We start from the raw sequence: 70,535 nt of genomic DNA on the forward strand, positions 1-70,535 counted from the left end.
TTCGAGTCGTGTGTAACCCACGCAGACTATCCCATACAGGTGGTAGACGGTGATGGCCACTGGGCTCAAAAATTGCACCTTGCTCCCTGTGATTTCTGGTAATTATACTGTTTCCCTGAGTTTTTAGTTACATAGCTAGTCCCTACCCAGAAGTTTTCTCTTTTGCTTTTCCTAGCCCTCATTTTTATTTGGGGCTAGTTAAAGAATCATATCTTAATTTTGTTTTTATGGACACGCATCTCTTGAAAATGCTACTCTAAATAGGAAAAAGAAACTAGTCAATAAATAAATAAAAACCATTAGTGTAAGTGAATTCATATGAGCAATATGTTTTATAATTAATATAGGAAATCATCTATGTAGTAATCCATTAACACTATTTTAGATTCAAAGTATGGTTTCATGAGTGCAAAAGTGACATGTAAGTTACATGAAAGACTTTTCGTTTGAATTGCTATTTTTTGATATTTTTATAGAAAAATATATTGTAGCGATTTAAGGTATGTAAAGTAAAAATATGATTGAAAAGTATATTTCATGAAAAATATATAATTTTTTTGAGACAAAATGCTAATCCAAATAAGGCGATTCGATTCGTACATAGGAATAGTAAGAAAATGTACACTATATTCTATTCTAGTAAAATTTTTGTAAGAGGAAAAAGTTACTTTTTTTTTGGCAATTAACCATTGTAGCCTCGTATTTGTTCTTTTTTATCATTAACAATTATGGCTCTATTTAGATTAGTTGTTTTTTAAGTTGTTTTTAAAATATTTTATTGTAACAATGTATATGAAATCTTTTATTGTAAATGTTGGGTTCATTTGAATCCACTGTTTTTTGAGATTTTTTTTAAAAAATTTACTGTAGTATTTTTTCAAATATTGTTGATGTCATTTGGATTGAAGTTTTTGAATAACTCATTGTTTTTAAAAAACTTATGCGTTTGGATTGACCTATTTCTAAAAAACAACTACACTTTGATGAATGATTTGCACTCACTGGCAAGCTGCTGTCTGCTCTCCAATCATGGAACTACATCATAGGTGGGTTTGAAGTTGTAGATAATTACAATATTGGGTTCTCCCTACCTATGATAAAAAAATTTTCTTGCTTGGGTATATCATCCTCAAAGAAGAGTAAAAGTTTAGTGACTTTTTGTTCCAAGACCAATCATTCTTAAAAACAGTGTCACCATTGACATAGTTCATACAACGAACTCTAATTAACAAATGTTTTAGGAAGGTTATAGGAGTCATGAAAAGTTCTAACTAGTACAATTCCTGATAATTGCTACCTTACGTAATAAATTGGTATAATTCAAACTGATAAGGGCCAGTAACTTTTTTCAAATGAGCATGTTAGTGTTTTGCTAGCTGACATGCTGGACCCAAGACAGAGGCCAATTGCTATTTTTGCTATTTTTGTCCATTGAGATATATGTGAATCGTTATTGCCGCCAATCTTCGTTCCAGTTATTTATGCCTTGTTGCGACATATCGTTGGGTAGGCCCTATGGACTTGATTTCCTCCTTCTTGTGCATCTGCAAAGGCTCCGAGAGTAGTTTCTTCATTGAAGTACTCATCGTTAGGCACATAATTCCTCATGAAGTTGTGCATACTACAACATGCAAACACAATGTTGTTTTAAGTTGCTATGAGGTAGTTCTTCATTGGGCCTTTAAGTATTAGGAAACGCCTCTTAAGAACCCCAAAAGTTCGGTCAATAATATTTTTAAGCGAAACATGTTGCCGGTTGAACAAAACATTAACTACCCGCTCATGCTGCGTGCCCCGAACAGCCCTAAACGGTGCCACGAACTCATGCATGTTGGTGTAAGCAGTATCCACCACATAATATTTCCCTGGCCGCCAATGCATGGAATGCTAGTCAATGTATTTCTTAAATTTACAGAAACAAACTCAAACATAATGGTGATCTATTTGTCATTTGTTAATGCCACAACTAGTAATCCAAGTTTATAACCTTCTGGAGATAGATGAGTTACATACCAAGATGTGACATTAGAAACCCCGAATTTGGATCAAGTAAGGTGTTTTAGAGAATTTTAACGTTGTGGGCACTGCCCTCCCAACCGACTCGAACATAGACAAATCACATATCATGATCACAAGTCGCAAGCATATTTTGAGATAACCCACCATGCCTATTTCTGTACCGCTCTCTTATCTCTGCACTATACTAAGCGAATATGTTGGTTCCATCTAAGACTCTAACACAATCCTAACAAGAAAATAACAAATTGTTATATTCATGGCAGCATAGATGAATTAGCATGTATACAATTTCATAATTATTTACCCTGAACCACGATCAAAACAGTCCATTGTTCAGAATTCTGAGGTGCACGTCATCAAAGTTTCTTGGCCTAACGAGATCACGACCAAATCGCACAAATGCTCGGAAAACATGATGTCTATGCTAGTCAATTATCTCTGTTGAATGCTGGAAGCGCTCGAATAGAACCCGATGCCGCTCATCATAACTCAAGCATATTAGTGTTAAAGCAATGGACTCATAAACTCCAATCCTCTAAGAAGAATATGCGTGCCAGTAACCACGCTCAACCAATAACTTGCACAATTATAGGAACATGGGCACATCCATGCATATGTTCTCGATAATTCTATCTCAATAGCTGTTTATCAGCTCAAGCATATAATTCCTGCCAGAAAATGCACTATTTTGAATTCTTATTCTTCTAGGAACACGATTAATGAACATGTCAAAAAAAATCAACCCCAGTAGAACAACCACTAGAAGTATGCTGTCGAGATCAATATCGTCCGTCCTGTCATCCAAATGTCCATCCTGAATGTGAATGTAGTTATCCATGAAGCAGCTACTAGCTTCTTTCTTAATAGCAAATCCCTACCCTGCACATTTATGTCCCACAAATAGAAAATTATGTCAAAACTATTCAGAATCTAACTTTTACTATTTGTACTTAACAACTCTGCTTCACAAGTTGAAAACAACTTCGCAACCACTATTATGGACCATGGGCAAATCCATGATATTCAAAACACCAATAACCGGTATCCTGCTATTTAAACTTTACTATTTATTAAGGGCATGTCACATAAAATCGGATAGGAGTTATTGCACAAATTCAACAATAAACATATTAACAAATGCCCAACTTAAATGTATGGAACATAAATTAAATGGTATGTCCATCGAGACAACTGTAACTAAAACTAGTCAGGTGTCAAGTACTAAATCAAGGGTTTCCGATCTAATGAGAGAGAAATAAATTAAATGCCCAGCTGCGACAACATCCTTTCATAGAGTCAACTAGGAAACAAATTAACTTATGGAAAATAAAAAACTGTTTCGTGGTACAGTGGCACAATCGCTAATAAATTTGACAAACTTATACGCAAGTTAATGCCATGTCAACACTCAAATGGCATAGGATGGACATAAACACAAATAAGATGCACTATCATAAGTGTAAAAAAGATAAAATAGACGCCGTGAACATCTATTATGGGGGTAGGAACCCTTGGTGTCTCACAAATGCAAGACGGGCAATATCTGTCTTGCAGGTAAACGAAATGGCCTACTCTGAAGGGTCCTTTAATACATCTACAACCTTCAGATGCACATTTATGTCTAGGTTCAAGGCGCAGAGCTCTGCCAAGGTAGCTTTTAGCTCAAAATTAGCATTCAAAGGACAATGTGCAGTCTTCGATGGTAAAAAGACCGAATCACTCATATTGCTCTTTTTGCAACTCAAATGGGTCTCAATGCTGTCTAGAATACAGATGTACTGTTGGAATTGGCTTGATGAACCTGAGAAGACTGACTCGATTGACATGTCGCCTGATTTGCGCTTTTCTTTGCCCTTCTTCACTTTTCCTTTCCCTTTCTTAGTCATTTGTACTGTAATATTTTCGTACGATAAACTAATGTCTATAAAATCCTTTCCCCTAGCACCTCTCGTAGCATTCTCCATTTCCAACTCCTCTTCCGAGTTGGGGGGTGATTGTTCATGTTAAGTGCTGTAGTCCCCAGTAACCCCTTGATTCATAAACACTTCTTCAAGTAAATGGAAGACGATGCATGATCTATCATAAAATCTTCTGTAGCCCTTATTCATCTACACCCAATACAGCTAGTCTTCATAATGTATAAATGTTAAGGCTGTTAGCGAGATACTTATTGGAAAAAGGCAGGCGCAAAAGTTAGGGGGAATAAATGGACTGATTTAAAAAGAAAAAATCAGAGAAGGTTATGCTACCTGAAGTAGATCTCTCCAGCAGCCAACGTCTATCATGAAAGTGTAGTTGGTAGAGTCCCTACCCATACTAGTGCCACGTCTCTTAAATGAAATATACAGTCTGGTCAAGCTTTACAGGGCATGGTACTTTGACCTTATAGTGTTGTGGAGAAATGAAGTACCAAATGATTCATTAACATGCTAGTAATTTTGGAGACGACAAGACTCCCGATGTTATGAGCGGATATTTCTCCCTTCTTATGCATATTGATAAGATATTGGGCAAATTGAATTTCATGTTTGGAAGTAAAAATGTTACGTTCTGAATACTTTGCTCGAGTCATCATTTTTTTTGTTTGGGATGGCAAAACCAGAAAAAAAAAACACTTAGCTCTTAGGGTAAAGTCAAATTGCTCTATAACTGATTGGAGGCATTCAATCAACCTGAGTAAGTATAGGATTTTTGTGACGCCCCGAAAGAAGAAGGGTTTTCATTGCATATATGTGAACGTGTGATGTGAGATATGTGTATGTGTCTATGAGTTGGAAGAGCGGATGAGCGCGGCTTTTGAACTAGGAAAAGAAATGAAAAATTTTGTGAAAAGAGGAAGGGCCAAATCCGGCCAGTTCTTGGCCGGATTGTTGTTGGGTTTTGAAAAAAAACTTTATTTCGTCTCTGGCCTGAATCTGGCAGGAAATCCGGCCAGATTCCGGCTGGATTGTGACGTGTCACAGTCGATCACCAGTTTTGACCGGCTGTTTCCTTCATTCTTATCCTACTTTTTAGCCCAAAATATCTTCATTTTGCTCCTTGCTTGACCGAGCTTCATGGAGAGAAAAGGGAGAAGTTCTAAAATTTCCTAATTTCAATCTTTGCCAAAATCTTGAGATTTAACCTTTTATTTTGCAAAGTATTCCGACTTACTTCTTATCTAAGGTGTTTGCAAGCTTTGTGATGGAGTGGTTTTTGAAAAGAAAGCTCTAAGATGCTATCTTTCTTGAGCTCCTAAGGTGAGTGTAAGAAATTCCGTTTTGTTCTAATAATGGTGTATTAGAGACTTATAGTAGCTAAATATGTGGGTTTGTGGAAGATTTAGGGTTGAAAGTAGACTTTTGCTAAATTTTAGATTTATTAGTGTTTTTTCTGATTTTATGTGATAATCATGGGTTGGTCTTGGATTGATGGATTAAGATGGTGTTAAATGGAGCTTTTGTGCGTTAATTATGGTTATTTGCGAAAAATTTCTGGTTTGTGCGGAAATTTCCGGTTTTAGGGTTTAATCTGGGTTTTTCTTATGGTTGACTCTTAAGCTTCTAATTGGCTTTGATTGAAGGGTATTGTGGCCCTAATTGGATGTGTTTTATTGTTTATGAATCGTATGTGTGATTGTGGTTAATTGCTATGAGATTTGGTGATTGTTTGTAGGATGGAAAATAAAGAAATTAAGGGGAAGTGTTGTCCAATCTTTGAGAATATTTGATTGTTTCGAATTTGAGTTGATCTCGATTAATTTTATGGAAATTCTTGTGATTCGGAAATTGGGAGGATAAGTTCCATATTAGTGATATTTCTAGACTTTATCTAAGTTATTTCCTCTTCGATTTTTGGCATGTATATGAGTAATAAGCTATTCTAGTGTTATATGGTGGAATTCCTAGCCTTAGTCGTAATTAGTGATGGTTATATGCAAATATTAGTTTAGAAATGTAATTTCAGTTTTACGGTAATTATTTCTGCCCTCACGTGATAAGTAGTGGTTGTTCATAACATGATAGCTTGATATTGTGATAAAGGAAGCTTTGGTACGCTAGTTTGGATTACCTAAAGGAATTTCAGCTAGAGTACATGAATTCCGGATTAGGGTTTCCAATTGAGGTAGTAATCTGCCCTGTTTTTGCACCGTATGTTTGACCTTGAGAGAGACTGAATCGGCCCTTGCTCAAAACATGAAAATTGTAGATACTTGAGTTAACTGTCTACCTGCAAAATTTCAGATTTATTGGAGCACGGTAGCCTGTGAAATGACCGAAATACCCTTGACTGCTCATAACCCTTGTTTCATGACAGTTTTCGTTTTCTCTCTAAGATTCGGTTTTTGACCCCGAATATGTATGAGTTGGCCTTGGAGGTCTTTATAAGAAATGTTGGTATATGTCTTAGCTTTGTAACGCCATAAGATTTGTTTTAATCGGATAAGTGTAGATTCAATTGTGATTAAAATGCCAAAAGATGATAGAAGCTTGATAATATTAGAATTCCCTTGCTTAACCTAATATTTGTAATCTAGGGTTTCGACTTGAGCAAGGCAATGATGTATGCTGGATAAGGTTCGTGAGCCGTGGTTGGTGAGTGATTCCTCAACTATTTCCAAAAGTTACTTTTGAAATAATTCTTGCATTGATTACACAATTGCATATCATTGTGTATGTGTGTGTGCCATGACATTTTGGCTCCAATGAGTTCTTGGAAAAATCTTGTGCTTAGAACCAACGTCTCCACTACTGTTTACGCATTCTTTGGAGTACGACGGCTCCTTATTTCTGTTTATCTGTTACTTGATTTAGGGGAGTGTTGGATATTTAAGTACAAGGATTTCACTAGCTCCAAAGAGCAATATACGTACATTTGATCACTAATTCTTGATATCATTTAAATGCACTATTGTAAAGCTTATTTGATTTCTGATTTTACTGTTCACTCGTTGAGCTTCTAGCTCACCCCAAATGTTTTCTTCTCCCCACAGGGATCGAGACAAAGGAAGCGCTTGTATTCCGTTATTTGTGTGACTGGATGGCATATATCTTGTACAGTTCAGATTTGGATGCATTTTGTGTAATAGTTGGGTTAGTGTGACTGTTAGGAATTGAAGTGGATGTATATGTACGTTCCACGCTTAGAATTAGTTTCCGCTTCGCTTATGATATGTAATTCTTGGAGAATTTGATATATATTTGAGATTTATATTGTAATTCAATTGAGGACTGTAGTGAATGACTGAGTCCCAGCAAGAGTTGGACAGGCGGTCCGCCAAACCCTTTGGTTCGCCTTAGGGAGAGGTGGGGCTGTCACAATTTTCTTCCCAGCTTACCTTGAAGTAGTTAGTGATGCACAACTGCAGATCATTTTTTCCCCAAACCGACTGCGAAGAACAACTGCTAAGTACCCTACTTCTTTGCAAAGTTGGCAGCAGTTAAAGAAAACTATGAGCAATTAAGTATCCATAGAGTCATGAAAAAAATAGACAAGGTGCGATTACGACATTTCCTTCCAAGCATGCAGAGTAACGGTGGGCATGTAGTTGCACTAAACTTCTACAAAGGATCACCTCAATCAGCGACCTCAAAATCAAGTTGGATAACCAATGTAGCAAACATAATCCTCCAACACGAAAAATAAATGTGAGGCATACAATATAGTCAGGTTGGGGGAACAAGTGCTTACGTTCAGAATATGAAAAAAAAAAAAAAAAAAGTCAGCAAAGCTGTCCCCAAGCAATTTCGACAAAAAATAAGCTAATATGGATGATTCTAGAAAAATAAGGAAAGGGCATTTCATTGTGTACAAACGTGAAAGGTGAGAGCCGGAATAATGTGATGGAAGTAGAACGTTGAATTCTTCACAATTATGGAAGGAAGATTTACACAACAACATGTTTATGTCTATACCTAAGCACATAAACATGTTATAGCCAAGATGTTCTCATTTCTTTTGTTGTCAGCAATTAGAGCCAGTTTGACGACATTTTCCCAGATGAAAGGTGGAAGCTAAAACTATACTAATCCCTATTGTTCTTATGTAGGTAAACTCATGGAAAGAATGAGATTATTAAACCATATGAACTAACTCAAGCCCTCTAAATAGGAACCAAAAATAGAAAACTAACAGGCCATGAGTTATTATCCGAAATTGGCAAACGTAAAAATTACATGCAAGCCTATTGTTAAGAATATGAATGTAGCTAAAACCCCATAATTAATGCACAATTAAAGCAATAGCAATCACAGCAGTTAACTTTAGCTGGAAAAAAGAAAATCCATGCAAGGGAACAACAATTAAGGTGCATTAAAAACAAATATTGAGATAAAGTTTACAATACCCGATGTTATGAGACTAGGAGAGGATCACCGCACTATGTGCGGTGTGAAGTTACCAGTTCAATATGCCCAGTGGGATTTTACAAGGCTAATATGCCCATAGCCCTCATTGATTGTATTTTTCCAATCAAAAATTATTTTTTTATCATTTTCTGTATGTGGTAGATAATGAAGCATTTTGTCGACATTTCAATTAAGGAAAGAAATAATACTAATAAAGTTGAAGAGCATAATAACACATAATTGAGGTAAACTCTCCGATTGTACGATGTATCTCATTACCTGTGAAAAGTTACAATTTAAAACATAAGATACATTCATCCCAAAGTACAGACTACTATATCTAGAATTGCCTCTCGTCTTTTCTTATCTAGCATTACGTTCAATCAGCCAGTTCTAGTGGAACTATGTATTAGTGGTGAAGAACCCAAAAAAAAAAAATCATCTATACTATAACAAGTGGCTGTTGAAGTAAATAATGAATTTTGCTAAAGATATTGGAAAGGAGAAAACAAAGCATCAAGCATTCATGACAAAACTCCATGAGCTTCCATTTGCTTCCAAGTTCCAGCTATCTAAATATCAATTAGATCTGCCAAGAATGAATTATATTAGAATTTAGTAACATTTTGTATAAATAGTAGAATGACAATCTTGTTAAATCATAGGTAACGTACCCGCAGTTTTTGCCACACTTCATTGCAAAATTTTAAGGAAATACTAAAGCATGAAATATAAAACAAAGTCGTCAAGAACACATTCCCTACTCCTAAGTTTGAGCCACCATTATATTTGAATAATACCTCTTGCCATTCAACTTTTTCTCAAACATTAATGTTGGATATATAAATAAAGAATAGAAAGCTAATAAACAACAGATGCATTCTGAGCCACCATCATATTTGGATAAATACCTCTTGCCAACCAATTTTTTCTCAAACATGAATTCTAGGTAAATAAATAAAGAACAGAAAGCCAAAAACAACACATGCATTTTAGCCTATAAATCATGTAGATATATTTCATTCATGCCACATTTTCACCCAGACAACATGAATGAACATAGGGCATCAATTTAACTAAAAGAAAATTTTCTCTTCTTTCTTAAAAAGCTCCAAAAGATTCAAGCAAAAGCTACAAAGAAATTTTAATATATTAGCTTGGTATTTGTTAAGAGTTTATTTTTTAAATCCGGAAAAGCAATTTTATTCTCTTTGTAATTCTGAGATTTTAATTTTCTTTTTTACATAAAAGTCTTGGAAAATTCTAGTTGTCTAATTGAGAAAAGGTGGAGAAGCTAAGGGGTAATCACCACCATTTTGATCATTCCCCAGTTATACACAATTTGGCTAGAAATTTAGGGCAACACTATTTACACTTACAACTGGGATGCAGTACATGAACATTCTTTTTCTATATACAAAGATCTTATCTTAGAGGTTCTTTTAGCCATTTCAGTTAACATCATTCCGAGGATAGGACAGCAAGTAACAAAAGCTACAATCAGTCAATGTACATCATTTTCTTAGAAATTACTACGTCTAAAGAGTAATTCAAAAATGACACCATCAAAGCAGAGAAAAAATTTATAATGATTTCATCAGTAATCATAACTTTCAATGAAATAGGGTGAAAGCAAATGCTATTAAACCTCAACTTGCAACCTCTTATTGATGAATTTACTAAAATAGGTAAAATACTAAAGAAACTGACTCTAAATCTAAAGGAAACGTGGTACCTTCACAAAATTTCATACTCCAAGAATGGTAATTTAAATATTGTAATGCGATCAATGACCACTCCAAGCATAAATGCATAATTTAATACTTCTAAAAAAATGGTAATTTACTTACCACTTCCTAGCCTGTACCAAAAATCTAATATTTGGTACTTCTCCTTCAGCAAATATTTTACTACCTACAAGCATCAAAACCATTTATATTAGTCGTATTAAGCAAAAACTGCCCCTAGGCAGAAAGCAATTGGTTAGTTTGTACAACAAAGATTCATAAGATAGATATTGATAAGTCCTATCAAGAAAAATACTAAATCAAATTAGATTAACTTTTTCTCAGGGGATAAAAACAAAGAACCTAAATAAAGGTGCACTTTGAAAAAAGAATTTCTCCAATCCTTTGTACTTTGTTGCATATCTTAATATCTTGTAATAAACATTTGGAACATATTAGAGCATAAAAGATAATTATAATTAATCTATTAGACCATCAAATCTAGCATAGGGTATGTGAAAACACAATATGAAGCAAAACAATAGCAACAAAGCCTGAGGATTAGCAGGAACTGAAGAATTTGTTATGCCAAACCATAAATGGCATTAAGCACTAAACATATGAATGCATTTCCAAAGTTTTAAATCCAGTTCATATCAATGCAGTAGGGCAACCCCTAGTCCCTAATGTGACTTTTAGAAGTTACCAAAAAAAAAGTAATTTGCAATGTCAGAAGACAACAATGATCTAAAACTCAAAATAGCAAATAGTTAAACTCAAAAAAAAAAACTTTTAAAGCTAATTTTATTGCATGCCAGGTGAATCTGTGAAAGGATTTGGACCACTATATGCTGTCTACAAAAGGAAATATACAATCACATTGAAATAGGTAATATGAAGTCATTCATTTGTCTTTTTCTCAAGCATGGATCTATATCCGTAATCACAAAAGATTGAAATAGGTAAGACGAATTAAATTGAAATAGGTCAGCGAAGTAAAGATAAGATTTTAATTCACTTTTTAACGGAAGCAAAAGTAAGAAATTATCCAACTAATTAGTGCAAAATAACAAGGGACAAAACTATAGCTATGCAGTAACTTGATCCATTTTCTAGTTAATGATATGATTTAAAGTCTTTAATCAAATTGTTAATTTACTCACTGCTTCAAGCCACTGCCCAGCATCTGATAGAGATTTCCTATCCTTGGGCAAACCTTTGACTGCCTACAAACACAAAAAATCAATTAAAATTGCTATTATAACAAAAAAATTTGTAGAAAGAACTTCGACAATTTATCAACTTGAGATTCACTATATAAACTGTCAACAAATTTTACTAAGAGACTTATAATTTTCTGTACTATAAGAACAATTATTAACAAATAGTCATTAAAATGCGTATCATCACAAGATGCCTTTGGTAAGTCGAAACTTTGGCCAATGATCAATTTCACATGTGAGTTCATGATTGTTCAAGAAGACATGCAATTGTATATAATTAGTATAAGATGTGCAAACATGCACTACAATAGACATGCATGCATGCACTATTATTCTAGCTTAATCAAGCAAATTGATTAAGAAACCAAAATTAAAGAAAACGCCAACTGAAAAAACCAGAAAAGGGAAAAGAAAAACAAATCCAGATTTTTTTATCAAAAACAAAACAAAACCATCAAGTTCCGCATATGATGAATTCCAACCAGCTAAACCTCTCTTTCTTTTGGATAGTTCTGTCTAAACAGTATGCAAAACATAAAGGAGGACCGAGATTGGAACCTGAACTATTAAAATCTCTAAAAACATCAACTGCAAACTGCAGATTCAAACCTGAAATATAATGCAAATGCATGTTAAATAAAAACTAAAGCAAATCATATGATTTTTTTCCTAGACAAAATCTTCCTATTTGAAGCAAATCTTGTCCACATTACGCCTGTGCTACCATATGCTGTGCTATAGGCACAACAAAAATCTCCTCTATATATGAATAAAGTAAATGACTTCCCAAAAAAAGGTAGAACTAAATCTTGGTGAATATATCGCCATAAATAAGTGTTTTTTACACCCTGCAATCTTCAAGGCAATTAAAAAACACTGATTCCTAAAACTAAAATGTTTACCCAAGCAACGGTAATATGTCGAGCTATAAAGACACTAAGCCAAGTTAAATAATGACACTCTAGCAAAAAAAAAACACAAGTGAAATAATGATCTAAACATTTTAATGATATTGCAAAAAAAATATCAAATACTTAAAATTCATCCCAACTTCCCTAGATTCATAAACTCTGTATGTGTAGAACAAACTAACAAAAAAAGAAATTGAACTCCCGTTTAAAAGTACCAACAACCAGAGATCTTTAAAAAAAAGACATCTCTGAAAAAATTACAACAACGATAGATAATTTTTGGATGGTAAAAAAAAATTATTGAAGAAAAAAGAAAGATCTAGGAGGGGAGATATTCAAAATAAAAAGAAAAAGTAGCAGTAAGAGAAAATAGAGCGAAATACTTGAGCAAGAAGATGAAACCGCTACCATGCGAACCTGTAAATCCAAACAATAGAAGAAAAGACGGTAGCAACAAAATAGATGGTAAATAGATACTTTCATAAAAGGATAAAAAATAAAAAGCTATACAGAGAAAGATTGTAAAAAAAAATAAAAATGAAAGTTAAGGTAATTAAGAAAGAAAAAAAAAACGAAAGGAAATACCCTTTAACTTGTAAGAAGAAGACCAACGTGTGACCTCTATTTTGTGCTGCACTGTTATTTAATAGTCAATTAAAGAAGAAAGAGAAGAAGTGAAAAACAGAGAAAGAGGAAGGAAGGGAGAAAGAACCTGAGAAGAAAGGAAGAAAGCGACGGAGCAAAAGCAAGAAACACAATGAGCGGCACAAGCGAAGACTCTCAAGAACCCTATCTATCCAAGAAGCAGGTGAAATCTCGATTTTGTCCTCAATTCAATTCATCAGCTCAATCAACGGAGGACTACCATCAATCGGTCAATCACAGCGTGCCACGTCAGCAATTGGATTCAATTGGAGGGATTGGCATTCACACATTTACTATATATGTTAAAAAAGGCAAGAAATGTATATATCCATGTCTGGACCATTTGGGACCAATTTTGTAGAGTGAGATTAACATTTTTCAAAAATTTATATATCCATGTCGGGACCATTTGGGACCAATTTGTTTTGCTTTGTGAATGTCAAATCGTCACCTATGAAGAAAGGCACTTCATTCATCATTGTTTCTAAAATTTCAAGCATAAAATAATCGTAACTTACCAGTTGAAGTCCTAAATTTTATTGTTCTCCATTTAGACATGTTTCCCTCGCGAGGAAAACAAAAGAGTGACACAGAAATCCTCCCAGTCCACTGGATATTTTAAGGTTCCCTAACGCCTATTTCTCATTTCTGGCTTATTCCCCCTAAAACCCCCAGCTACCTATAGCCTCTTTTTCATTCTTCAAGATTACCAACTAAATTCAGAGGGGAAAATGATGGCCTCCTTGGCCTTCCCAGGAGGTCTTGTAGCTCAACCAAATCCTCGTTTTCCATTTTCTTCTCCCACAAACCGCTTCTTGATTGTAAGTATTCCTCATCTTCTCCTCCTTTCTTATGCATGTTCCAACTAAGACCTAATATAAAAAGCGTCACGCTTTTATGTACAGTTTGTCCATGCACTGATTCATTCATTATTTTCTGTATTGATTGAACTGAATTGTAAGCATAGTGGAGTTATTACTTGAAAAATTATAGTGGGTTTTGATTTATGTATGGTCTTCTCGTATTTGTAGAGGTGTAATGTGGCAGAGCCATTGAAATTTAAGGACAATGGAAAACCAGTGATGCCTCTTGCCAACGGGGAGCAAACTGCATCCTTTCCAAGTTTTTTAACTTCCACTCATATTGAAAGAATCCCAGTTCAGAAAAGTGATACCAGGCTCAAGATCTTCTCTGGGACTGCCAATCCTTTACTTGCTCAGGTTAGTGAGTCATGCAAAGCAATTGCCTTTTTGGAATGTCAAAGGGCTTATAACCAAAATGAACCAAAGAGTACTCCAGATTATTAAGTGGGGCATCAATTTCATATTGAAGACTTGGAAGTTCGTATTTTTGTTCTTATTGTTTAACCATGCCTTATACTGCTAATTTGAAGGTCTAATTTATTAAGTATTGAAGTTGAAGTAGTCATCTATGCCCTCCAAAACGTGCAATGTTCATGTTTGAGTTCATGGGGACAGGCAGTAATGGATAGTTAAATGTTACCACTTTTGAGAGTGATAAAGAGCTAGGCATAGAATTATCTTCTCCTTTCATTCTATGCAAACTTTTTTGTTGAATTGCAAAGTAGAAAGAATCAGCCTTTATTCTGATCTATTGACTTCATGTACAGCAGTTTGTGAATTTTTCATATTTATTATTGTTGATTTCAACTTTTTTTTTTGGGGGGTACAGTTATTTCTTAGAGATGAAAGGGTTTGGGAATGGTTCATGCTTTAAGTGTCTGTTTGGTAGGATGTAAAATATTTTCTTTGGGATAATAATTTTGTTGGAAATCTTTTTTCTCGAAAAAGTTTTCTTTCTAATTTTCATCTGTTTGGTTACTTTTGGTAAACATTTATCGTCATGAGTAATTAATTCAATTCCTCACCATATCAAGAAGTCCTCTCCCATCGGCCGTCTGCACCATTCCTCTATCGTCTCCACCACAAAAAACTTTCCTCCACCACATGCACCACCCCTGCCATCATTCTCTGACCAAGAAGAGATCAAAGCAATAGCTACATGAATGATCAATGTCAGTTTTCCAACTCATCCATAACCATTCATAAGATATTGAAGATGACAATGAAATAAAACCAATTCTCACAAGAATATTTTACCGCCAAAATTCTTCCAAAGATCTAGAGGATCTCAGATTGAAATTTTCAAAGCAAAAGCTGGACGCTGTTAGTGATATATAGAATTAGTTCATCTTTCTCCTCTGTGGCCAATCTTAAAAGACTTTCTCCCTCCTGTAAAAGTTTCTCTGAGATCTCTTCTTTCTTTATGTCACCAATCTCCTTGTATTGTCTCTCTAGATCCTTCGTGTTTCCATAGATCTTAATTGTTTCTGTAAGTCCAACGCAGATGCAATGGGATGTGCAATAGGTTGGATTGCATTTATGTGAGAGGAGGAATAACATGGAATGAAAAGAGGTGGGTGGTGGGGAAGGCTCGATGTTTTGCCGACAGATGTCGGACAATCCCACCGGAACTGTTTCCCATGGGCCTTTTACTTCTTATGTTGATGAAGGTAACTAAGGCCAAAAGGGACAGGATTAAAGGGTGGAAAATAACTTGAGTAAGTTTATAAGTGAAGTTATTTTATGCCCACTTATGGAAAGATTTTACCAGAGAAATCATTTTCTTGGCGCTAAATTGAACCAAACTGCAGAAATCATGGAAAATATTTTCTGGAAAATCTTTTCAGTTGAAACAAACAGACCCGAAGATTGCTAGCTATATTTCATATAGGACATTGTATTTTACAGGAAATTGCTTGCTACATGGGTCTCGAGCTCGGAAAAATTAAGATAAAGCGTTTTGCTGATGGTGAGATTTATGTTCAATTACAAGACAGTGTCAGAGGATGCGATGTATATCTTGTGCAACCAACCTGTCCTCCAGCAAATGAAAATCTTATGGAGCTCTTGATAATGATCGATGCTTGTCGGAGGGCTTCTGCAAAAGCCATAACTGCTGTGATCCCTTATTTTGGTTATGCCAGGGCTGACCGTAAGGTGAGTTTACATTAAGGCAGCTCGAAATAGATAATGATGTGATCTAGGTGCAATTAGACGTGAACACTTAATAAAAGCAGTAAAACTAAGCAATAAGATTCATGGAGGGCATGTTGTTATTTCTTGCTATTCAGTCATTCAAAGGTGTTGAGATCTAGAATATACTCTCTTACCTAGCTTTGACAGAATGCTAAAAGATGTAAGGTACCAACACCGTAATTAACTCTTAAATAAATTGCAATGAGATTCGTCAATCACGTTACATTTTCCGTTCATTCCCTCGTGATTAGGTAATGATGGTCTTGCAAATCTTATGTCTTCTTAGCATGATAGATTGGGATTGAATATCTATTCGATTAGGTTTTGATTCACTGCACTTTTCATTAGTGCAGGTAGTTGATGCTGTTTTTAAGTTGATTTTCCTTCTAGCATAAAGTTATATTCTGATTATTGCTTGCAAAGAAAAATAATTGATTAATGTAGAGGAAGTAGTAAGAAGGAGATACTTGGATTTCATTTATGGACATTCAGGAGTATTTATTCTTGTGAACTTGAGGAGGGGGTTTGAGAGCCCTGGGAATCTGCCCAAAGTTGTCCTAGAAAGATTGGCTGACTCGCTGAAACAAAATAGTCATGGATGCCATGAATTGTTATAAGCTGATTGCTATAGTGGTTTTCCTCTAAAATCATGTGTTGGGTACATCTGCTTCTCTTTCAGAGTCAAGGGCGTGAATCAATTGCAGCCAAACTTGTTGCAAATCTGATTACTGAAGCAGGTGCAGACCGTGTTCTTGCTTGCGATCTTCATTCTGGGCAATCAATGGGCTACTTCGACATACCTATTGACCACGTCCATGGGCAGGTAGTGGAACAGATATCACTTATTGTGAATTTGTACTTGTGAAAACAGGCTAAAACATGAATTTGGAGTGAAACTGGCATGGCCAAACAGGTTAACTTTTATGTTTCGCAAGTTTTTAGCAGATTTACTCTAGTTAAATTAAAAAGTCCTATCTTCCAGATTTTTAGTTAACTAATATGCTTTCAATGCTTATGTATGCTTGCAGCCTGTCATACTTGATTACCTTGCCAGCAAGATAATATGTTCAGATGATCTGGTTGTGGTATCGCCAGATGTTGGGGGTGTAGCAAGGGCAAGAGCTTTTGCCAAAAAACTCTCCGATGCACCCCTTGCTATTGTTGATAAAAGGCGTCAAGGACACAATGTAGCTGAGGTAAGTCCTGTACATTAAATCTGTTGGTGATGTTCACTCACGTTGATTAACTTTAAGGAATTAAGTAAATGTTATCCAATTTCAGTGTTAAGAATGTAGAGGCATCTTATAGTGATGTTGAAGTGGCTATTATTTATCTACAACATAAGTTACCTTTGCCATTAGTGAGTGATTTGGTTTATTGCATCGAAAGTTCGGCTTGAGTTGTTCAGAAATCTGACACCTTTTTACTTATTAAATTCTTTTACATAGGTGGATGAAACCATGTAATCATCTTTGATTCTGTTGGTATCATGGACCTTTACATGGTTAATTCTTTTGGAGACATAAGCGATTAATTTGTGTTTTGGATGAAACAAGTATAACCATTGATGCTTCTCAAGTAAAATTGAAGACAATAATCTTGTTTTATGTGTTACAATATGCTTCCTAAGTCATGTATGCTCATAGGTTGCTATGAATTATATGTTTATCATAGATGCTTTATTAAAAAAATTTATATCCTTTGTTGTATTTTAAAAGTCACTTTTGTTCTTCTTCCTTCTATTGTTTTACTTTTAAGCTACTATGCATATTATATGTATGCCGGGAGCCAGATTCCTGATTTCCTGACACTGTTCTTCTTACTTCTATCTTTAAAGTTATAATTTACCTATGAGCAATGTTTTACCTAAATTTTTTTCACTGTTTTCATATAATTACTGCAAGTTACAGCTGAAGAACCTACAATGTGATGTCAAATTCTCTTTTGTTGCTTCTTGACCTCTGTGTTGCTTACCCTACCTTTTGATGGCTTCTGAGGTTTCTTCTTGTTTTAGGCTCATTGAAGATGGATTAAATCATGGGCAGTGTAAATTCTGCTTCAGTAGTTTAATTGGTTTATTGAGTAACTGGTTTTCTGGTTGCTGGAATCAGGGATGCATTGTCAGCCTTCTTCTTAGCTGGTTTGGTTTATCAAATAAACCCTTAAGCTTTCAACCTGAATAGAAGCATTGTGCCCCTTAAACTCTCAACCTGAATAGAAGCAGTCTGTAATGTGGATATTTAGGTTGGAGACTTTATGAACTACTATTTTAATCAAATCACATGCTTGACAGCTTCTGCATGCCCTCATCAGTTCCCTTTGAGTTATTTTACTGATTTTTAAGTTCAAATTGTTAATATCAGCAGGAATTAGGTATAAATATAGCTTCCCTTGCCGAAGTTGATCATATAATCATCAGGACCCAAGTCAGAAATGTCAGGTTGTGAAGGATCAGTTAATTGGGGAACTAGAACCAATAATCTGTCAATAACCTCTGTTTAGTTGTTGACCTCCAGTTCCAACATCTCCACTAGATGAGTTCCAGCTCTTTGCCCTTCTTTCTGTGTGTGGTTCAATCTTACTTTTTACCTATAAATGGTTGCATTTCAACCAGCTAATTACAGACTATCTAATATTCGAGATAGGAAGGATCTTCTGGATTTACTGTTATTTTATTTCCTTTGTTCATTGTAGTTGGTGCATGGATATGCCTCTTTTTGCTTCTTGTTCAACTTTTCGTCATCAGAAGTTGCCTTTTACTTAAAAAGAAATTAAACACAATGCTTTCTTTCCCTGTAATCCTCTATACTCTGAAATTTTAGATACAATGCTGGCTCATTCTTGATTTATTCCCACCGTAGATTTATCTTCATAATTCTGCATTACTTTTCCATATGATAGATTTTTCATTTGCATTTTAGTATTATCAGTGGCTACTTCATCTTCCAATGACTTGCAACTGAAAAACTTGTACGATTGCATGGATGTATCAATTCTCCAGGTGTTGAATTTGATCGGTGATGTAAAGGGAAAAGTAGCAGTTATGGTGGATGACATGATAGATACTGCTGGTAAGCATTCCTGGATTCATGCTCCTGATTTATCACTTATGCCTCATTTTGTTAACAAATGGAAATAAAAAAATATCCATGGCATCAAAGGCAAATCCAACTAACTATTTGAGTTTAAGTTGAATCCCCGTCCCCATCTCCCAGCTTCTTTTTGTACATGGGACGGGCATGCCTGGTGACTCTAAAGTATAAGGGGGGCTGGAAGAAGTGAAGAGCTCTGTGTTTTGTGTATTTTAACTCTTGGGAAATCTGCCATATACTGGTTTGCCTTTATCTGTGTCTGCTATTCTAGGTACTAATAGTTATGTATACATGATTGGGCTTCCAATATGCTTTACTTCTACTTTGCTTTTTGTCATCTTGGGCTAGTTGTGATGTTGCCAGCCTGTGATTGATTCAGCTGATTTATGCCATTTATGGAAGTCAATGCCTTTCTTTGATCTTGTTTTGTTGCTATGCCTAAACGTACTGATATGGTGACATTCTACATGCTAGACTTTCTTTTTTACTTCTCTCTTGTGCTTTATTTCATTGTTAGAATAACTTGTTTATGAAGATAACATATGTAATTTTTGTCACCTTGTACTGGTGGTTGATTACTTAGCCCATTGGTCTTTTGTCCAAGCAAATCTTAGAAACCACACCTGTTTCCTTGATGGAAATTTAGACCAATCCATGTATCCTCTCACTGAATTTTGATCCTTCCGGGAGCAAATGGAGTGACTATCATCTTTGTTTATAATAAGTTTGGGTCACTACCTATTTATTGTAGTCTTATTTTTTAGTGGTTGTACAACATGTTAAAATTCCAATTTGCTGCTGACTTACAGGCACCATTGCAAAAGGTGCAGCACTATTACATCAAGAGGGAGCTAGGGAAGTTTATGCATGCTGCACCCATGCTGTTTTCAGGTACTACATCTCCAGTGCATAATGCTCCGTTACTTACATATGATAAAGCTGCGCCAATTGAAAGTGGTTCTCAATAAGCTTAATATCAAGCTGAAGATAAAATCTTAATAATCTTGTTTCCTCTTAAAAATTCATTTCCTCAATAACACCACATAGGGCTAAAAATAATAGAATTTAATAAATTCTGATTTTACTCTTTCATGTGGTAGTTGACCTCATATATGAAGTTGGCTGGATTGAGTTTTCATGACTTCAACTTTTGAATAGCACATTAGTGGTAGAGCCATTTTTGCCCTGAATGTTTTTTTCGCCAAGTGGTTGCTAGCCTCAGAAACACACCTGAAGATGGTAATTGCATATGGCTCGTGGGTTTTTGGCACGAAAATGTTTATGTTCTGGAGTATTCTGGATATTCTTGTGGAAAAGTTCTGAGGCAGATCAGTATTAGAACCTTGTGTGCAAGACTAATAGCATATGATATTCTTTTCAGTTCCCATTTACTGTTTCCTTCTCCAATGAACTTTTCTTTGGACTTGTACTTAGTAGTGAGCGGGGCAATATTATCTAGCATTCACACTATGATCTGCAATTAGCATGATTCCTCACGTTTATCTGGGTTCTGCTAAAGTATTTTGTCTATCTGGTCATTTTCAGTCCTCCTGCAATAGAAAGGTTGTCAAATGGATTGTTCCAAGAGGTAATCATAACAAACACCATCCCTTTAGCAGAGCAGAACTATTTTCCCCAGCTTACGGTCCTATCTGTTGCAAACCTTTTGGGTGAGACCGTTTGGCGCGTTCATCATGATTGTTCTGTGAGTATTACTTCAACCAAATATATGTTTGCTTCATAACTTTATATTTGTGCCCTAGCAGATGAGGATTTACCTCCTCTTTTTCCTTTGATTATAGCACATTCTGCTTGGTGAAATACGTTTAAACAAGGATCAGAGGAGCTTAAAGTTAATGAAATTTGCTTTTTATCAAAAAAAAAAAAAGATCAGAGGAACTTAGAGTTTTGTTTCTCCCTTGATATAGTTTAGTTGGCCCATGACACCTTGTATGAACTCTCACTCCAGTATTGGGACGTCAATGCATGCTTCATATTTCAATTGGTGCTTTGAACATCCTCTAATTGATTCAGTGCTTGGTTTATAAAATCTCTGTATGAGGATTTCAGTTCTTACCTTCATTTTTTGACGTTTCTTCTTAATATCTTGGCTTTCAGGGAAGCTTTGAACCCTATTCCAGCTTGGGCATCGATTGATCAGTTTCGAGTGAGCTTTTTTTTCTGGTTTTGAGATTGTGTGAAGTACAGCTTCTGGCCTGGAAGCAATGTTGTGGATAAAAATTAGAAGATCCAGCGTTTCATTTTTCCTAAAATTGTCTGGACTTTGTCACCCCTGTTGTATGATATTTCGCATGTACCTCATCTGTGGTGTAGAATAGTTATTACCAAATGTAAATCTTGTAACCAATGACTTGATGCCAGTATATATAAATAATTTGGGAGGTTTGGTCATTCCTGGTTCATTTCACTGGTTACATTATTATCAGTAGAATGATGATATTTTTTTTCAATATTGAATTTCTCTGCGAGGATTATCAATTCCCTTTTGTCAAATATGATGATATCTCCATGTGCGTCTTTTTGGAATTTGTATCATTCGACTTTGATCGATGCAGGAGAAGAATGCATGCTGCGGCCTATGTTGCTCTAATGGATTATACTGAAGGAGTATGATATCTTAGCATTGACACCAAAAACTAATTTACAAGATCAAGGTATGGTTCTCAGCAGCCATCCCCAAACTAACATGGAAACCTACAAAGAATCAAAAAAGCCTGAAAGGACAATATGTATAACCACACTTGAAGGATATCCACAGCTACCATTTCCCTCTCAACGGCAACTGCAACCACACTTGAACAACAGCAGTGCTTCACTATTTGTACTCAAATTGCAAAGCAGACGGTCATCAATTTCACTTAAGTTGAATCTAGTTCATCTCTTTGAAGTAAATCTTCTGGACTTCGTCTTCTTGGTTTTCTTTGACCTTGATGTCTTGTAATATCTTCAGATTCATCACTTTTCATTTTCATGAAGTGAAATCCCATAATATACCTGTACTCCCCAGTCCCAAGACAACGGGAGCAGTGGCTAAGGCCACTCCCACCACAGTCCCTGCACCTGCAGTGGGCAACATGTGGGCAATCCTCAGATCAAGAGCATATTCCGGGACACACAATTGAAACATAGAAATTATATTGATACCTCACCATTTTGGCCATGCTCCTTTAGGAAGTATTGTAAGATGTGTGAAATTTGTCCTCCCTGCATTTGATGCAAAGTCACGCAACTCATGAAACCACTTCCCATATTTGAAAAGTACTGTAGTTGTTAAAGAAACCTAAAATGAAGGTAAATTTAAACAACCAAAATACAAATACCAGGGGAGGAAAATGCAGCATTCCATTCCAAAAACGACTATATAAATGGTTAATTAGCTATAAAGAGTGGCATTGCTAAACAAAAAAGCAGGTTCTTTAGATTACCAAGGGAACTTATTTGTTTGCTGTCTAGAAAAGAAGTTCTCAGTCGTGTGCAATGCCATTCATCCACATAGTATCTATCACTCTTGAAATGCGTAGGGAGATAATATTTAGCATCCTCGAGTTGCCCCTTTCTTGCTAAAGTTGGCCATTCTCCACTGCCTCATAAACCAGTCAGGCATCTTTGGTTATCAAAGTGGCTACTAAGGGATCGATTCTGTCTAGTCAGGAACAATGCCTTACAAAAAATGCATCAAGAAAATGAAGTTGAAGGGAAAGTAGATTGTATTATATGCTCATGACATAGTATTGGGTACTACTGGTTCTAGGTTGACCTACAAAGAAACAGACAGCAGATTCAATGATAGAGCTAACTGCCAACCCTCTCCTCCCCCCCCCCCCCCCCCCAAAACCAAATAAAAAAAACAAAGGAAAGCCAGACTAGATTAGAGAGATTATACATAGAAGACAACATATAGTTCCTACTAGAACCAAAACCGTGGTGCTTCAGCAGATTGAACTAGGACTACCAGATGAATACTCTAGGAGGCCTAACATTCCAGATAAATTCATAATTAGTCCAGCCATCTAAGTTGAAGTGACAAAGGACACTGACCTGAATAAAAATTAAAAAGGTGCAAGGTCTGAATTACTGCTACAGACAAAAGGTTCATATACCATACAGCTAAGCGAACAAATAAGGGAAGCTCAGAATGCGAAGGAACGGTATACGAACCTATCCCATGGCAATTATGGCAACTAACTCTGCCGCTCCCTCTACACACTATGCAAGGTGGATCTGGCTTCTTTCTTTGTTCTCTCCGCACATTTGACTACAACAGGAACAATATCAGAGAGGGATAAAGCTCAATATAAGATTTAAACTTTGACTAGTGACAAATGAGCACGCACTTGGTGATAAACAATAATACATAAAATTTTAATGGAGTCATTATTTCCAGCACCAAAAGTTAATATTAACATTTAATAGAAGGAAAACAGATATGCCCTCTCATTGAAGAGTTCAGTTGCTTGACTTGCTGCTCTCTTAGTTTTTAAGTCAGTGCAAAATGCATACATCTAGTGCTTCTAAAAAGATTGCTGAAAAATAATTGAGAATCTGGTAATGACTGAAGTCAGTTCTTCAGCAGCCATACAAATTTGACAGCTAAAATGGAATTTAGGAAATGGACCAAACAGCAAATGTAGCTACAATTTCTCCAAATTCCTCATAGCTCCTTGTAGCAACAGTTTAACCAGGCAGCTTAGCATCTAAATACTTATGGTCTTTGGTTGTGACTCCAAGAGCCGTACCATAACGAGTTTTATTCAGAAAATTCCATCATCTTTCTTGGAATTCATCCAACTCACTAATCCCCCTCTCATTCCTCTTCCTAGTTTCAGCCATGCAGCTTCTTTTCCACTACCTTTGCCCTTAGTTATGAGTTATTCTCCATTTCATTGCGGAAATATTACATTTCTTACAGTCTGCCACATAATCACGTGTCCTATACCAAACCTCAAACCAAACTACTATTTGCAACAAAAAATTTGACCCAAGTGGTAAAGTCACCTTTCCTATTCCACTAATCATGGCAGGTTGGACTCCAACCGACCCCATTTCCCTGTTCTGCCTTAGCATAGTAACATGATGTACTAAAAGAATATATATACATCTCCAAAAATCAACTTTTATTAGTGAAGGCACCTCACTATTTCTCACCATTAACCAATAAAATACTTCTTGCAACAAGAATTATTGATTATTATTCCTAGTTAAACATTTCCGGCGTGATAAAAGACAACATTCATAATAATACCATTAATAAGAACTGCACATACAAAGATTCATCATCAAAACTATATATATGCAGAGGGCAAAAAGAAAGTGGTCTTTCTGCATCATTGATCATACCTCAGTTCTGACTATCCAAGATGGCTTTGGAACTGAAAGCAGAGGCCTAGCTGTCGAAATTGGTGAAGGGTTATGGTTAGGTGGAGGAGTTGCACCGCCGGCTGAATTTATGGCTTCCAATCTAACGGCTGCCACCAGATTCTGAGCACTCATCTGATAGGAATATACTGCCGTCAAAATTCCTCCACTGTGATTACTGATAACGGTTATTGGGCCACAAAGCCATCGGGTTTCATTTGATCTCCTATACCTCACTTGTAGTAGTCTCTCTCTTTCTACTGTATAATCACAATGGATTGGAGTTTCTTTCAGATGATGTGAATTACATATATGTCCAAGACGTCGTTTTTGACGGTCCTCTGCCCACGTCTTTCATGACCCATGAACTGTAAAGACGTGAAAGGGTATTAGAACCAAATGCCACGCCTTCTCGGTGCCCCTGTTGTTGTAATCACACTAATGACTAATCTTTGAGGTTGTGTACTAAAAGCACTCAGCCACTAGTTGCTGATTCTTGTTAGTTGTAAACTAACTAATATGATTATTAAATATTTGTAAGATTCTTGAAAATCATGGTTTGATTCTTTTGAACTAAACTATTATTATTTGTAAGGTTCAAGTGCTGTAAAGAATTTGTGTACTCACCTGTACAATTACCAAGAAGCAGGTTTTTTGCATCTAAGAACATTAGATTGTTGCTGGATAAGTTAAGTGACTTACAAATATTTGGTTAAAAACTTTAGGGTCTTCTATCATTCGCTTAAATCTTTAGTCACAACTTTTGCAAGAAATTGTAGTCCCAGGATTGGATCATACATAAAAATAGGGAGTTTGTTCATGAACTGCAACTCATGTTATTGCAAAAGTAGCTTTTTTTTCCGCAGAAAAAATGGTGCATGAATACTTTGTGAATGACTCTATTACATTGTGGAGATCTCTCTATTATGGTTTCTGACATAAACCAAAATCTGTAGACAAAACATATTTTAACCCGAGGATAAAATCAAGAATGCTTTGTCTAATGTAGCTTAAGGAGTTCTTGGTGCTGCAGCCACGTCCTGTATCTTTCATTGTGGCTATGACTTGTTCAAACTTTCTTTTGCTTCTGAGAAGACTTCACTTACACCATGGTAATTATGATATCTCGGTGGTCAGGATGCCTCCAATTTGGTTTTCCTGCATCTTGTGATCAGAGTTAGCTTTGAATCTTGGAAAAGCTACTAAAACTCTGTGATCTTTTTGAGTACTCTCTTATCAATCTTGAGAAGAAAGAATCCTCTCTTTCCAGTAGCTTTGCTGGTGTGTCATACTCGGCTATCCGCCCTGTTCATGGAACAACAATCATGAGTTTAATGAATTGAACACCAAAGAGCACACAACTAGAAGCACATGTAAGAAAAAATTGAGATGTTCATTTGTTTTCTTACCATCACTGAGGACCAATACAAGATCACTATCTATAACTGTGTGGATTCTGTGAGCTATAGTAACGACTGTTCGATCTTTAAATTCTTGACTGATGATCTTTTGTATTGTACCATCGGTTGCAGAATCAACAGATGCAGTGGCTTCATCTAAGACAAGAACTGTGCTCTTCTTTAGCAAGGCTCTTCCAAGACAAAATAATTGCCTCTGGCCGACACTCCAGTTTTCCCCATTTTCAACCACTGTATGTTAGTTGCATTAAAAGAAAGATAGTTTAGTACACATTTTATCACCACCTAAGCATTGCATTTGAGATAATAGTCCAAGGCAAGTATGTGACCTGTAGTTTCTAGCTTCTCTGGCTTCCCCCGCATCAAATCACCTAACTGACATTTGTCTAGAGCCTGGGAGGTATAAGATAAATCTACTCAGCTTGATAAGAAAGTGCAATTATAAATAATCATTCGTGATGATTAGTCCATTTCATCTTTCTATCCAACATTAAAAAGATCAAATGTTTACAGGGCTATGCTTATATCAACTGAAATGTTGCCAAAAAAATTCCCTCGCAATTCTGCTGACTACTTTTAACATCTGTACTGTTGCATTATGTGCCAAGCGTACATTTATGATTCACTCAACTTGATAAATTTCTTTTTTTTTTTTGTTTGAAATTCTGTATTCTAAATGAGCTTAGAGAGGTTCGGGATCAATGTAAATGCATATTAAAACAGGTATCTACTGCTTTAGCTATCGTAGAAAACTTTACCTCCCAAATTTCATAGTCAGAGTACTGGTCTAATGGATCAAGATTTCCTCTAACTGTTCCTTCGAACATTGTAGGATCTTGGGGGATGATGCTAAGCCTTGATCTCAAGTCATGAAGCCCTATTTTGGTGATGTCCACGTCATCAATTATGATACTTCCCTCACTGGGCTCTACAATCCTAAAGATGGCCTGAATGAGAGTTGATTTACCACTTCCTGTCCTTCCAACAACACCAACTTTCTTCTTCCCAGGAAATGTGCAGGTTATACTCTTTAATACAGATGGTAGATGCTCAGCATACCGGATCTGTGGACAGACCATGAATAGTTTCATTGTCAAAAACAAAAGCCAAAGAGTTTAGAAGACTTACTCTCATGCTCTGTCTATTCTTTATTTGCATATTTTTTCTACAACTCATTAGTATGTAATGCAGCAGATTATGCGCTACAAAAATGATAATGTTGCACTTAGAATTAAGCATATTAGTTACGGGAATTAATGAACCTTTTTGTTCTGAAAACGAACTTACCTTTAAGTTTGTGAATTGAATTGTTCCGATATCTGGCCAATTTCCTGGTGGTCTGTGATCTTCAATAACTAAGGGTGCTTCACTGGCAATGTTCGAATACTGAAGAATCCTTTCCACTGATATCATTTTGTTCTCAGCATTGCATATATTCCAAATAACTGAAGCTTGCTGAACATTCAAATTGATGCCATATGTTACTGCCAGCCCGGCAATGCCTGTAGAATATTCACTAGGTAAGTCTTTGCAAGAGCATGCAGTAAATGAAGGAGTTTGATATAGTTTTTCCCACAGGGGCTTATGCCTTTCATGGATTAACGTCCACCATTTGCACTATGATAGGAGTACCTTACGTGTGATCAGTGATTATATACTTAGAAATTCAGTAGTTTCGATGCTTACTGGGATCTATGATTCCATCTGGTAGAGTCACAAGCAAAACGAGTGAGAAGGCAAACACAAAGTTGGATAACTGATTCAGTCTGAAAGAAAGCCACTCCATTGCTGACACATTGTGAAACCATGGTCTTGAATGGTTGTCGATGAGACAGAGGTTTGAGTCAATGAAGCGACATTTTTGGTCAAAAGCACGTATTGTTGCTGCTCCAGCTAGTGACTCAGCGAAGTGATGGAGGATTGGAGCTCTCTGTATACCAGCTAAACGTGCCAATTCTCTTGCCGTTGGTATGTAATATCGCTGAAAATTTGATGAATAGATGTAGGATTATACTGTAAGGATTTGCTATGTGGCAACCTGAAAATTGCATTAAAATATGTCTAATCGGTCTAAAATATTTTGCATGACAGATTTGTTCCTGCTTCCTGCTAAAATCTGAATGTAGAACTGTAGTAATAAGCTTTTGAATATGATTCAGGATTTCTCCCTCTGAGGTTAAGTATTATAAAACAGCTTTTGAATTCTCCAAAGAATTGACTTGAGTGCAATAGCAAGGGTCAAAATGATTTACCTGGTACCATATGCAGATGGCTGTGACAGGAATGAAGAGGACAAACACTTCCCATGCTACCTGCGACATGACTGCTATGGTTCCAAGTAACTGGATAATTGAGAATGCACACCAGCCTATTTTGTTTGCCAACTCCAAGTCTAGGACACTTTGATCTGTTGATGCCTGTGCATGACATAAATGGTTGTTTTCATTCTTAAAAACAATATTCCAGAGTATCAACAGCAAAAAAAAGTGAACTCCATGATATCAGAAATCAAATAGTGTGAAACTTAAATTTGCCTCATAAGTAGTATACTGAAACCTTTGCCTTTCCCATGCATTTGGCCCAATTTATGCGCTCCTTTGTATTTAGGATGATCAATAGGCTCCAAGAACTCATTTTCAAGTTTAGGCAGCGCCCATGATTAAGCATGTATGCATTTAGTATCTGAGCTTGAATATGCCTAGCATGTATCCATTTCTTGAGGAGCTAGTCAGTCATATAATAATGCCACCAGATAGATTTGGTCAATTAAAGATGGAGTATTGCCCATTTCATGCGGAGCTTGTCAGTCGCATAGTTATTCTCAATTGGTTGAAAAAGCTAGCACTATTTGATGAAGCAATAGATGAATTTTGTCCAGTACAAACTACAAAGACGGTTAGACCATTAGAGGAATATTATATGGTCAATTCCTTCAGATATCCTGCTTACTGTCTTTCTTCTTTTTTTTGTCAGAAGTGACAAGAATAATTTCTAACCTTAAACCCACAGTAATACCAAAAGCCAGTAACTTCTGGTACCACTGAGGAGACTATAAACTACACTCACACACCCAACTCAAACGATGTGGGATACGGGGAAGGGAACAAGGGGACTAACCCACTCACTTCTGCTTACTGTCTTTCTTCTTGATATCAAGTTCCTGTAAATCTTGCAAAATGTAGTATGTCATTGAAGGTTGGTTAATTTGCTGCCTATCATACAATTTGCTTATTTTCTTTGCTACAAACTGATTGGATTTGATAAAACTTTCAAATGATATAAGTTCTCTATGCCGAGTTTCATCTAGCATAGACTAAATGACTTGATGCTTATGACATATCAGACAATAACAGAAAACCATAATTTGCAAATTCAGATCAATTAGCAGCTATACAGACACTTAAAAATTGGTTTTTTCTGTTAACCTATCTCTTGATCTGCTTTCTACTTTTTAACTACAGAAATTCTTAACTAGCCTATGCTGAAGCTCTTAATGCCTACATGATAAGATTAACTCCAAGACAGACAGCCAAAGTAAAGAACACTAAAAAAATTCAATGTTGCACGAAAGTTTTCAGCTTCCAATGACAACAATAGTTAAATATTTTATCCTGTTTAATCATGCTTACTTACCCTGTTTAAAATTCTTCCAGTTGGAGTTGAGTCAAAGAAAGCCATAGGAGCACGAATAATGCTGTGCAGCATGTTGCTGAATAGCTTCTCTGAGGTCAAAAGGCCTGTTATAGCCAATAATGTGGCTCGGATCAGCACACAAAGTGAACTTCCAATGGCAAGAAGTACATAAACAAATAGTATGAAGTGCATCCCAACAACTGGTTCATGATTCCCAGTAGGACAGGCCCATGCCATCCAATAATTGCTGGCTATCTGCAATGCTTGGAATGATGATTGAGCAAGTAAAATTATTGGAACAAAGGCACCACGTTTCACGATGGTCAAGTAAGACCAGTAAACTTCCTTCCCAATACTTCCCTTTTCTCTTTCTTCATCCTGCACCAACCGTCCTTCTTTTTCTGCTATTTCAACACATAGATTGTGCTCGGAATCTTGTTTCGTGTGTGGAAATTCTGCATTTGGATTAGGTTCTGAATTAGATTCACCATCATCAGTTTCATGATTGAAAGTTCTACTAGAGCTTTCAACTGTCAGAATTGATTCTAGAGCTTCATTGTGGGCCCCAACGATGACTTCAAACCCAACATTGTGTTTTAGAAGTTCTTCAAATGAACCAGCTTGTGCAATTCTTCCATTTTGCATCACCTGTTACAATTTACCAGATACAACCTGAAACCTTTATGATAGAATAATGTAATATGCTGAAGTCAGCTGTACATAACTTTGGGTGGAAAATCATCCTTAAGATTCCCTGATCATTTGTATGGTTTCAGTACTCAATGTAAGATTGAAGAGACAAACTTCATAAAATGGTTCCATCTTCAGGAGCCTCTAGTGTTTCCCATCAAATACTTGTATATACACATCAACATCGGGAAACATATCTATCATCAACGTGGACAAAACTCCAATGTGAATCAGTATCAGTCAGATCATATTGAAGCTTCCTTTTCTCTTGGGCAACAAGAATATGTAACACTTGAAATATATTTAGTGCTTAGTCAAATTTAAATGACAAAGTTATACTAGCAACCATGCATTTTTCTTACTTACCAAAATGAGATCTGCAGCTGGAAGAAACTCAACTTGGTGGGTGACATAAAGTATAGTCTTGTCCTTGAGGATTCCCATCAAACAATCCTGAAGAAATGAAACAAAACTTAACGTGGTATCAAAATTATGTGAGACTTCAGATTTTTCACTATACACACACACACAAAAACACATCAGGGTATCATGGTTACTTTAGGTCAGACATAAACGTAAAGGGAATTCATAAAACATTTCAAGAACAACTGTTCTTCCACTGAATCATTTTAAGTTAAAGCATTTTGTGTGGAACAGTAGGACCTTGCAAAATGTATTATTATTAATCAAGACAAAAATCCTAAATCTGCTGACCTGGAACAGTTGTGTGCCTGTATGAGCATCCACAGCACTGAAAGGGTCGTCGAGGAGATAAATATCAGCATCTTGGTAGACAGCACGGGCAATTTGTATTCTTTGCTTCTGGCCTCCACTCATGTTTATTCCTCTTTCTCCTATCTCAGTTAGGTCGCCAGCAGAAAAAAGCTCTAAGTCCTTTGTAAGAGCACATGCTTCAACTGTTCTATTATACTTGTCACTGTCATATGGGTTTCCAAAGAGAATGTTTTCTCTAATATCTCCTGTCAATATCCATGGGGATTGAGGGACATAAGCCTTAGTACCACTGATCTTCACCGTCCCTGACTGCTTTGACATCTCTCCAAGTACACATGAGAGCAAACTGGACTTTCCTGATCCAACAGTGCCACATATTGCCACCTTCATTCCTCTTTTTACCCTTAAGTTTATTCCATCAAGTGTTGCACTTCCTGATTCAGTATTCCAGCAGAATTTTCCCCCATCTATCTCAACTGAAAATTCTGTATCACTACAAGAATGGTACAAAACTGCATCTGATTGAACTTCATCTTGCTGCAGGAAAGAAGCAATTCTATCTGCAGAAACTTTTCCCTGAGCAATTACAGACAATAAATCTGGTAGATTAAATATGGGATCTTGGAGCATGCGAAATGTTGCCAATGCTGATAAGACTCGCCCTGCAGTGAGAGGGATTCCCATTAAAACACATCCACCAAAAGTCATAACAGATATAAAAGCTGGCGATCCCCAGAATATGAAAGCTGTTAATGCCAGCAATCTTAATGACTTCCATAACCAATTGTACTCAGTTTGCCTTAGAATTTCTAGTTTGTCTAAGAAATAACTGTCCCATGCCTGAAGTTTTATTGTCTTCATGTTGCGAAGAACTTCTGAAGTAGCTTTCATCCTATCATCTTTTGACTCCATTATTTTAGTTTGGAATCTCTTCAGGATTCTAGTCAGTGGTATGTTTCCACACATTATTATCAGAGTTACAACCAAAGCTACAAGTGATCCCAATCCCAGATTTGTGTGTAGAACGTAGATAGCCAAGGAAATTTGTATAGGCAACATCCAAATTGTGTTCAAGTACCAGACGAAGTCTGTAATTCTTTGGACATCAACGCTCATATAGTTAATGATCTCCCCACTGCTGTGGCTTTGACGTGATTTGCTTGATAGAACTATGCCCTTCTGGTATATGTGAGATATCAGAGCTGCTCTTAACCGAAGGCCTAGTTGGCGAGCTCCAAATATCCACTGCCTCTGCGCTATTGTTTCAACCATTTTTGCACTCAGAAAACCCAATGCAAGTAGATAGCCACTTCCTAAGCTCCTGAACTTTTTCTCAGTTAGGAAATTTACAAAATCGTCAATGAGATAGGGGCCAACGTAAGATGATGATGCACTTATAACTGCAAAAAGGGCATTAATTGCTGCTTTCTTCCATGCAAATATATATATTGCCTTATAAATAGATGGATTTGCTGTTCCATCTTTTTTCCTTACATGTTCAAGGCAATCATCAAAGGATCGAGACAGGTAATGAGCCGAGTCCCTGAAATCAACTTCTGGGACTTCATCCTGATCAAGTGGCTTCTTAATCCCAACCTCAAAGAGCGGATTGAGCCATGAAAATGTCACCAGTTGGAGAAGAGTGGCTCTCCCATATGGACAATCTTGTTTTCCTTCCAAATGCTTTTCACTTTTTCCATTCAAAAGTGGGGCAGTGATGCCATTTGGGATGTCAAGCACAATGCCTGTTCTGCCTCGTATTGAAATGACAAGTAGGAAGGCAGATGCAAGAAGATTCAAGGCGTCAGCATATGATTGGACTTTGAGGCCTTCATGGTTTATTATGATATAATTTCCATCGATAGCGGCAGATGCAAGAGATATCAAGAAGCTGGATATCCACCAGATCCTGATGATCCAAGGCAACCTGACTTGTTTATCTCTTAGTATTTTATACTGCAGAATTAATGAAATGGACCATGAAATTAATTGCATCGTCTCTGAGGCATAATTTGGCACTTCCAATGCACAGTGAGCCGAATTATTACTCTGTAGCATCAGCAGCTCGAGGAAATGAGCTCCGAGAAGTAAAATGGAGCAAACAAGGGTCAGCTTGTAACTAAGCCCAACCTTTGCACCCACAGAACACTTTTCTCCAACCATACTCTTTTTTCTGCCTCTGCATTTTGATTCTACAACATATATTACGAATTGGAGCAGCAAGACGCCCAAGAAACCAAGTTGCAGGACAATGCTCGCATCTTCCAACAAGCAAGATGATGAAAGTAGCTGTCGCCATGGGATGCGAAACTGTAGGAGCATTAGACCTGCCATGATCAAAGAACAACATTGCATTATTACTCATCTTGGGAGTACAAATCCAAACAACATAGCGTCCAAGCAGTGTTTTTACTGGACTCGTATACTATATGTTACCAGATTACGTTCTGATGCTACTATGCATAAGAAACATGGAGACTATTAATAAGTATACACAATGCATATCCAGAAGTCCTTCTTTCTTATTAACTATCAAGGGTTGTAATTAAACCATACTGTTCTTAACAGCCTTTGTAGCAGCGGAAGATTGAATGTTAATAGTAGATTGCACCATATCAAATAGTTAGCTTCCTGGGATGCCTCCTCCATCGTGGTTCTTATGATCATTGACCATCTTTGATCTAAGGAACGAAACTTGCAGCAATCGTCTAATTATTTATAACCCTCTTGGAGATTTTAAGGGGATTACACTCAAGAGTACAATGGTTTCTCAAAACAAGATGCCAAGGTTGAGTTGTCTAATCCCAGTAAGGATTCAAGTCTTTCTGCCTTAGAAGTCGGCTGTTCAGTTCAAGGATGCAATCATTCAGGATAAATGTTAGAATTTGTTGCAATCCTCGTCAGCCACTTTGATTATATATTTTGCCCATAATGACTTAGATTTTGTCACCCTTTTTTGGGAGAGGGAAATGTAACCACTAAAGTAGGTGAATCTGAAAAATTCAAATGCTGACCCCTTGGAAATTTTATGTGGTCTAATAGTTTTAATGTAACAGCCAAATTCATTGCACCATATCATTCTGCATTGAACATAGTTACCATTTAGCACAAGACAAAAAATAAATGGTAATATTAGTTGTTCATGACTAACTTGATAATAATAATGTCAGGGTGTGTCTAATAAAGGTAAAATTAATTAGGAAAAGTGTATCGATACAAGGAACGACAATAATTATTAATATGCGTATATACATATGTAGACAGAAAAATCCATAATATTGAAATCTATTATGACGTGAATACAATAACACTATACAAGTTATCATTAGTTGTTCACCACTTGTTGGTTAACGTATTCAAATTTGTCCACATAAATCCAGATTGTCAAAATTGGAGTCAAGAAGTGTCTGCCAAAGCTAGTGTTGCCTGGCAACGGTTATTAATTTTCCTTTACAAGGAAAAGGCTAACGGCATAAAAAAACCTTTAATTTGCTTGAAGGAAACTGTAAAAATTTCCTTTACAAGGATAATTAGCCATCGTAAGTAAAACACTAGAATTGATTTTGCGAAGAACACTTGACAATAGTAGAAGTATGAAGAAAGAAATGGTCAATGCTTATGCAGAAGGTTCAAGCTAACACGATTTTTTTTAGAAGGGAAAAAAAAATCAGCTTGCACTTATTTTGAGTGTAATTCTTAATTCAAGAATTTTAAGAGTTGAATTATGCATTTTCTTGAAGCTATGTTGCTAAGTATTCCATCCATATATATCAACGGATCCACCAATTCTCAGCATGCAGCTATAAGCAAAATTTCCCTTTCCAGATAATTGGAAAAAAAAAAAAAAAGGACTACCAATCCCCCCCCCCCTTCCCCCAAAAAAAAAAACGCCCACACACAAAGACATATTTTGCTTTAGTATAAGGGATAATTTTAGAAACCTCCCCTGAGGTTTTTAATAATTATAGCTATCTCCCCTAAGATTTGAAAATTTATGGAAACCTCCCCTAGTAAGTATGTCTTTGTAATAATTGATGATATAAGCAAAAAAATCAATGGATATCCAATATTACCCCTCTCTAATATGTAAAAGAAATTAAATGCTAAAAAGTGAACTATCACCATTAATCGTTAAGTGAAAACTTCAGGTTAGTTTTTTGCAGGAAAATTTAAGACATATTTTTTTGCATTCTTTTTTGGTACTTTGGACATTTTTTTGGTTAAGTAATTTTTGAAGATACTTATTTAACAAGTGCTTCCTTATTTGGTCGGTCGATTTTTTGTAAATTGATTAATAAATCTCGTCAAAAAAATTTGGAATGAAATCTAATTTACTAGACTAGATGACATTAGAATTTTAGGATAAAGAAGTATCAGAAAATGATTTTCATTTTTCTCTTTTAAACTCATTTTCACTTAAAATTTGTGAAAGCATCATAGTCTTTTCATAGTATCAAAAGAGATAAGTGTAATTTTTCAAACCTTAGGGGAGGTGGGCACAATTTTTGAAAATCTCAGGGGAGGTTTTTGAGATCATCCCTTAGTATAAATAACAGAAAAAAGAAATCAATAACTGGATTTCCCTTTTTGGTCATTTGATCATCCCCAATCCCATGACGCTGGCGTAAATCACTATGTACATGACAGTACAACAACAACAAGCATATTCTTACTGTTAACATTAAAGTGGGATGTTGCTGCTTTCCAGTAGTATTTTACAGTACTCGGTCCACCGTTCAGTCCAGTACTGTGTGTTGGCAAATAAAAATTAGTTCAAATTGTCGTCTGCCTTTTGGCAACTTCAGGCGTGGATTCATTCCTTGTGTTCAGCCCTTTATCTTTTATTTGTTTCTCTTGCCCAGTTTTAACACTTTATCAAAGTTTGTAGCTTTCACGATTTGAATATTAAAAAAAAAAAAAAATCAGTAGAATGGTATAATTAATTTTTTGTACAAAGATTTTGGTGGATGATGGCGCTTGAAAGTTGAAACTTGCCTTAATTGGTGGATGTCTTTCAAGTCACATATCTCTTGAGAATAGAAACGTTATTCTGCTGCTGTAAACGCATTCCTATCATCACAGGCATTTAATTTGCTTGCTCTTTTCTATATAAAGCAAAGATCAAATTCAAAAATTCCGCAAAAAGTAAAGCTTATTTCTAGATTTAGGCAGCTTTGCAAAAGATTTTCTACTAGTCTAATCATTTGTGCAATCTGGTAGCTACAATCATAATTTGAGTAGCAGAGATTAGTTCAAAATGAGACATTATTGGTCCGATGACTCAATGACACAATTAACTCACATTCAGAGTTCGACTCCGCACAATTTAGTATGAAGTAGGAATTTTTTGCGAGACCCAATGGTCCAAAACAGAATTAGTTAGGAGCATCTATGAGAAATCGACAACATATTATTTTTGTTTAACTATGGAATGGAACGACATGGATGGGTTTGTTTAAAAGGAAAACTACTGATAAACATGATCCAACTTATTCGTGGAGTTTCAAGATTATAAGGGAAGATCTATGAGAACAAAATGATTTTTATTTGGCTTCGAAAAGAGCTAAATAAACTTTTGGATGAACTAAAGAAAACGATGGAGTGAATATTACCGATTAACTATTTTTTGTTAGCTGGTGAGCACGGTAGAATATTAATTTACTGTTTCATCGTCCCACAAACACAGAAAGAAAGTATCAATGATGAAGCATGTACTCGTTAAGTTTTATGCTCCATTTTTGCAGACTACAGTCTAGGAAGTAGGACAGATTATGTACTTAGTCATGAGAAGTTCCATGGAATTTTACAGTCCACAGTATATTAGCATGCATGGTTGCTAAAAATAGTATACTACTTCAGAGAAGAAAGTCAAATTACACTTACCTTCTGGGCTGCCGATGGTGGACCTCATCATAATTGCTTCCAAAACCAAGAAAAAGCTTCCACCTCCAGGTTTAAGGGCTTCTCAACTTGTACGTAGTACTTCTTGTAAGGTGTTACTATGGACGTGAAGTTTTGGTACTGAGGTTATACAGCAGTTGCAGCGTATATGATATCCTACCTCAGTTGTTTATAAGAAGACACCATGTTCTATGTGTCTGTTGGCGTTTGTGAAAGATGATCAGAGGGTTGAAGAAAGCTGGAGTTGGGGGATTGTGCACAAGGAAATAGTTCTTTGTTTGTCCTGATCTGATTGTTGTAGGGTTTTCTCACGTGATTGTAACTTTAAGGACAGTCCTTTGGCTGGATTTTTTAACTCATTACCATCATGTTTCCTTGTGTGATATAAGACTTGAGATGAGATGTCTGCATGCAAGCTTTTGTATATGAAAACGAGACTGTCTAAACTCTATCGAATGTTTATTTATCGGGCACCACAGCAACAAAGTTCATATATTAACTTTTTGGAAAATAATATTAAATCAAAAAAATATAGAAATATCAAAGAACGTGATAATTTTTAGTGTGTATATTCATATAGTAAATTAGATATATAGACGCGCATTAGAAAGCACTCACGAAAAGCAAGCAAATCAATTAAAGAGCCAACATATTAATTGTTTCCCAAAATTTTTAAAGATTATGGAGTAAATATGCATATATAACAAGGTGGGATAGTAGTGTGGGCAAATTATCCAAATGGCCCTTTAACTCTTTGTCTAAGTAAAGTTAAGCCCCTCATCTATTTTTTGACGACTTTAAACCCTTGAACTTGTAAAAGTGGGAAATCGTGGCCCTTTTACCCAGTTTCTCCGGTTTTGCAACCGGAGGACCAATTCACACGAATGCAAGTGTGCTTCTTCAAAGGGCATTTTTGTCCGCATGTTCTAAACAAAAAGGGCACAACTCTTGTAAATTCCAGCTATCAGACAACTCCTATTTCATGGACGCCGACCGACTTTTGCCTAAATGCTTACAGACAACGGGGAGCCCAGCCTGTAAATTCCCCTGCTTCTGAGTGCTCTTCACTACATTACTCCCTCCCGCGACTTCACACGCCACCTTGACAGTGATAATTGCCAGAGCTAAAAATTTAGACCCGTCAGATGGGCTGTTGGAAAGAACAATTTTTTTAACAAAAGAATCCCGCATCTCCTTTAAACCACAGGTGTAAAACCGGCTCACATAATTTACATGGCTGTCGTCGTCCGATGACTGGAGGACGTATTCACGGCCGACGTTGAAGACGTCAAATCCTACCACATAGGGGAATGTAGAGAGAGGCGGGAGGTCGATTTTGGCTCGGGTAAGCGGATTGACGAGGAAAATAGGAGGGTATTCGTCAAGCATCACAAGCCAGCCGTGAGAGGAACCGGAGTGGCGGCGACGGTGGGAGGCTTCGGGGAGGTCGAGGACGTGGCATTTGCTGTCGGCGAGATTGAAGAAGGCCCTGCGGCGGCTGGAGGAGCGGCTCTGGGGAAGCATTAGCCAGGGGAGTTGACAAGGGAGGTGGGTTGGGGTTGTGGGAGTGGAGGTTCGCCAGGTAGTGCACACTGCCCGAAATCAGATGTAATCAGCGTAAATTTTGAGATCGATTGAGATTTTCTGGATTAATTCCGGCGGGAGAGAAGACGAGTCGATGGGAGACATGTTTGGCTTCTCTTTTTGTTTTCTCTTTTCTTCGTTTCTCAAGACGAAAGGATATTTGAGGATGATTTCAGAGAGTCGACTGTGGTCAATAGAAGTTCAGAAATGCTGGGGAGCATTATCGCCGTTCAACTTCCTTCAACTTGACAGTGAAGAGTTTACTAGTCTGTTGTCTGATAGCTGGAATTTACAGGAGTTGTGCCTTTTTGTTTAGAACATGCGAACAAAAATGCCCTTTGAAGAAGCACACTTGTATTCGTGTGAATTGGTTTTCCGGTTGCAAAACCGGAGAAACTGGGTAAAAGGGCCACGATTTCCCACTTTTACAAGTTCAAGGGTTTAAAGTCGTCAAAAAATAGATGAGGGACTTAATTTTACTTAGACAAAGAGTTAAAGGGCCATTTGGATAATTTGCCCTAGTAGTGTTGATGAACAGTCTCCTGTCATTTCATTTTGCCAATAATTAAAATATGGAAGGATATAAAAAAGACATGACAGGCTTCAACGATTAGACTAGTCTAGGCATGAATGTCTAATCAGCCCACTATAATTTGCTGGAGATCATTGACTATTAAGGTGGTGACATGTTTAGAACTCTCAGTAGTGCAAAATGTTTGGTAAATATGTCTTAGCAGCTAGCAAACCTTGAATGTTTTACTTGAACTTTGGTTTTTGTCTTTCTTGCCTTTACAAAAGCTTGTTGGTTACGAATACATATTGCTCCCGATAGAAAGTGACAACACTGGCGAGCATGTCATGATTAATGGTTTGCTCAATTTGCTTCACAGCCAAGCACACTTGAAATAGCACATTGATATCCACTATTAGCTATCCTTTACTAGTTTATATGCGCATCTTGTTTGATGTGACAATGGAAGTGAGTTGAAACTTGGCCGTCAAGAATCATGAGGCACATTATTTCAAAGATCCCAATATATCTGTACAACTTTTGTGTTTGATTTATCTATGATGAGAATGATTAGGTTTCAATACAAGGTTCATAAATAAATTGCTCTTTTGACCCTGTCAGCCCTGTTACATCATATTGGCAATGATGAATCTCAACATATTTCATGTTCTAGGTTTGGTAGCAGTATCTATGGCTAGTCAATCGGATTTAGGGCAGGGACGGTCATCAGTATGACCGTCCCTGCACGGTTCATGGTCCAGATTGGATCATGAAAAAATGTGCGGCTCAGATAACAAGTGGTAACTCGATTTTCGCGTCAAGTGTGGGGCCCATCACTATGTGTTGTGAAAATACAATCTGTGAAAAAAAAGTTACACGGTGAATAAAAGAAGTTACGCGCTGTTGATGAAGAGGGAATTTGCCAGGGACGGTTCCGTCCCTGCCCCGAGTCCCTAGTCAATCGGTGCTGCGAAAATACGGCAATTTGTAGCGAGATTGAAAGTGGTGGGGCTTTAGCTTCAAATCAGAACAGCACAAACAATCAAAGCATGACTTGGGATTATAGTGATATGAGTAGGAATCATCTTATTTGTGGCATTTGTAGAAAGATGGTTAGGTTAATCAGAAAGTTGAAATTATTGAAGCTCCATTCATCGACCTAGATCGCCTCCAAAGATTATTGATGTCCAAATAAATTCTTAGCAAAGCTCAATATTTGTTTCTATTTTTTTTTTTTTGTGAAAACGATTATAATTTATAATAGTATCTGTCGATTTTTTAAGTTCTATCTGGTCGTCTAAGTGCCATCGAAATTTCTTCCTATGCACATCTATTTTAGATATCAGCAAATTAATTAATTAATTTCATAAACATGGTAAGTTAGATATGAAATAGGTGCATTAATGAGGAACGCACATCCGATAAAAAAAATCCACTCTTATTTAATTACTCTATTTTTGTGGACCAATCCTGACCTGGAAATGCACATTTTCTTTCTCTAGTGGGATGGAGATGTTTGAATCCAAATTAATGTAGCCACCTAAAACTGGACGAAAGAAATTTGACGTTTCTAATGGACTTAACTAGAGGCAAGTATCTAATGGTCTGTGGTGTCAAAAAAAAAAAAAAAAGGAAGAAAAAAACTGCCCACCTTACTCAACTAGATGTATCAAGTTTTATCACGGAATCAATGAATTTGTGTGGTCCTTTTCAGCCGTCAATGGCAAGTATTAAGTATTAACCCTGGACCACTTGATCGATGGTAATGCATCAAAGGGAAAATAGCCAATTGCTGGACAGGTGGTGCTGGTAATGTATATGTCTTGAGGTGCAAGACAACCTATTTTCATCGTACACAATTTTCCAATATATCTTGCTAATCCCTGATTGATTCAACAGATGGCGATATTGCCTTTCATGAAAGATGCAAAATCTGTGAATTTTGATCCATGCATCCTCAGTCTTCTTGTACAAAAATGACCGTTTGGATGGTTGTTTTCAGAAATAATTGGTAGCAACTTTATAGAAAGAAAAAAAAAAAAAAAAACCTACCCAAAAGAACTTTATAGAAAAAATAGTGTATACGAGATAAAATACGTTAGGAGATCGAATATGTTAAACATTTTCGAGAAAAGAACTTATTAAACATTGTAAAGGACCCAAATCTTTATTCGGGATCAGAAATAAGACAGTATATGGCTAAATGGAGAGAGTATTTTGGACCGGAAATGCTGAATGTTTGTTCAACCCTTGTGTTTATTTAGCATCAAAACGTGGGAGATGGCTTATAATGGCATAAATTAACGAAACCCTTGTCGTCTCATTGCCAAGCCACATGTATTATTAATTCCTGATACCTCCAAGACCAGGCATGCATGGTTCTCTAAAAACTACATTAATGGTTGAAAAGAACACTGCGAGCAACCTTAATTTGTTGCATTGAGGATGGAAACACAGCTCCAATAATGATTTTGAATAATGCCAAGCAAACAATAATATTAGAAATCTGTCAAGAAAGTTTTGGTCTGATAGATAAAGTTGAACCCCCTAAAAATTAAAGGTTTTAGATTCAAATTTCTTTCTCTCTCCTGAAATTTTAAATCCTAACGCCTCTCCTACTTAATGTAGTAATTCTATCGTCGACCTAAACAAATTCAAAAAGGATAATATAACATCTGAAGCATGAAAACCTGCCATTGCAAAACTTACTACAAGGGAGAAAAAGGAAAACAGATAATTTTATTCTCCATTGAGAAATTATGACCTTCCAAGTATTAACAGATAAAGTGTTGTGCAAAAAATTATTGGATGCATGTAAAGTATCATCTTCTTAGGAAGCTTTTTGATCTTTTATTTATGATTCCCCTAGGACCAATGTAATTTTGCAAATGTAGTGTAGATACATGAATTGGGCTTGTTCTCTCATTCAAGAAATTTAAAGAGAAATTAATTCTAAGCACCCCCTTTTCTTATGTCACTTCATGCTTCTCCTTTCAAAAGTTTTAAAGAAAATTAATGTCATTGGACATATGCATGTACATGTTCTACACATTTTTTGTTTCTGTTTCTGTCCATATATACATAGTTCTATTGATGTCCAGCTTAGTGGTTAGCAAAGAAATATACAAGGAAAATTGCTCTCCTAAGGTGGTTGAAGCTAAATTATGTTAACATCTTAATTTTGTGAAGGAAAAAGAATTGTGCATATCTTTGTTTTGATTGGAAATTCCAGGTCCTGAGTTACCATTCTCATTTCTGAGAAACCCTGTGCCTATCTAATAGGTTATATATGCGGCTCAAATTTGTGTGGAGCATCTTCCCCATTTTGGCGAATAAGTGGAAAAAACCATCTTTGATGCAACTGAGTGGTCTGCATCAACATTGTTGAGTGGATGCCAATACGAGTGAATAAGAAATGGATTAAAATCATAGTCATGAATGTATTATGTCTGTTTCTGCCGTGTAGTAGTAAGCTTTGATCTTTCCTAAATTGGATGTGCACCTCCCAGTCTCTGCACAAGTTCTCCAATTGCAAAATAAGGCATGGCAATTCAATAATTACTGTCTCCAATCTAAAAGCCTAAATCCTATTGATATGGCTGTCAAAAGATATCGAAGATTAGACGGTAAAGGACCCTGTGATTGAAACCCTGTATGCATGTTGAAAACGTTACATGTACCATTCCTCTAAAAATCCATAAACAAGTAGATAAAAAGGCATAACGTTTCACGATGTCATGCTTGTTAACTTTCGATTTCATCAGTAGAACTAAGACAAATGATAAATTAGTTCACCGGTTTATGGGGGGTTGTGTACATTTGATCTGGGTAGAGCTCCTTTGCGTATATATTCTACAATCAAACAGATTCAAAATGGAAATGAAAGCCATCATGAAAGTAGAGGTTTTCTTTCTTTTACCAATCGAACAAAACAAAAAAAGGCACCCGCCGAGAAGGGAATTGCACAGTTAAAAGGCCATGTAATTTTTCTATGGCACGCCCGACAATTGTCCTTGCGGTGACGGAAATCCCTTCAGGAAAGTACAATTTGGAAGGCGACTAATTAATTCTAGTAAGTGACAAAAGAATGAAGGTTCATAGAAAGTGGGGATCGCCACTGTTGCTTTTCATGGCAGTTGGTACCTTCACCAGCAGGTCCAGCACACTCAAAGAAAAAGCCAATCAACTGGGGTGATGACCTTGCGCACTTTGTCTTTCTTTCTTTCTTTTTTCAAATGCCACTTACAAATGAAAGACCTTCACATCATGGATAGCCTCTTGTCATACACAATATGTTGTACTAATATTTCAATCGACCGATTAAACTTGCTTCAAAATTAAACACCAACAACCCGTTTCGATAAGATCATATTATCCCTCTTTTTCTTTTGGTATGAGAAATTTTGAATGGAATGAGCTGTGGTTATCATAGGTCAAGTTATGTTTCAAAACTAAAAAGTTAGTCATGAGAGGTTTTTATGAATCACCCGTCAACACATTTTTTTATATCTGTAGTAGCAAAATCTGGCCTACGAAATGGCCCCGTCATGTGAACCAACTTGGCTTGGCATATGATTTAAAAATTGTGGACTTCTTGACACTGTCATACCTAAGCCATTTGGTTGAATTTCCTTGGCGCTTTAATGGTGAAAGAATCATAATGTAATTTAATTAAGGCTATTGATCCAAGGGTTTTGGCCGTTTGCTTTGTGCATGGAATATTCTCTCATTAAGATCCAAAATATCCTGCTGCTACAGCAAGCAAGCACGCTCATGTAAGCAAGCGATGGCGGCACAAATTAAGATTACTAAATCTGCATGGATATGCACAAGATAATGTACCTCTCTTGTACTCTACTGAAAATTGGTGAGATGCATGTGCAATTTAATCTTCTTGTTGCTTTTCTGCGGTTCCTCAAGTACTCGTAGATTTAGTCCAGGCGTCTCTGAACCAGTGTTTCGAGAACTGGACTGGATAACCGGCACCTTCGATTGAACCGTGAACCAATCAATCATAGATTGAACTGTAGATCGAAAATTCATTCAATTCACTTATTTGTCCGAATTTCAAAACATAATAATGTTTCGTGCATATGCATGTCTGTCTCGTAGCTAGATCATTTTTTCATTATATTCTGGCCTAGGAAATAAAAGACCGAATTTCTATAAATCCATAAACAAAGTTAGCGAGCTGTACATTATTACTGCAAAATTTTTGGAAATTTAACAAAGAAAGATGAAGTCGATAGTGCTAATAGTCTTATGTTCAAATAGCGGCAGAGGAATCAAAATAACTTTTTCGTAAACGTTCTCATCTAATTAGATGTATGTTGCTCATATAAACTCGTGAAAAGCATCTTTGCTGCAAGAGAACGAGAGACTTTCAGCATACGATTGTAATGTCGTAAATATCATCTTTATATTTGTTTCGAGAACTAGCTATGTCTATCAAAAAAAATTAAGTAAATCTTGCAGTTGATGAGGAAACTGTATTGATAAACGATCTGTAAAAATTTCTATGATTCTAGGAACATGGATTGACTTCTTGTGGTGATCGAAGTAGAATCCATCCAAACTTTTTTTCTTTTTTTAAAAAAAAAAAAAAAAGTAAGCAGCAAGGGCCAAGAGTAATATTTCTAGCATTTAAGGGACGTAGGTTTCCAATTTCTAACACTATCAAGAATTATTTCTACAAAGGGGCCAAAAGTTTCCCACGAAGTAAGATCGGTTCATCTCTACATCCCAAGACACTGGCCGGTCCAGGCCTGCCACAGGCGCGAATACAACCTCCACAATGATCATTTTCACAAGCCCAGAAGGTCAGAGCCTCTTTTTGCTGCGCTTATGGGCTAATATTTATTTAAAAAAAAAAGAGTTTTTGATTGAATCATGATGTTTTTTAATTACTTTTTTATTTTTTAATTTTTTTATTTCACATTCATCACAGTAAATAAATATTTTTTATTTTTTAATCATATTTTTATCTAATATATATTACATCACAAAAAAAAAAGTTACAGTAGCTAGTAGTGTTATTTCATTTTTTCAAATATTTTTTATCCAAACATTTATGACAAAAATGAACGATTGGCTACATAGCAATCATTTTGCTCTCAAGAAAATTAAGATAGAATGGGAAATCTAAAAACAACGTAAACTGCTAAAGCATACTTTATTATGATACCGATCATCACTTTTGTCAAGTATGATTTTTAACCTTTTCATAACGCTCGTCTTTATTTGGAAAAGGGAGGAAATTAATTGCTGATCTTACCTGATTTGATCAAATTTATCGACAATTTCAGAGGGGACAAAAAACACTAGTACTAGCTAACATGCATGACAAGAAATTATTCTAGTGCTATTGACTAAGTCAATGGACAAGAATATAAAATGCCAATACAGAGATTATTAGAAGTCTATAAACCTGTTTTTTTTCTCTTTTTTGCTTCTATAGGGGCATAACCACTGTAACTAGCAAGCGCTCTAAGAGTGATTCCCGCTTGAAAGTGTCCGGAATAAAATCATTCTTTGGACAGGGATATAAACGAATCTAATCAAGTTGAATATTCTAATGTTCAAACTTGTTTTGATCATTTTAACGAGTTTCAAATTTTGTTCAAATTTAATTTATTTATTCGCCGAGTCAAAATTGAATGAGTTTTTTTTTTATCAATTTTGAAAGTTATTGAACGTGCAACACTGTTCAACCTTAATTTTGACTAATTAATAAATAAAATCCGAATAAACTCTTATCAAGTCGAATTCAATTCGAGTACTGAGTAGTTGGTTTACCTTTCAACCCAAACCTTAGATGAATGAAATGATTTGGAAGTTCTTAACTTGTTGTTAGTGCTCGGTTACAGCTACAATATTCGGACTTTAGACTCTGGACTCATCTAAGTTTGGGATGATTTGACAGAGAAGTAAAAGGCAGCATTAACAAAGGCCAAAAGAGGCTAAGGCTCCTACAGTTGCACTGGTAATGCAATTTCTTTTGTTTTATTAAGTAAGCTATTCTTTAAAGAGGGAGAAAGTGGAAAAAAAAAATCGCTATTCTTTAAGGAATGTCCTCATATTATTGCGTCTTTAAACAACTTGAAATCTTTAAACTAATTTTTGTTACACCATGAATGGATATTATGGGATATATCTAAATATAATTAGATATAGGGTTAATAACAATTAATCCCCTTAATGTGTACCCCATTTCTCATTTTACCCCCTAATTTTTAATTTCTATCACTTAACCATCCTATAGGACAAAATTACCCTTTCATTGTTTTAACTTTTTATTTATCCTTCTTCCTTCCCCCTTTTCTGTCTTTTTTTTTCTCTTTCATCTTTCATCTTTCTTCTTTCTTCTATTCTTTCCAAAAACCTCCATCTCAACGGAAAATTTTATCTTGAGTTTGTAATTGCATTTTTGGATGAAACTTTAAAAGGTATCAAAAGCTAATTTTGATCTTTTGTACAATGTCGTGTATCGCAAATTACAATTAATGATTAATAATTATGTCACAAATTCATCTTGTGATATTTTCTTGAAAATAAAATGAGAAACTAGACTACAAAGGAGAAAAGGCCAAAGAATTGAAACGTTAAAAAATAGTATTTTGGGTAAGTGTAGGGTTGAAAGATGAACCAAATTACTTAATATTCGAATCAAGCTTGACTTAGTAAGAGTTCGTTCGAATTTAGTTCGTCAACTAATTAAACCAAATTTAAACGGCATTTTATGCTCGATAACATTCAAATTCGATAAAAAGGTTCATTCAAAGTCGATTAGATAAATAAGCAAGCCAAATTTGAACAAAATTTCAAACTCTTTAAAATAATCAAACAAGTTTTAAAATTTGGATGTTCGGTTTGATTAGACTCGCTTACACTCCTAAGGTTTTGAATATTTTGTAATCATTTGAGAAGAAAATAGATCCCTACAATTTCTCTTTTTTTTTAACTTCAATCACTAAGATGAAATTTCTTGTGGGAAAGAGGAAGAATTAAAGAAAGGGACAAAGAAAATAAATGAGGAAAAAAGGGGAAAAAAAATAAAAGAGAGAAAAAAATAAGAGTTTAAAATAATAGAAGGTAATTTTATCCGATAGGAAATGAAGTGAGACGAAAAAAAGGTTATGGGGTAAAATGAGAAATGGAGTATACTTTAAGGGGATTAATTGTAACTAGAGGTGGCAATTCAACCCACTTAATTAAATTTACTCATACCCGCCCATGAATAGATGGGTATGGGTATTTTAAATTTTTGTATATAGGTATAAATGGATTACCCAATAATACCCATTTAATGGGTATTATTGGGTAACCCATCAAACCCAATTAACCCATTTATAATTCTCTTCCCCCCAAGTCTCTTCTTTTCCCCTACCCATTTTTTTTTTCTTCAAATTTTTCATTTTGTCATGATGTTAACTGCTTTTGTTTCATTATTATTATTATTATTATTATTATTATTATTATTATTATTATTATTATTATTTATTGGTTTTATCTTATTTTTTTTCTCTTAGTTTGTTAACTTGCTCATTTTTCAGCATTACTAATTTATGATAAATTTTAGCCTATTTTCTTATATTTCTAAAATGAAATTTTAAATTTATAAATGAAAAAAATGTTAGGGGTTCAAAATTTTTGGATTAAGTTTTTATATTAATTTTTATAGTACTTAGTTCAAATTTTTATATTCTTATTATTCAATTATTAAATAATAGGTAATTTTGTGACATAGCATATAAATGAAAAAAAATTGGTAATTAAGTTTATTGAACATTATAAATAAATATTTAAAACTAATGATGGGTACAAAGAGTGGTATAAATTGATAACTTAGTTTGCAAAAATGAATTTAAATGAGTTTACAAAAAGTTAAAATAAATGGGTTATAAATGGGTAATTGGGTTACCCAATTCATTTTTTGACTTACCCATTTATACCCATCTAATTAAATGGGTATAAATGAATTGACTCACTTATACCCATTACCCATTTTACCCAACTCAAACCCGTCCAAGTCACCCATTTTGATACCTCTAATCGTAACTAACCCTTTAAAATATAAGTTGAATATACATCTATTTCCCTTAGGAAATTTAAGAAATTGAAATTCTCATAGATATTTCAAACATATATACATATTATTTCAAGATTTCACTGTTATAGTTATCTACGTATTTTGTCCTTAAATACGTTTTGTCTAATCTATATAAATATTTTTGTATACATGCATTATTGGACATTTTATTAATACTTTCACCGTATATAAATCATCTTGTGTTTCTACGTTTATTTCAAATACTTAAATATTCACATATTAGTCAAACTAATAACCCATCCAAGCAAAACACAAAGGCTGTGTTTGGATTTCTCATTTTTTGAACATCAAACTTTTCATATAGAATGTTATAATAATATATAAATAAAAATAACTCCAAAAACACTACGTCCAAATAATATATTAAAAATAACTTCAAATATACAAAAAAATTTTAAAACAAAAAATATGCACCATCTTCTTCTTCTATCTATCACCACTACCCACTACCACCACTACCCACTACCATCACCACTATCGGGCCTGTTTGGAACATGAGTTTTTTAAAAGTTTGTATAAAACTTTACTGTAGTGCACTGTATAAGTTTTTGAAAAAATTTTATAGAAGTTTTTTTAAGGTAAAAAACTTTTTGATAGAAGTTTTTGTAATAAAAAATTTTGTAAAAGTTTTTTGTAAGGTGAAAACCTTTTTTTTTTTCTTTCTTTTTCTCTTTCTCTTTTCTTTTTCTTTTCTTTCCTCTCTTTTTCTTCTTCTTCTTCTTCTTCTTCCAGACCCCTCCCCCTCCCTCTCCCCCGCTACCACTGCTCTTCTCCCTCTCCCGTCACCCCTTCTCCTCCCCTCTCCCTGCTGCCCCTCTTCTCCCTCTGGCCCACCACCCCCTTTGCCTGCCACCCCTTTTTCTCCTCCCCTGCCACTGCTCTTCTCCCTCTCCCTCTCCCGCCGCCCCTTCTCCTCCCCTCTACCCGCCGCCCCGTCACCCCCTCTACCCGCCACCCAATTTTCTCCCCCCTGCCACTGCCCACCACCCACAACCCCACCTCCATGCTCGCACAAGAGAGGGAAATTGAAATGGAAACATTACTCAGTCACAATACGTCTTCTTCTCCAAAGGAATCTCTTCTCCTCAGTCCCAGTCGTTGAGGAAATCTTGATGATTGCGAAGCCTTTGTGGATATCAATATTAATTTAGTTAACTGTTGCATTCTACCCAACAAAGCAGCTTTAGCTTCTTCTTCTTGTTCCAATCTTGATTGGAGCCTAACTTGACCATCTTCTAGCTTTACAAATTACGCCTGACTTGACCATCTTCTTAGCCTGACTGGAGGTGGGGTTGTGGACAGGAGAGGAAGAAGAAAAAAAAAGGGAAGGAAATTTTGTGTGTGTGTGTGTTTTGTGTATTTTGAAGTGGATGGGTAAAAAATTTTGAGAAGTTTTTTAGGGTTCCTGTAGCAAAAGTTGTTAAAAAATTTGTAGCTAAAAAATTTGGCCAAAAACTTTACTTCCAAACAGGCCCATCATTCCCTCCTTCCTCCCTCTCTTTTCTCCGCTTTCCTCTCCTTTCCCCTTCCTACTTCCCTTCCTTTCCCACCACATCCGTCTCTTCTCTCGCTACTCCCCGATCTGGCTTCGACCAGATCGCGGAAGGTTGAGCAACCTTCTGGTCACGATCTCGTTGCGACTAGATCGTGTGACCAGAGGCCTCGATCTGATCGCTACCAGGTCGCGACTAAAATGTTGTGCAACCTTCCGTGATTTGGTCGAGACCAGATTTGCGGGGAAGAAGGAAGGAAGAGAAAGAGGGAAGAGAAAGAGGGAAGAGGAAGAGGGGAACTGAGAAGAAGGAGGGGGTGGTGGTAGTGACGGGTGGCAGTGTTAATTTTTTAAAAATATCCTAAAAAGTTTTTAAACTTTAAAAATACTCCAAAATATATCCTAAAAACAACACAAAAAATATCAATAGTAAAATTTTTTCATATATATTGTTATAATAAAATATTTTAAAAATACCTCCAAAAATAGTAGATTATTATATGTACGTACATACATATATACATACATATACATGCACACGCATATACGTATAAATAAAATGGAAACATAGTAACCCATTGACCCGAACCCGATTTCTTCTAGCTTCGGAGCAGAAAACGCAAGCGGCAAACAGACCCTTATGCTACCTAAAACCCTTTTCTTCCTTCCCCCTCCTCGTCAAGCCCTGTCGAAGTCGTTCCGGACTGAGCCCCTCCGGTACCGTGATATGCTTATTTCCTCTCCGCTATCTTGTCCTTCTCCTTCAACCCATACCTTTCAGTCATTTAAGTTTTTTTGCCCCTTTCTGAAGAAGATTGCATCTTGGATTAACATGTGGAGTGACCCATAAAAAATTTGAGCTTGATTAATACTATTATTGATTAACCCTAGTAAAGGGTTTTGGGAGTATGTAGGATTTAGGGGGCGAGACAGTTTTAAAATGAGATACAAGTGAAGGCTTTTTTTTTTCCCAATAAAGTGATGCGTGCATCTTTTATCACTACTGACCCAAATTTGTAACTTTTTTGTTACTTCTTCACAGTATAATAGTTATCTAATTATGGGGTTGTCATCAGGATTTGGGCTTTGCTCTGTTTAGTAAAATTGGGAAATTTTTATTGTATAATCTTCCTTTCTTGACTGCTGTCATTAGTTGAATATTAGTTGATTTTAGTGGGAGTGCATTGCTAAGTGACAGAGTATTTTCATTTGACGCATTTACTCTTTATTCGCTTCTTTTCTCTTGTTGACTGTGTTTTTACACAACCTTTGTTTGATTTTAGTGTAGATAGAGAAACTGTTTTTGACTTAGGATTTAGTCATTGCAATACTTATGCACTTGTAATTAGGTTGATCCAACAGAAGTTAGGATCAAGCTGATGTAATAGGATTAGAATTTGGTCCATGCTGTATCCTTTAGAGTGTATTAGAACTGCAAAACCGTCTCTTTCTTAACAATGTCGAACTGGAAGTTGAAACGGCATCTTTTTCTCTAGCATACCACCGTACAGAGAGGATTCCTATTGAGCATGTTGGACTTGTATTTTTGCAAATTAACAGGATGTTATATGCTGAGGATGCTATATGATGCGTTGCTGTCTGTATACCTTCGCACCGTTGTCTGTTGCAGATCTTGATTGCGGATGTATTATGGATCCTGAATGGATTTAATTGACATTTTTCCAATCGATTTTGTTGTGTTTCTCTGCAACTGGTTCCTTGTATCCATGATTTTCAATGCAAGAACTTGAGCATTTTCATTTTTCTTAGGCTTGATGTTCGCTTGTAGTTTTACCACTCATGAGTATGTTTTGGTCTATTTTTAATTCATCTGAACAACCTCCTTTTTGGCACCAGGTTTTTCTTTCTCTTTCAGTTAGAAGTATGATGAACATTACTGGATCCCTGTTTAGGAGGTTGACCATCAGAGAAGTAATCACCAGTACTCCTGTCTACAGTTCTGCAACCGGTAAAATTTTTACCTTACTTGTGAGTGGTTAGGTTTAACACTATCTCAAATATTGATACATGCAATGGAGATTAGATATGATTAATGCATATAAAAATTGTAGATGCATCTGGAGACGGCTTAAGCTTGGTATTCAGGCGATGGGCTACCAAAAAGACTGCTGGATCAACCAAGAATGGGCGAGACTCTAAACCCAAAAATCTCGGTGTGAAGAAATTTGGTGGAGAGGTCAGATCACTTTGTTTGACTTATATGACTGAAATGCTAGTTGTACATAGCCTCAAGATTCATTCATAATTCTAATTGGAACCTTTTGATAATGGCAGAGGGTGATCCCGGGAAATATCATTGTTCGACAACGGGGAACCCGTTTCCATCCTGGTGATTACGTTGGAATGGGGAAAGATCACACGCTTTTTGCTTTAAAAGAAGGATGTGTTAAGTTTGAACGACATAAACTGACTGGACGTAAGTGGGTGCATGTTGAGCCCAAGGAGGGTCAAGAAATTCACCCGGTTTACTCAAGTGGTGCAGCTCCTAAGATGAAGACAACTGCTTAGGTTTATCTTATCACCTTAACTGAAGCTGTATAATTTACAGTATTGGTTTTAGTTGATTTTGTTTGATGAGCTCAAAATGTCGAGATTTGATGCTTCCAGAAAGTTTCCATGTTTTCTAGTGCCTTTTTCATTTGAGTCCAAGCTTGGCTGCTTAGATTTCCAGGTCTATCTGGAGAAAGATTTTGTTGGATAGAAATAAATTCTTGAGGGAAATTAATAGGTTCTTTTAGCAGAAAATGGCAACCGAAACATATGATTGTGAACAGGGATCAGTAAGTTTACGAAATCACATATTAACATAATTTTTAAGTGAGTTTGCATATTAGTACCATGTTGTTCAGCAATAAATCCTTCCTGCAAAGTCTCAGTTTTCTTTATTCCATAAGCCTAGAGCCAGAGTTTCATCCCAAAGGAAAAGGCAAGGTTGGAAACCCTTGAGCTGGTTTCATTTGGGCAATTCGTGGTCTCGAGATTATTGGGATTTGATCTCTAGTAACTATCAGCCCACCCAAGAAGACAATGCCAGCCTAGTTAGCCCCTTGACAATGTTGCCTGCAACCTTCTCGCTTCAGCACCTTGAACACGCGAAACAAGCAAACAAGAGTAGCTTACCTTGCAAAAGCATTGTCACTAGCAAAAATGTTTAGAACTCTAAAAGCGGCAGGATGAAATCAATTGAATGCTTTAAGATGCAATCAGCATGTGCAAAAGTAATCGTCAATGAAGCACAGCTTCATTCCATAGTTATTAAACAGAAAAAACATGGGACGAGCCCAAAATACAGGATAATACCACTGTCCTGATGCCATCTTCTCAATGTTACAAAAGCCAAATGTATCCCAGATACAAACAAGCAATCAACTCAGTCAAGCGAAGAAACGGAAGAATAGGAAGAAATTGCCTAAAGAAAATGAGTTTTTGTACGATAGCATGTCAAACTTCTTAGAAGCAGCGTAATTATTAGACTTGTCATTGCGTTCTGTCAGAAAAAAGTACAAAGAACATGTATACGTAAAATCTTCTGTTGGAGACCAGCATTAGGAATGGATGACACGGAACAAGCCAATGCTCTCACAACTGTCAATTCGTCCAGGCCATTCTGTATAAAGCGTCTGGTTGATTTAAAACAGACAATAATGCTTGTATCACTCTGATGAAGATTGAACAGAGGCTGCTCCCACGTTTACATATAAAGGCAAAGGAGAAACATTTAGTCGCAAACATTAGGTGCATGTCCTAGTCCTCCACCCCATAAGGAAGAAGCGCAGCAGCAACAATCCTTCCTTCTTCATTCAAAATATTATATGTTGATGCAGCATTTCTCTGCCATATGAGGAACGTAAGAACCTAGAAAAATTTATGCCAGGCCAACACAAGTGCAGAAGAGAAGCAAAAATCGACAAAAAATGCTTCACCAAAATTTGCTGTCTAAGAATAAACTACTGCCGGTTCAAGTGGATTGAGATACACAAAAGGCTAAGTCATCAAGATATGAGCTAAGTCTCTATGTCCACAGACAGTGCTTCTATGCATGTTACAGATATTAAGACATCAAGGAAGCACAAAACTCATACTGGAAGGAACCGTAGACTGCAAGCAAAACATCCAGATACAATCTTGTTAAAAGATGTAGATATAAACACATGAAATCTGCAAGGGTGCTGGTTGTATGAATGAACATTTGAAGAAATTCTTGAGTTATAATGAGTTCGCATTAAGCCTGATTGTATAATCTTTATCAATCATCAATTAAATCCATCTGCATTTACTATGAAACCAGAACAAGTTTACAAATGGTAATTTACCATCTGTAAGAAAACCAATGCAGTACACTTACCGAATCAATTGCTTCAAGTTTCATGCCAGTAGACCGAATAAATTGCCGAAGGTCAGGACTTGCTGGCTGGATATGCCTCCCACAACCAAGAATTAAGATTTCTGATATCATCAGCAGATATAGAAATTAACAACTGAATGAAAAAAGCTTATTGCAAAAAAGTGATTCACTGAAACTAATTTACTTCTTCTACTTCAACAGGTTCACATCTGTCAAAAGGTTCACCAAATCTGTCAAAAGCTGCACACAGGACACTAGTGTGTAAATCTTGTTTCCAGTTCAGAACTAGCACAAGAGCTGATCAAAGATTTAATAAAAAAACCTGCTTAACCCCAACATTAAAATAAATTTGTGGTTTCTAATAATGAGTGCGCGCTTTGTTCAATGTCAATAGAGGGAAAGGGCTATAGGCCCACTGAAAGATTTCAGGAAAACCAAAACTAAGCCCCAAAAAAAAAAAAAAAAAAAAAATCTACCAAGCAAAAGTGAGAACCAGGTTTACTTTGCCAGGTATAAACAGCGGGACTACAGAAGTGCAGTTGAAAATCAACAATCATGTGGATAAATAACTTGACACTTGCAAAGGAGGAGAAAACCTCATTAAAAGAACAGTCAATGATCATGTTGCTACTAAAAAATGCTTTCGCTTTTCAACTTCTCACCTGGTATTGGTCGCATAGTCTTGAAGACAGATAAGCTGCACCAAACATAGAAACATCATGTAAATATATCAAACCAAAAAACAAAATCTTAACTTTATTAATTAGCGAAAAGATGGACTTGAGTGAACTAAGTCTCAAGCATCAAAGCTCAAAAAGCTGTGGGCTTCTTCATGCTGATGATGAAATTGCTTTCCTATCTTTTTGAAATTCAACAAGAAACCTTTTGAAATTCAACAAAATACCTAAACATACAATCTGCCATCGCCAAGCTTAGCAGGTAGATTTGCCTCACTTTCAATGAAATCATTATTCCTACCAAAATTCTCTTCCTCCCTCCCCCCCCTCCCCCCTCCTATTCCAAAAAAAAAAAAAAACTGCAAAGAAACTCACAGCTGCCCTGCACCTATAAATCTAACAGTTGCTGCCATCTCAATTCTCAAATTGAGAAATTTTGAGAAAAGGAATTGCCAGCAAATGAAGACACGCAACTTCAATATCTAGACTTCGTAGCTTTAACTGAGACCAAAAAACACAAAATATTCCGCAGTCAACATCTTATTTTCCTAATCGAACACGAGTTCATTTTGGGTGGAAATCAAATTTCAACACCCCTCCCCCCCCTCCAAACCCCCACCAAAAAAATTGTCATGACAAATATGCAAGATTCTGAAAGTACCTTTCAGCATTGACCTCTGAGAATTTTTTGGGACTCCAAGACATTAGCAGGTTACCAATACAAAGCAAGCTACCTTCATAGTTAACCCCATTAACAATAAACCCTGTATCAGTAAACCTAAAAAAAAAAAACCAGAGTAAGAAATCATTTAGCATATTAGTTTAGACCCTTTAACTATCGGAATGATCAAATGAAATTAAAAATCCAGAGTTTCATAAAACCTTCATAGTGTTGGTGACAAGTATCCAATCACAAGAAAACAGAAAATACTACATCCAACATGCTCTGCGTTGTGAACTTGAACATATTATTCCCGGTAAAAGCAGTGACGGAAAAACCTCGTTCACTCACCACTTCAAATTTTCCAGCTTAATTCTTACTAACTGCTCCCAAAAAATATTTTTTCTAAAAAGAAACCATTCCCTTTTGAAAAGCACAACTTAGCAAAAAGGAGAAAAGAAGAGCCTTAATTTAATCAAAACAACTGAACTTGACAACATTTCACACGACCAAAAACCGTATGCTGTGTATCACACATAATTGATTATGTAACATGAGATTGTAACGAAACATTAAAAAAAAACTAAATCAAACAGAAAATAAAACCTGACACAGCTAACTCTGTGAGAAAGAGAGAAATTTCAGAAAATCAAATTCAAATTAAACAATGAAGTAGAAAAGTACACAAGTAATGATATGAAAATAGTAATAATTACTGTTGGAAGCGTAATTGATCTTCGGGGACATTGTCGATTAGGTTGATTTGATCGTAGAGAGAAAAAGCTCGTCTGAGCGAAGGCAATCGCTGGTGTTGCTGGGCGGCAGCTATCATTCCGATTCCAATTCCCATATTATTATTAGGTTTCAAACAACTCTCCTCCTTTCTTAGGGCTCGCATTAGGGTCGGCAGCGTCGCCACCACCCTCTGTCTCACCACCATTTCTTCTCTCTCTCTTCTTTTCTCTGTTAATTTGGTGTCAGTGGAGGATGACTTTTTACTTTTAGTGGATCAGTCTTTTTTTTTTTTTTTACTTAAAGGATTAAATGACAGTTATCTCCTCCAAGTCTGGTCAATTTACCAAATAAACCCCGTAATTTGACCAAGTTGCTTTAACCGCTTATCCAATGGCCATCCCTGTACTCTAATGCCCAGCGAGCGGTTGTTATACTTAGAGCTGCAAACGAGTCGAGTTTTGAGCTAATCGAGCCGAGTCTCGACTAAATTTTACCAAACTCGAGTTTGGCTCGACTCGTTTGCAACCCTAAGTATAACAACCGCTCACTGGGCATTAGAGTACAGGGATCGTCAGCTCGAGCTCGACGAGCCGGCAAATTTCGAGTTCGAGCTCGAGCTCGAATCGAATGAAGTCGAGCCGAGCTTGAGCTTGAAAAAAAATAAAAAATAATTATTTTATTTTTAAAAAAATAAATAAAATAATATTTTTTTCTTAATAAATAATAAAATATTAAGGATATATACGTAATTTTACTATAAAAATAAAAAATAAAAAAATATATATATAATATACGTAATTTTATTATTAAATAAAAAAAAAATATATATATATACCCAAACTCGCGAGCCGGCTCGCGAGCTAACGAGCTTAATATTTTGAGCTCGAGTTCGAGCTCGAATTTGACTCGAGCCGGCTCAAGCTCGAGTGCTCGCGAGCTAACGAGCTTAATATTTTGATCTCGAGCTCGAGTTTGACTCGAGCCGGCTCGACTCGAGCTTGACTCGAGCCGCTCGCGAGCGGCTTGATTCGTTTGCAGCCCTAGTTATACTTACGCGAGTTCGTATTAATCAAAATTGTTGAATAGAAAAAAAAGTATTGGTCAAAATTCATTTGGTAGAGATTTTAGAACCCATGAAGAAGAGGAAACAATTGCTATTCATGGATTTGATTCATGTTCTGCGCATAATAGAATACAAAAATTATGAAACTTAAAACCAAAATTTTCATTGTAAGCTTGAAAAGTCTACGAATTATTTATGGGAAAATCCTAGTATGAGACCAGGAAGAGTCCCACGAGATGCATGGGAGTTGATACCTATTTTGTGAATGAGTAATTGGAGTAGCAATCAACAAATTTGTAATATTCGGCTGAAAAGAACATGAAACAAAGTAAAAGAGAATCGTCAATGTGTAATACTCGAAATTTAGTTTTCTAAATGTATAGAACTGATCATTCATAACAAGTAAGTGCTGTAATCGGTAAATTCATTGTGAAATAAAGCATGATTTTATATAGAATCAAAAACATTATTTTCTTAAAAATGAGGGAACCTAGTGCCCAAAAAAAAAAAAAGAGGAGATGAAAGCTACTAAAGTGATGATATCACATTGGTATTATAATAATAATACCAAACAAAGTCCTTGCATCAAATTATATTGGAATGAGATGAAACTTTTGAAACAGTTGCATTGACACTCTCACAAGGTGAATAATAATAAGTTGAGTTCTCAAACATATAGATTACCTGTAGGTAGTTACATACCATACCTGGAACAATATCATGAGATGAACTAATGATTATAATAGGAAATTTAGGATGAAAACACACAGCTCAAATACTATGGCCTTCAAGCATTTGGAGACAACATTTGGCTTGATCATCCCACAACTGATTGGGGTAAGACACGAAAAAGAGATCATAATTGTATATAAATTTAGGCTATTTAACTTATCATAAGTATATGAGGATATGAAAAGCAAACCTTAACAGTGGGATTATCAGGATTCAATGATTAGTTAAACCTACTTCCACCAAGACTGAAACAATTAAATAAAAGCAAATTCCAAAAAAGAAAGGATACAACCCATTGATATCTTATCATACATATATAACAATGCTAATATGGAAAAAGGAACATCAGATTTTTGAATCAAAGAACTTAAATAATAAAAGACAAACTTTACAAATCTAATCAAGGAACAAGAGTGAGAAGGGTAGCAAAATAAGCATACCTTCACGAAGGGTTGAAATGGAATCCACAAGGAAAGGAAAGGGAAAGAGGAACAACCTGTGAATCATAATTAGCTGAACCAATGACGTTTTGTATGAATAACCCCTATTATTGCAGTTACATAAAAAATCTGCTCAACAAATGCTACAGAAGGGGAAAAGTTTTGCAGTTACACTTCAAAGATGCTTTCCAAGAGATTTCTCGTCTCTCATGCATTACTTTTGTTGGATCCTTAATCCAACGTTGGACTTATATGTGAATAATTATGGGTTACAAACTGTCAAATAAGGTTAAATCCAATTAAAGTAATCAAATATGATTTGAACTTAATGTATCTAATAGGATGTGGGCCTTTAATGTGTAGAGACTTAAGGGCTCCTATTTCTATGATGAGCTGAAATAGGGTTCCAAAGGGTAACATGAATGTTATCTATAAATAGGGTTATGGTCCCCAAGTCACACGTATCATTCTATTTATCGTACTTTCTAGTACTACAAAATATAGCTCTTCCCTGATATCCCATCGTCAGGAAAGATACCAGAGAGATACTAAAAGACTCTCTCAAGAATCAGCGAATACGTGTTGACCTGGAAGGCCACCCCAATACCCTTGGAGATTCATATATCAATTTGTCGATATGAATCCAGGTACACTTCCACAATTTTTCCTGTTAATTTATTTCTTAATAATCGCCATATCGATTTTGGGTTTAATAGGTGATGGCTTTCACCAAAGGTTAATATAAATTATCACCCTAACAAGTGGTATCAGAGTTAGATATGGTTGATTATTAGGAAATAATATGGATTCTTATTCGGGTCATGATTATTGTTACACAGTTCTGCAGATGATTGTATGGCTGTTGACTGTCAGGAATTGTGGCTTTAGTGTAATTTTATTGATTATATTTTTGGTACAAAAAAAAAAAAGAAAAAAAAACACTGTCCGATTTATGGTTTCGATATAGAATGCATGGCTATCAAGTATTGAAGTTGATTTGGTCGTCAACTTTGCCTGAACATGGATAGTGAATTCGGCCACATGTTACACGAGCCATCATGTAATTTTATGTTCGGCAACACTAATTAGTTGACACATGTCTATGTTGCAATGAGTATTGATTGCATAAGCCATGCGAATATGTGTTCACTAATTATTTGCAGAAGTTATGGTAGGGCCCAATGCTACATGGTTTCTTTATTCATGTTTTCGGCTCCTAAATTGGATACTCGTTTTTTTTTGTATCTTCTTATCAAGAATAAATATGCTTATATTTATGTTAGGCAAATTAGGGTTTCTTTAATTTGAATAAACTCTAATAAAGTTAAATAAGACATTCAAGCCCTACTAAAGTCCATACGTTTAGTCCACTAAGTATATAGTTTTATAAGACATTATGGACTTCAAGAAAATTTTGGACTTGTGTGATAAATTTGGGTCAAATTATGGATATGGAGTTTTAGTCTAATAAGTCTTGATCCAATTGACTGGTTTGACCAGATTTGACTGGATTGACCAGATTTGACCATGTTTTGACTAGAGTTGACCAAAGTTGACTTTGATCAAAATTTTTGTTTAATTTGTGTAATTTTAAATTTGAATATTGGTATGATTATATATATTTCGGAATAAATTAATTGAAATAATATGCCACCAAAGTGACCTCTATTATGGAAATTAATTTATTTTAAAATATAACTAGTTGGGTACTTGTAATTTTATAAATATTGATCGACTTAAGGAAGGTCAATATTTAATAAAATTACATGTGCATTTGTGGTAATAAATACGTGATAATTATTTGAATTTTTTACATGTGATTTATAAATTGGCCCAAAGAAAAATTTATTTTTGACATGTCATTATTATCAGTATTTATTACTGCACCAAGATATCACTTAGAAGTTAATATTTTTGTCTAAAGACAAAATATTAATGGAATATCTGTATCTTGAGATAGGGTTACCTTTATTTAAATTTATTATTATTTTGATTTATGTGAACATAGTTTTAATTATTTTATATTTTCTGTTCAATTGCAAATGATCTTACGAATATTACTACCAACATCAATAATATTCCTATATTGAATGGCACAAATTTCAAGTCTTGGAAAGAAAATCTTTTAATAGTACTTGGAGTAATGAATCTCGACCTTGCGTTAAGGGATGATTCTCCCCCACCTCGTACAGATCAGAGTATCTTTGATGAAAAGAGGGATAAGGAAGGGTGGGAGAGATCAAATCGCTTGTGTCTGATGATCATTAAGAAGACCGTTCCAGAAGCATTCAGAGAAACAATGTCAGAAACAAAAGTAACCGCTAAAGAGTTCCTTCAAGACATTGAAAAAAGGTTTGTCAAGAACGAAAAGACAAAAATTAGTATGCTCTTGACACGCCTAATTTCAATAAAATATAGTGGTAAAGGCAATATCAGAAAATACATTATGGAAATGTCTCATCTTGCTGTACTTAAATTGACACTCTCTGAAGAGTTACTAGTGTATTTGAATTTAATATCTCTTCCTACACAGTTTAGCCAGTTTAAGGTGAGTTACAACTGTCAAAAGAGACTTGATTTCTATATGAACTCATCTCATACTGTATAAAGGAAGAGGAAAGCTTGAAGTAAGATCAGACAGAAAGTGTCCATCTGGTGTCAACCACTAATAATAAAAGTAAGGGACTTAAGAGAACGAAGAAAAAAGGAGCTGCAGGTACAATGCCACAAAAGAAATAACAAAAGAAATCAGATGGTCAGGGAAAGAATAGTTGTTTCTTCTGTAGAGTTGAAGGACATAAAAAGAAGCATTGCACCAACTATCACGCTTGGCGTGCGAAGAAAGGTATGCTTCTTAATTTGATTTGTTATGAGGTTAATTTAACTTTAGTACCTAGACACACATGGTGGTTAGATTTTTGTGTAATAACTCACATCAATGTATCTATGCAGGGTTACCTGAATTGTCGAAAGTCTAATGGTAATGAAAGATATATCTACGTGGGCGATGGCAAAACAGTTCAAGTTGAGACAATTATAGTTTTTAGATTATTGTTAAAGACCGAATTTTATTTAGATCTTAATGAGGCATTTGTTGTACCGTCTTTTCGACGGAATTTAATTTCTATTTTTACTTTAGACAAATTTGGTTATTTTTGTTCATCTGGAAATGAAAATTTTGAATCATTTCATGATTCAAAATTGGTTGGTTTTGATTTTTTAATGCACTACAATAATCTATATTTAATTGATACAATTGTCTCATTTAATAAATCTTGGCATTTGAGTACCAAAGGAGTAAAGAAAAAATTAACTAATGGGAATTCAGCTGCATTATGGCACAAGAGATTGGGACATATCTCCAAACGGAGAATGCAAAGGTTTGTGTCAAATGAAATTATCGACCCCTTGAATTTTACAGATTTTAATGATTGTATTAACTGTATAAAAGAGAAACAAACCAATAAAAGGAAATTTGAAACCAATAGGTCCTTAGACATCTTAGAACTTATACACACAGATATGTGTGGACCATGTCCTACATCAGTTTGGAATGGTCAACAATATTTTATAACGTTCATAGACAATTTTTTCAGATATGGCTACATATATCTCATTTCAGAAAGTCACAGTCACTGGATGTGTTCAAAACTTTTAAATCTGAAGTTGAGAATCAACTCAACAAAAAAATTAAAAGTGTCAGATCTGACCGTGGTGGTGAGTACTATGGTAGATATGACGGTTCAGGTGAACAACGTCTAGAATCATTTGCTAAATACCTAGAGGAATGCGATATCGTCTCACAGTACATTATATCGGGTTCACCCACTATGAATGGTATAGTTGAAAGACGAAATAGAACGCTTAAAAACATGATAAGAAATATGATATGCTATTCTACCTTACCAGAGTTACTCTAGGGAGAAACACTTAAGACTAAAACATATATCTTTAATAGAGTTCTAATTAAAATAACTATCAAAACCCCTTTTGAATTTTGGATAGGGAAAAGTCCAGTTTAAAGCATTTACATATTTGAGAATGTCCAACTGAGGCAAGGCCTTATAAACCCAATGAAAAGAAACTGGATTCAAGAACGATTAGTTATTATTTTATTGGATACTCTGAAAGATCCAGAGGTTACAAGTTTTATGATCCCACAACTAAATCAATTTTTGAGACAGAAAATATTCGGTTCTTTGAGGATGTCGAGTTTGGAGGAGAAAATACAGTAAGGGATATTGTCTTTAAAGAGAAATATATTAATATTTTCACAGGTATCATTGATCTTGTTCAAGATCCTATTCTTGAACAGATATTTCTGAACAAGATCATGACATGACAAATCAAGATAATATCGAAAAATAAACTGTTATAGAAGAACAAACTTTTCCTCTCCAAGAACCAATGCCATTAAAAAAATCCACTAGAGAAAGAATAAGTGCAATGCCAGATGATTACATTGTTTTTCTTCAAGAACATGGGAATGACACTGGATTGATGGAAGATGATCCAATCAACTTCCGTCAAGTCATAGAAAGTTCAAATTCTCAAAAGTGACTCGATGCCATGAATGAGGAGATTAAATTTATGAAAGACAATGATATTTGGGATCTTGTTCCATTGTCAGAAGGAGCGAAACCCATTGGTTGTAAATGGATATTTAAAATCAAAAGCGATTCGAAAGGCAATGTGAAAAAATACAAAACTCGTCTTGTTGCCAAGAGATTTACACAAAAAGAAGATATCGACTATAAAAAAACCTTCTCTCCAGTCTCTTCAAATAACTCTTTTAGAATTATCATGGTACTAGTGGCGCATTTCGATCTTGAGTTACATCAGATGGATGTAAAGACAGCGTTTATCAATGATAACTTTGATGAGACAATTTATATGGTGCAACTAGAAAATTTTGTATTAGAAGATCCAAAAAATATGATTTGTAAACTTAAAAAATCCATTTATGAGTTCAAACAAGCGTCTTGACAATGTATTTCAAATTTCACCAAATGATCATCTCATTTGATTTTGAAATGAATTTAGTAGATGATTGCATACACCATAAATTCTGTAGGAGCAAGTATATTTTTCTGGTATTGTACGTTGATGACATTTTGCTTGTCAGCAACGATATTAGTCTATTGTATGAAACTAAGAAATTTCTAACTAAAAATTTTGAAATGAAAGATCTTGGTGATGCATCTTTTGTGTTAGGCATACAAATACAGTGAAATCGACCTCGGGGTATTTTAACACTATCACAAAAGAGTTATATCGAAAAGATTCTTAAAAGGTATGGCATGTAAAATTGTAAATCAGGTGACACCCCCGTGGTTAAAGGAAACAACTTTAGTCTTGAGCAGTGTCCTAAGAATACTTTTAAGGAAAAAGAAATGCAAAAGATTTTTTATGCGTCAGCAGTAGGGAGTCTAATGTATGTTCAACTATATACGTGTCCGGATATTGCGTACAATATTGGAATGTTGGGTAGATATTTAAACAATCCTGAATTAGATCATTGAAAAGCAATCAAACGAATTTTGCGGTATTTACAGAAAACAAAATATTACATGCTCACGTATTGAAAGTCAGATGAGTTAGAGATCATTTGGTATACCGATTCCGATTATGCTGGATGCCAAAATACTATGAAGTCAACGTCAGGCTATATCTACTTGTTGGTTGGAGGTGCCAAATCGTGGAAGAGTGCTAAACAGTCCCTCATAACATCTTCTACTATGGCTACAGAGTTTATAGTTTGTTATGAAACATCCAATCAAGGAATTTGACTGTGAAATTTTGTCACAGGATTACGTGTAGTGGATAGTATTAAAAGACCATTCAAATTATTTTGTGACAATAAATCAGCAGCCCTATATTTCAATAATAACAGGAGTTCGACGAAATCTAAACATATTGATATCAAGTTCATGGCTGTTAAAGAAAGAGTACAAAATGAACAGTTATCGATAGAGCATATTGGGACAAACTCCATGGTTGCGGATCCGCTTACTAAGGGATTGCCATCCAAAATATTTCATGAGCACACTGCTCGTATGAGTGTCATGTTGTTAAATGATGTACAGTTTTAGTGGGAGTTTGATATTTTAAATGCTCTTATAATACTTTTCGGTTATTAATGATTTAAGGATATTTTATACATAAATAAGGTTTGAATTTATTTACACTCTGACTTTGGTATGGTTTGATCTCATAAAAATTTAAGTTGGATCAGTTGAAAATAGGCATGTTTTGATCACATTACATGAAATTTTCATGCTACACATCCACATAATGATTCATATCATTCAATTGTATTGATATATGTAACCATTGATGGGTCGAGTTACGAAATTGTAACAAATGTCACTTTGATCCTATATTGGTGTGATTGATGGACCGAATTGGCTACAGATACATTTTAATAATGACAGTAAAGTTGAGGTCATACGGTTAATTGCGAAATATAATTATAAGGTTACACATATAGTCCAAGTGGGAGATTATTGGATTCTTAATCCAACGTTGGACTTATATGTGAATAATTATGGGTTGCAAATTGTCAAAAATGTTAAGTCCAATTAAAGTGATCAGATATGGTTTGGACTTAATGTATCTAATAGGATGTGGGCCTTTAATGTATAGAAATTTGGGGGCTCTTATTTTTATGATGGACTAAAATAGGGTTCCAAAGGGTAACAGGAATGTTACCTATAAATAGGGTTATGGTCTCCAAGTCACACATATCATTCTATTTATCGTACTTTTTAGTACCACAAAATATAACTCTTCCCTAATATCCCACAATCAGGAAAGATACTAGAGAGATACAAAAGGGCTTTCTCAAGGATTAGCGAATACGTGTTGACCTGGAAGGCCACCCCAATACCCTTGGAGATTCATATATCAGTTTGTCGATATGAATCCAGGTACACTTGCGCAATTTTCCTGTTAATTTATTTTTTAATAATCGGCATATCGATTTTGGGTTTAATAGGTGTTGTTTTCACCAAAGGTTAATATAAATTATCACCTGAACAACTTTGTCTTAAAGATGTCATAATTGCTCATTCTAATTATTCTACTTTTTGTATGAGTTCAATTGAACATGTAGAAGTTCAAGTGGGGAAATTGTCTACAGTTACACTTCTACCATGGAGTAGTCAATTAATCATTATCTTGATACATTCATATCGTCTTAATCATGCTTTAGTTATTGAATTTAATTAGTCCCACTCCAACTACCTCTCTGTCTTAACTACAGATCTAATGGATGGTTAAAGGAGTAAAGCTGTCACTATCGTTACATAAGTATAATTTGAGCATGTAATCATCATCTCACCAAGGGTACGCTTGTTAACTCACATAGCAATGAGCATAGCATGCATGCAATTGAAACAGGATCAGTTGTATTATACCGACAAGTTACTTGAATTGCCCCCTAAAAAAATCAGATGAAAAACAACCAACAATCAAACACCAACTCCTTTATATATATATATATATATATATATATATATATATACATATATATATATATATATAAGAAGTGCCCGCGCATTGCGCTGGTGTTTGGTGCCCGTAATTAAAAAGGATTTTTATTGAACAAATAATAGTACATTTTGAAAAGAAATAGTCATCAAATATGACAAAACTAATAATAGTACATTCTAATTGTAGCACATACTTGTATACTTTGCTTTATCAATACTTTTGCAATTTTACCATTCCCAAAAGGTTCCTACAGATGTCAGTTGAAAATCGTCCAAGAGTAGATATAAGTTATTTCATACAAAGGAATATCCTCCAATGGCTAGTTATAACAATGTGTTAATATGTTTTTGTGTTAATTACACAACAAAAATTATACTTCAATTAAATGTACCTATAATACTATTTTAGTAATTACACCAACACATAAGCTTATATGAGTTGTACTCGATGCAAAAACGGTTGCAAAATAATTTCATATTTCAAAAAATACCCAGATGTCTCCATAAATCAAAGTTTTAAATATATCAAAATGAAGGTATTTCGATAAATATATCTAAACACATATTGCCCTTAGTTGTATCAAAAGTCTTAAAAAAACTATACAATATTTCATATTCTCAAAAAGCCCCTATCCATGCGGTTGAAATTCAAACCCCTCCATTTAACCACAACTCATTCTTATATAAGCTTATATGAGTTGTACTCAATGCAAAAACGGTTGCAAAATAATTTCATATTCCAAAAATGCCCAGATGTCTCCATAAATCAAAGTATTAAATGTACCAAAATGAGGGTATTTCGATATATATATGTAAACACATACTGGCTTTAGTTGTACCAAAAGTTTTAAAAAAATTATATAACATTTCATATTCTCAAAAAACCCCTATCCATGTGGTTGAATCATATCAAATTAAAAAGCATTTAGCAAAAATTTTATATGTAATTCCTAAATTATTAACAACTATATATTATACATTAACTGTCAATTAGGATAAAAGTTACATGTCCAATAAAAAACATTTCACTTTTAGTTTTATTTATTATTTTCTTTAGCTTTCTTATTCGAAAGAGTGGTCATGTTCAAGAGTTGAACGGAAGGTCAGTTCATTTCCAACCTCTTCTATGTTGATTCACTGAACTCTGTTTATCTTATTCTAACAAGTTAGTCCGAGCAAGCGTGGGTCATCTTAGCCGGCTCATTTAACCATGCTCATCTTATCTTAACAAGTTAGCCCAGGCATGGGTCATCTCAGTCATCTTAGCTTTACTAAATTTGGTACAAATTTCCTCACGTAAAAAGTTGACCTAATTTGATTTCAAATTAAAATTTTATTATTTCAATTGATTGAATTTGAATTCAAAAATCGTTAATGAACTTGACTTAGAAAGACTAATGAATTTATATATATGTGTGTGTATGTGTTATTACATATTTCAACATGTATTATAACACATTATAATAACTAGTGGCAAAAGCATACTCTATGGGTGTGCAAATTAAGAAAAGTTGTTTTTTTTATCAAATCCAATAGATTTTTTTTTTTATACAAAAAAATGAAGTTATGACTTTTATGACAAACAAATGAAAAACAAATAGAAGTTATTGGGCACAGAAGTTATTAGAAGTTACTAAATTAAGTAGTTATCCTTAGTAAATTTTTACTTTTTATAGGGATGAAATTAAAAAATAAAAAAATAACAAAAAATTTTAACATCAAACCCCCATCCTCATGCTTTATATATGCAAAGATATATTAACATAATGACATATATTTTTTACACATATATAAACTTATATAATGTTCTAATATATATTTTTGACATGTCAATATGGTATTCACATGTAAAAATTACGAATATGAATTATACATATAATTAATTTTTTTAATATTTATTGAATTTGAAATAAATAACTTCCAAATTCAAGAAATCAATACATTTCCATATCTAATTTGAATTATATGAATTAGGAATTTTTCACATTGGTCCGAATTGCCCAATTGCCGATTTCAAATTTCCAAATCCACTTCAAAATCAGTGGTAATTGGGTAATTACAAAGTTTGTATAAGTTTAGGCAGAAGACTAGAAAACCGCCTTCGCTGTCCTACCCATTGCACATCGTACATGAATTACATCGGCAATTTTAAGGCACTGTTCAAATTGAAACTAGGTTTCGTTGCCATGGCTTCCGGCAGCGACGATGAAGGCATGACCCCTAAGCATCTACTCGAGCATCCTGGCATGGGGTCGGAGCTTCTCTCACATGTCAAAAGCCAAGAGATCTGCTCCTAAGAGAGCAGCAGCATCGACAAAGAGAGCCTCACCTTGGAGAGCATCGGTAGCTCCGACAAGGAGGGCGTTGGCGGCAACAAATCAAGGGAGTTTGACTTGGAGGACTGGAAAGAGAGGAATAGGGACCTCAGCCACAAATCAATGGAGCAAATTCTTCAGGAGTGTTGGAAGTCGGTGCCCTCTTTTCCATCGAACCTTGGTGCAATTGGTGGACTTGACGCTGTTGTCAAGTTTTGCTTCGTCCACGATGTAGATCCTAAGTTATGGGAAAAATACGTGGCAGAGTGTCGAGAAAGTGAGGTTAGTAGATCAATCCCAGTCCTCCTTCTTTGTCCGTTTTTTTTTAATTTCCTTTTTTACCTTTTTTAATTAGGGTCTATCTGTTTTATTACTTTGTCTTTGCATTTTAGTATGTTATGCCCTCTCGAAATCAGTTCCATTAGATGCACGTTAGCAAAACTTTTTGTAGTTCGTGTACCGAAGAGAGACTCTCAATAGGACTCATGAGTTTTCCTTTTATAATTTTGTTTTTTTGTATATAAATAATAGTAAAGGTATTATTACATTTGTGTTTTACTTGCCTTATTAACCTGGAAGTATAATGCATGAACAGGGATCCGATGTGATTACATATCCGGGTCCTTCTCCGTACCTTCCCCTTAGGCCAATCAACTCTTATTTGAAAAACCTTGAACTGCATCAAGAACTCATCCAGTTGGCTACTAGGGCCCTGGAGGAGGTGCATTCCATTTGTAATTTTTGTGCTTCTTTGTTTATTTTTTCCACCTTCTTATCGTTGAGTTTCTGAATTCTATGAATCACTCTTGCAGAAGCAGTTAGGATACCAGTTTTTGCATGTTGAGCGGGTAACTGGATACTCTTGTTCTAGTTACGTGTACAATATAACTTTTTTAGCTTAGGGTGCCGATGCTCCTGATGGCAAAAGCTTTCAAGCCAAGGTTTATACCGGAATAAATAAGGTGGAGGTTATTTTCTGCCGTCCCAAAGTCGTTAAAACCTAGTTCACCTCAAGTTGGATCTGTCCTAGAGGCGAACCGCCGCTGACAAGTCCCATGGTTGTTTATATTTTTAGATTCTTGCAAGTCCTAAGTGTAAAAATTTTTAGAATCTAGAAAGTTATGTAGGGTTTATAAGCTTTATAGGGATGAAATTAAAAAATAAAAAAAATAACACAAAATTTTAACATCAAACCCCCATCCTCATGCTTTATATATGAAAAGATATATTAACATAATGACATATATTTTTTACACATATATAAACTTATATAATGTTATAATATATATTTTTGACATGTCAATATGGTATTCACATGTAAAAATTACAAATATGAATTATACATATAATTAATTTTTTTAATATTTATTGAATTTGAAATAAATAACTTCCAAATTGAAGAAATCAATACATTTCCACATCTAATTTGAATTATATGAATTAGAAATTTTCCACATTGGTCCGAATTGCCCAATTGCCGATTTCAAATTTCCAAATCCACTTCAAAATCAGTGGTAATTGGGTAATTACAAAGTTTGTATATGTTTAGGCAGAAGACTAGAAAACCGCCTTCGCTGTCCTACCCATTGCACATCGTACATGAATTACATCGGCAATTTTAAGGCACTGTTCAAATTGAAACTAGGTTTCGTTGCCATGGCTTCCGGCAGCGACGATGAAGGCTTGACCCCTAAGCATCTACTCGATCATTCTGGCATGGGGTCGGAGCTTCTCTCACATGTCAAAAGCCAAGAGATCTGCTCCTAAGAGAGCAGCAGCATCGACAAAGAGAGCCTCACCTTGGAGAGCATCGGTAGCTCCGACAAGGAGGGCGTCTGCGGCAGCAAATCAAGGGAGTTTGACTTGGAGGACTGGAAAGATAGGAATAGGGACCTCAGCCACAAATCAATGGAGCAAATTCTTCAGGAGTATTGGAAGTCGGTGCCCTCTTTTCCATCGAACCTTGGTGCAATTGGTGGACTTGACGCTGTTGTGAAGTTTTGCTTCGTCCACGATATAGATCCTAAGTTATGGGAAAAATACGTGGCAGAGTGTCGAGAAAATGTGGTTAGTAGATCAATCCCAGTCCTCCTTCTTTCTCCGTTTTTTTTTAAATTTTCTTTTTTTACTTTTTTTAATTAGGGTCTATCTGTTTTATTATTTTGTCTTTGCATTTTAGTATGTTATGCCCTCTCGAAATCAGTTCCATTAGATGCACGTTAGCAAAACTTTTTGTAGTTCGTGTACCGAAGAGAGACTCTCAATAGGACTCATGAGTTTTCCTTTTACAATTTTGTTTTTTTGTATATAAATAATAGTAAAGGTATTATTACATTTGTGTTTTATTTGCCTTATTAACCTGGATGTATAATGCATGAACAGGGATCCGATGTGGTTACATATCCGGGTCCTTCTCCGTACATTCCCCTTAGGCCAATCAACTCTTATTTGAAAAACCTTGAACTGCATCAAGAACTCATCCAGTTGGCTAATAGGGCCCTGGAGGAGGTGCATTCCATTTGTAATTTTTGTGCTTCTTTGTTTATTTTTTCCACCTTCTTATCGTTGAGTTTCTGAATTCTATGAATCACTCTTGCAGAAG

At 35.5% G+C, this 70,535-nt stretch overlaps 6 protein-coding genes and 1 long non-coding RNA gene across 13 annotated transcripts in view; 2 read left to right on the forward strand and 5 right to left on the reverse strand.

Annotated features, from left to right (window-relative positions):
* Positions 1–19, reverse strand: part of LOC113726937 (NADH dehydrogenase [ubiquinone] iron-sulfur protein 8, mitochondrial) — a 4,122-nt gene extending 4,103 nt beyond the window's left edge. The window contains exon 1 of the mRNA XM_027250859.2: positions 1–19. This exon is cut by the window's left edge and continues 195 nt beyond it. The gene's annotated coding sequence lies outside the window, so the exon portion shown is untranslated.
* An 8,566-nt stretch (positions 20–8,585) lies between these two features.
* On the reverse strand, positions 8,586–13,058 carry LOC113726939 (uncharacterized). Of its 3 annotated transcripts, none has more exons than XR_003457650.2 (6): positions 12,919–13,058; positions 12,792–12,842; positions 12,590–12,623; positions 11,236–11,298; positions 10,196–10,259; positions 8,586–8,934 (listed from the first exon to the last, which is right to left on the reverse strand). It is a non-coding gene; the product is annotated as an uncharacterized lncRNA (long non-coding RNA). The 3 variants fall into 3 exon arrangements; XR_003457651.2 differs by having other exon boundaries at positions 12,792–12,837; positions 12,919–13,021; XR_011839236.1 differs by having other exon boundaries at positions 12,792–12,981.
* Positions 13,059–13,281: 223 nt separating this feature from the next.
* On the forward strand, positions 13,282–21,414 carry LOC113726940 (ribose-phosphate pyrophosphokinase 5, chloroplastic). 3 transcript variants are annotated; one of them, XM_027250860.2, is made up of 9 exons: positions 13,282–13,672; positions 13,883–14,071; positions 15,623–15,871; positions 16,590–16,733; positions 16,939–17,106; positions 18,912–18,981; positions 19,812–19,893; positions 20,548–20,707; positions 21,121–21,414. In XM_027250860.2, the coding sequence occupies exons 1-9, from the start codon at positions 13,583–13,585 to the stop codon at positions 21,157–21,159; spliced, it is 1,191 nt and encodes a 396-aa protein (XP_027106661.1). In that variant the 5' UTR covers positions 13,282–13,582; the 3' UTR covers positions 21,160–21,414. The 3 variants fall into 3 exon arrangements, with proteins under 3 accessions (XP_027106661.1, XP_071931512.1, XP_071931513.1); XM_072075412.1 differs by lacking the exons at positions 13,282–13,672; positions 13,883–14,071 and adding exons at positions 14,753–14,886; positions 15,219–15,432; XM_072075411.1 differs by lacking the exons at positions 13,282–13,672; positions 13,883–14,071 and adding an exon at positions 14,744–15,432.
* Positions 21,415–21,617: 203 nt separating this feature from the next.
* LOC113726942 (uncharacterized) lies at positions 21,618–24,835 on the reverse strand. 2 transcript variants are annotated; one of them, XR_011839235.1, is made up of 4 exons: positions 24,361–24,835; positions 23,182–23,278; positions 22,168–22,227; positions 21,618–22,083 (listed from the first exon to the last, which is right to left on the reverse strand). XR_011839235.1 is itself a non-coding variant. In XM_027250864.2 (4 exons), exons 1-4 carry the CDS (start codon positions 24,511–24,513, stop codon positions 21,882–21,884), a joined length of 507 nt encoding a protein of 168 aa, XP_027106665.1. In that variant the 5' UTR covers positions 24,514–24,825; the 3' UTR covers positions 21,618–21,881. The 2 variants fall into 2 exon arrangements, 1 of the variants encoding a protein (XP_027106665.1); XM_027250864.2 differs by having other exon boundaries at positions 22,173–22,227; positions 24,361–24,825.
* Positions 24,836–25,190: 355 nt separating this feature from the next.
* LOC113726941 (putative ABC transporter C family member 15) lies at positions 25,191–37,215 on the reverse strand. Of its 2 annotated transcripts, XM_072075410.1 has the most exons (12): positions 36,738–37,189; positions 35,850–35,959; positions 30,834–33,181; positions 30,486–30,572; positions 29,430–30,077; positions 28,049–28,213; positions 27,483–27,777; positions 27,084–27,298; positions 26,555–26,860; positions 26,126–26,189; positions 25,788–26,027; positions 25,191–25,683 (listed from the first exon to the last, which is right to left on the reverse strand). In XM_072075410.1, the coding sequence occupies exons 3-12, from the start codon at positions 33,174–33,176 to the stop codon at positions 25,556–25,558; spliced, it is 4,491 nt and encodes a 1,496-aa protein (XP_071931511.1). In that variant the 5' UTR covers positions 33,177–33,181; positions 35,850–35,959; positions 36,738–37,189; the 3' UTR covers positions 25,191–25,555. The 2 variants fall into 2 exon arrangements, with proteins under 2 accessions (XP_071931511.1, XP_027106664.2); XM_027250863.2 differs by lacking the exon at positions 35,850–35,959 and having other exon boundaries at positions 36,738–37,215.
* A 12,816-nt stretch (positions 37,216–50,031) lies between these two features.
* On the forward strand, positions 50,032–52,121 carry LOC113726943 (uncharacterized). The gene is made up of 4 exons (XM_027250865.2): positions 50,032–50,168; positions 51,309–51,420; positions 51,524–51,648; positions 51,747–52,121. Exons 2-4 carry the CDS (start codon positions 51,336–51,338, stop codon positions 51,978–51,980), a joined length of 444 nt encoding a protein of 147 aa, XP_027106666.1. The 5' UTR covers positions 50,032–50,168; positions 51,309–51,335; the 3' UTR covers positions 51,981–52,121.
* A 562-nt stretch (positions 52,122–52,683) lies between these two features.
* On the reverse strand, positions 52,684–56,143 carry LOC113726944 (uncharacterized). Its single transcript, XM_027250867.2, has 5 exons — positions 55,872–56,143; positions 55,156–55,272; positions 54,480–54,514; positions 53,818–53,918; positions 52,684–53,303 (listed from the first exon to the last, which is right to left on the reverse strand). The coding sequence occupies exons 1-5, from the start codon at positions 56,093–56,095 to the stop codon at positions 53,217–53,219; spliced, it is 564 nt and encodes a 187-aa protein (XP_027106668.1). The 5' UTR covers positions 56,096–56,143; the 3' UTR covers positions 52,684–53,216.
* Between the last annotated feature and the right edge of the window lie 14,392 nt (positions 56,144–70,535).

Source organism: Coffea arabica, chromosome 2c (assembly GCF_036785885.1).
Source record: "Coffea arabica cultivar ET-39 chromosome 2c, Coffea Arabica ET-39 HiFi, whole genome shotgun sequence".
NCBI lineage: Eukaryota > Viridiplantae > Streptophyta > Magnoliopsida > Gentianales > Rubiaceae > Coffea > Coffea arabica.

What these genes read in the sequence shown, in the direction of transcription:
- LOC113726941 (XM_027250863.2), bottom strand. Translation starts at nt 36,768, where the DNA reads ATGATGAGGTCCACCATCGGCAGCCCAGAAG. An exon ending in CTGGAAGAATTTTAAACAGG is followed by an intron (nt 28,214 to 29,429) that starts GTAAGTAAGCAT and finishes TGTCATGCACAG; the next exon opens with GCATCAACAGATCAAAGTGT. An exon ending in TTCAATTCACAAACTTAAAG is followed by an intron (nt 26,861 to 27,083) that starts GTAAGTTCGTTT and finishes GTCTGTCCACAG; the next exon opens with ATCCGGTATGCTGAGCATCT.
- LOC113726940 (XM_027250860.2), top strand. Translation starts at nt 13,583, where the DNA reads ATGATGGCCTCCTTGGCCTTCCCAGGAGGTCTTGTAGCTCAACCAAAT. An exon ending in CCACAAACCGCTTCTTGATT is followed by an intron (nt 13,673 to 13,882) that starts GTAAGTATTCCT and finishes TCGTATTTGTAG; the next exon opens with AGGTGTAATGTGGCAGAGCC. An exon ending in ATGCCAGGGCTGACCGTAAG is followed by an intron (nt 15,872 to 16,589) that starts GTGAGTTTACAT and finishes CTTCTCTTTCAG; the next exon opens with AGTCAAGGGCGTGAATCAAT.
- LOC113726944 (XM_027250867.2), bottom strand. Translation starts at nt 56,095, where the DNA reads ATGGTGGTGAGACAGAGGGTGGTGGCGACGCTGCCGACCCTAATGCGA. An exon ending in GATCAATTACGCTTCCAACA is followed by an intron (nt 55,273 to 55,871) that starts GTAATTATTACT and finishes TTTTTTTTTTAG; the next exon opens with GTTTACTGATACAGGGTTTA. An exon ending in GACTATGCGACCAATACCAG is followed by an intron (nt 53,919 to 54,479) that starts GTGAGAAGTTGA and finishes TGATGATATCAG; the next exon opens with AAATCTTAATTCTTGGTTGT.
- LOC113726942 (XM_027250864.2), bottom strand. Translation starts at nt 24,513, where the DNA reads ATGAGTGCTCAGAATCTGGTGGCAGCCGTTAGATTGGAAGCCATAAAT. An exon ending in CCATAATTGCCATGGGATAG is followed by an intron (nt 22,228 to 23,181) that starts GTTCGTATACCG and finishes CATCAAATGCAG; the next exon opens with GGAGGACAAATTTCACACAT. An exon ending in AAAGGAGCATGGCCAAAATG is followed by an intron (nt 22,084 to 22,172) that starts GTGAGGTATCAA and finishes TGCCCACTGCAG; the next exon opens with GTGCAGGGACTGTGGTGGGA.
- LOC113726943 (XM_027250865.2), top strand. Translation starts at nt 51,336, where the DNA reads ATGATGAACATTACTGGATCCCTGTTTAGGAGGTTGACCATCAGAGAA. An exon ending in TGTCTACAGTTCTGCAACCG is followed by an intron (nt 51,421 to 51,523) that starts GTAAAATTTTTA and finishes TAAAAATTGTAG; the next exon opens with ATGCATCTGGAGACGGCTTA. An exon ending in TGAAGAAATTTGGTGGAGAG is followed by an intron (nt 51,649 to 51,746) that starts GTCAGATCACTT and finishes TGATAATGGCAG; the next exon opens with AGGGTGATCCCGGGAAATAT.